The sequence below is a fragment of the Oncorhynchus nerka genome, linkage group LG17 (assembly GCF_034236695.1).
Source record: "Oncorhynchus nerka isolate Pitt River linkage group LG17, Oner_Uvic_2.0, whole genome shotgun sequence".
In the NCBI taxonomy this organism is placed as follows: domain Eukaryota; kingdom Metazoa; phylum Chordata; class Actinopteri; order Salmoniformes; family Salmonidae; genus Oncorhynchus; species Oncorhynchus nerka.
Window position 1 is genome coordinate 24,429,139 of NC_088412.1, and position 58,648 is coordinate 24,487,786.

Sequence of the window (58,648 nt, forward strand, 5' to 3'; positions counted from 1 at the left end):
TGAGCTGAATGCCTCAGTAACTTTTCTACCTGTTCATACATACAGTACCTGACTTGGCTACGACAAGGATTTCTTTCTGACCAGGTGACACTAAATGTGACATACAGTACATGAACTGTGTTATAGACTGAAATGTTAACATTGACCGGAGATGTGTCTGTGCTACACAGAGGGAGGTTGAGGTCGTGGGAAAAGTGTAGAAGTTTAGATTAGTGATACAATTAAAATAACAGCAATAAACAGGCTAGTCTATATAGTCTATTCAAACACTGTAGCCATAACTGAGGTGCTTGTGGCCTACTCACAAACAAACTGCAGAGTGAAAAAAAAAACACACACATTTGGTCAAGACGTTTTATTAGCTGAGAACTTTATCCCACCACCTCTCCAGTTAGATGAAAGGCCAGGCTCAGCAAAGTGTAAGGCCAGACGAGTGTAGTCTGATCCATGTGTAACAGGGCCAGCCTGCTAACTACTACTGTAAGGCCACAGAGGAACACTGTCCTCCATCATCCTCCATGTCCTGTCCTGCATATTGGAAAGAATCTGATGGCAAATGATTATGACTCTCTCTCTCTGTGTGTGTGTGTGTGTGTGTGTGTGTGTGTGTGTGTGTGTGTGTGTGTGTGTGCTTTGCACCACATACACATTCTGCAGACATACACATGCATGTGGTGTGTCTGTGAGTGACAGTGACATCATTGGAATTGACAGTACTCCTGGGTACAGTATGTCAGTCTCCAGCCTGCATGCACACAAGCACACACACACACATAACACGTTTTTAGACAGCTGTAAGATAACTTTATTCCTGACCATAAACCACATCTGTTATTTTTAAATTACAATATTAATCCTTTTTAACAATAAAAAAAAGATTTATTTGTGAATTGTATCTCTGCACTGCCAACAGCAATATCTGTCTTCCACATGTTGCAGAGTCCCGGTTTGTCCCCGTCTCTCTCATATAGTCCAGCATATAGTCTCTCTCATATAGTTCACCCCCCCCCCAGTCCTTCTCTGCATCTCTCCAAGGTGTGTGTGTATGTGTCATGTAGAGTGGATGGGGAATAAATTAAGCTGGGGTCCTGGGCCTGAAGCCCACTTCCTATTCCTCAGTGCACAGACCACTCCGCCCCTCTCCAGGCAGCCAATGGGATTCGCATCTCAGCCTGCTGTTATGCTATTAGCCAGCAGATAGCCAATGAGAAAGAGCACCGAGCGGAGCAGTTTAGTGTGTATCCAGTTGGTTGGGTCTTTGAGTGTGTGTGTGCAGTGCACATGCCTGTGCAGTGTGTTTCCGTCCAGGTGTGTGTGTGTGTAAATCTATGTGTATGTCTGTGTGTAAACAAGTCTATCTCTTCTTCCTCAGAGTTCGTCTCGTGTGGAGCGAGCAGCGGGTGGAGGTGAGTCACCCGTCACACTGTTCTGGGCCACGGTGTGGATGCGGCCTTGCTGTTCTGTCTTCCTGGCATGCTGGTGCTGGCGGTCCCAGTCGGTGGCGGTGGCCTCGTCGTCCCAGATGGTGGAGGTCTCTGTGTCGCTGACGTAGCCTGGCTCGCCCGTGTAGTGGGTGGGGTAGAGGAGGAGGGGTTCCACGGAGAAGGCCTTCAGGTCCCGAGGCTCAAAGTGAGACATGAAGTCAGAACTGATGGAGAGAGGGGGAAGAGGGTTATATGACACGTCATCAAAGAGAATCACACACTAAGGGAGAGAGAGAGGAGGACATAGTAAACTGTCATCAAAGTGCATTTTGTGCACCATTCAAAATGATAGAGGTGTACAAAAAGGAGAGGGTCATGTATGGTAATTCAGCCCTGCAGAATCAGCACCACTTGGTCAAAGTTAAGCATGGCGAGAGATTGCATCACAGAGAGGTCAGAAACACACAATCAGAGAGCACTCTACCCTGCCACTATGGCGGAGCCAGAGAGTTGTAGAGAGGTGCAGAGAGGGAAGAGGAGCGAGACACATCAGCTTCAATCAGTCAGGCCCCGTCAGCCAGAGGTCAGCTGGTAAAGGTCAGGCCCCCTGCAGCCGTTTAGACAGTGCCAGCGCAAAGAGAGTAACCTGATGCCTTTATTACTTCCCAGGGAATTGAACCCTGAGAGGCAGGACTTAGTCTGAGGGTTAGATCCTCTCAGAGTTGGCAGAGGAGAGACTGCAGGGCATCCCTAACCTACTTTCTCTCTCTCTCTCTCTCTTACTCTCTCTCTCTTACTCTCTCTCTCTCTCTCTCTCTTACTCTCTCTCTCTCTCTCTCGTCTGTATTTTTGTAGTGATTTATACTCTCACACACACAGACATGCACACACGCACTTTGAAGCACACACGCATACATACTAATACACAGAAGCATGAATACAAACTAATACACAGAAGCACGCATACGCACACACGGATACACACCCATATACATACATACACACACTCACTCCTGCGTATTTATATAGCAATACACACACATCTACACCCCACCCTCATACTGAGCTCTGGATCAATGGGAATCCTGTCCCTCTCACCAGCAGCAGGAAGAGACATTCCGGACCCACATTCCTCCGAGAGGCAGAGCGAGGGAAAGAGAGAGAGAGAGAGAGGCGAGGACAGAGGGGAAAGGGCAAAGAGGGGTAGGGGAGAGTGAGGGAGAGAGAGGGGGGGCAGAGTGGGGTAGGGGAGAGAGATGAGAGAGAAAGGGAGGGAAAGCAAGGGAGGGAGGGAGAGAAAATGGGCAGGGGAGCAAGGAGAGGCAGAGGGCAGGGTGTAGAGACAGAGAGTACCCATTTATCCCTGGGAACAATCCCTGGCCTGTGTATCAGGGACTCGCTCTGTACAGGAGAGAGAGAGGGGGAGATAGGGGTGAAGAGAAAACGAGAGGGAGAGAAAAGAAGAGTGCCAGAGAGTGAGATGGAGTGAGGGAAATGGGTTGAAGAGAATGCATGAGGGAGAGGATGCCTGGTTGCTCTTTAAAAGTGCTTCGCTCACCATCTTAAATAAGCATGCCCCATTCAGAAAATGTAGAACTAAGAATAGATATAGCCCTTGGTTCACCCCAGATGTGACTGCCCTTGACCAGCACAAAAACATCCTGTTGCGTTCTACATTAGCATCGAATAGCCCCCGCGATATGCAACTTTTCAGGGAAGTCAGAAACCAATATAGTCAGTTAGGAAAGCTAAGGCTAGTTTTTTCAAACAGAAATTTGCATCCTGTAGTACTAATTCCAAAAGGTTTTGGGACACTGTAAAGTATATGGAGAATAAGATCACCTCCTCTCAGCTGCCCATTGCACTGAGGCTAGGAAACACTGTCACCACCGATAAATCTATGATAATCAATCATTTCAAAAAGCATTTTTCTACGGCTTGCCATGTTCTCCATGTGGCTACCCCTACTCTGCCCAACAGCTCTGCACTCCCTGCAGCAACTTGCCCAAGCCCCATCCGCTTCTCCTTCACCCAAATCCAAACAGCTGATGTTCTGAAAGAGCTGCAAAATATGGATCTCTACAAATGAGCTGGGCTAGACAATCTGGACCCTCTCTTTCTAAAATTATCCGCCAAAATTGTTGCAACCCCTATTACTGGCCTGTTCAACCTCTCTTTCGTATCGTCTGAGATCCCCAAAGATTGGAAAGCTGACGCGGTCATCCCCCTTTTCAAAGGGGGAGACACTCTAGACCCAAACTGTTATAGACCTATATCTATCCTGCCCTGCCTTTCTAAAATCTTTGAAAGCAAAGTTAACAAAGAGATCACCAACCATTTCGAATCCCACCGTACCTTCTCCACTGCAATCTGGTTTCCGAACTGGTCATGGATGCACCTCAGCCACGCTCAAGGTCCTAAACGATATCATAACCGCCATCGATAAAAGACAGTACTGTGCAGCCGTCTTCATCGACCTGGCCAAGGCTTTCGACTTTGTCAATCACTGCATTCTTATCGGCAGACTCAATAGCTTTGGTTTCTCAAATGACTGCCTCGCCTGGTTCACCAACTACTTCTCAGGTAGAGTTGTGTGTCAAATCGGAGGGCCTGTTGTCCGGACCTCTGGCAGTCTCTATGGGGGTGCCACAGGGTTCAATTCTCGGGCCGACTCTTTTCTCTGTATATATCAATGATGTCGCTCTTGCTGCTGGTAATTCTCAGATCCACCTTTACACAGACGACATCATTCTGTATACATCTGGCCCTTCTTTGGACACTGTGTTAACAAACCTCCAAACGAGCTTCAATGTCCTACAACACTCCTTCCGTGGCCTCCAACTACTTTTAAAACTAAATACATGCTCTTCAACCGATTGTTGCCCGCACCCGCCCGCCCGACTAGCAACACTACTCTGGACGGTTCTGACTTAGAATATGTGGACAACTACAAATACCTAGGTGTCTGGTTAGACTGTAAACTCTCCTTCCAGACTCACATTAAGCATCTCCAATCAAAAATTAAATCTAGAATCGGCTTCATATTTCGCAACAAAGCCTTCTTCACTCATGCTGCCAAACATAACCTCGTAAAACTGACTATCTTACCGATCCTTCGGTGGTGTAATTTTCAAAATAGCCTCCAACACTCTACTCAGCAAACTGGATGCAGTATATCACCGTGCCATCCTTTTTGTCACCAAAGCCCCATACACTACCCACCACTGCGACCTGTATGCTCTCGTTGGCTGGCCCTTGCTACATATTCGTCGCCAAACCCACTGGCTTAAGTCTTTGCTAGGTAAAGCCCCGCCTTATCTCAGCTCACTGGTCACCATAGCAACACCTACCCGTAGCACACACTTCAGCAGGTATATTTCACTGGTCATTCCCAAAGCCAAAACTTTCTTTGGCCGCCTTTCCTTCCAGTATTCTGCTGCCAATGACTGGAACAAATTGCAAAAATCACTGAAAATGGAGACCTAGAACTCCCTCGCTAACTTTAAGCATCAGCTGTTAGAGCAACTTACCGATCTATGTACCTGTACATAGCCAATCTGTAAATACAACACCCAACTAACCCATCCCCATATTGTTATTTATCTTCTTGCTCTTTTGCCCCCAATATCTCTACTTGCACATCATCATCTGCACATCTATCACTCCAGTGGTCTATTTATTGCCTTACCTTTCTAATATTCTACATTTGCACACACTGTACATAGATTTTTCTATTGTGTTATTGACTGTACGTTTGTTTATGTGTAACTCTGTGTTGTTGTTTTTGTTGCACTGCTTTTCTTTATCTTGGCCAGGTCGCAGTTGTAAATGAGAACTTGTTCCCAACTGGCCTACCTGGTTAAATAAATAAAAAATATCTTTAAAAAAAGTAACTCTGAAACACCAATAAGGAACACCACTCACCATACCACAGAGCCTATATCAGGGATGGACTCACGGAGCAAAAATAAAAACATATAAATTAAAAACTCAGTAGAGGTCTCAACTTACTGTTGAGAGTTAGAATAATAGAATACACATGGTGCAATTTCTACATTTGGTTATGCGTCAGCAGTCACTTAATTAGCCCATGTCAGCAAAAAAGAAAAGAAAAGATTGGTCAGTTAGCTGGCTGCTAGACTATCTAAACTTGTAGAAAGTGTGTTTGATTTACCGACCGGGGTGGGGCCCATTGATCATATTAAAAATGGCAAACATTTGCCTCCACCCTAAGACAAAATAAAACTGCACATGTTTCTCTCCTCCCCGTCTGTCGCCCCGACTGTGTCAGCCAGAGTGCAGACAGCCAGTCCCTTACTTGGGGTGTTTGTTGAACATGACAGGGAGGAACTCATCGACAGGTAGCATCTTGCTGAAGGCCTGAGCAGCCAGCAGCTTCCTGGCACCCTGCGCTGACAGAGCATAGCCCAGCGTCCAATACGAGTAGTCCGCCTCCACCAGGTTATTAACCCCTTCCACTGAACGCTCCGGCTGACGCACTTGCATACGCTTACGCCCCACATAGCTGTATGAGAACAGAGGGAGGGAGAGAGAGACAGAGGGAGGGAGGGAGGGTGATTCAATTCATTATACATAAGCTCACAATGAATAATAACACATCATAACAATGCTATTTGTAGACATTGTTCTTACATGAGATCCCAGTCCAGCTGGGCCTTCTCTACTTCCTCCATGATGGTCATCATTCGCCTCTTAAATCTGGGCTCAAACCTCACATCATCCTCCAACACCAGCACCTTGGAAAGACCACGCTCCACCAACTGACAACAGCACAGAGAATAGGCCTGGAGTCACAAATATGCAATAGCACACAACCACTATTGGCATCGACAGGCTGCAATGGATAGGGTCAAACGCTTCAAGTGCCTCTTCACAGAGGACCTGACATGGACCAATCATAGCGATACTGTGGTGAAGAGGGCGCAACAGCGCCTCATGGGCTCTCAATTCTCAAGTTCTACAGCTGCACCATCGAGAGCATCTTCACCGGCTGCATCACTGCCTGGTATGATAACTGCACTGCCTTCAACCGCAAGGCTCTACAGAGGGTGGTGCGGACGGCCCAATACATCACTGGGGGCGAGCTCCCAGCCCTCCAGGACATCTACACCAGGCAGTGTTTGAGGAAGGCTCATAAGATCGTCACGGGCTCCAGTCCCGAGCCATGGACTGTTCACTCTGTTACCATCTGGCAAGCAGTATCAGAGCATTGGGTCTCGGTCCAACAGGCTCCGAGACAGCTTGTACCACCAGGCCATCAGACTGCTGAACAACTAAACAAATACTACCGTTCAAAAGTTTGAGGTCACTCAGAAACGTCCTTGTTTTTGAAAGAAAAGCACTTTTTTTGTCCATTAAAATAACATCAAATTGATCAGAAATACAGTGTAGACATTGTTAATGTTGTAAATGACTATTGTAGCTGGAAACGGCAGATTTTTTTATGGAATATCTATCTACATAGGCGTACAGAGGCCCATTATCAGCAACCATCACTCCTGTGTTCCAATGGCACGTTGTGTTAGCTAATCCAAGTTTATCATTTTAAAAGGCTAATTGATCATTAGAAAACCCTTTTGCAATTATGATAGCACAGTTGAAAACTGTTGTTCCGATTAAAGAAGCAGTAAAACTGGCCTTCTTTAGACTAGTTGAGTATCTGGAGCATCAGCATTTGTGGGTTGGATTACAGGTTCAAAATGTCAAGAAACAAAGATCTTTCTTCTGCAACTTGTCAGTGTATTCTTGCTCTGAGAAATTAAGGCTATTCCACGTGGTCACTTAGAAACAAGGAAGTTTCTAAGTGACCCAAAACTTTTGAACGGTAGTGTAGCTGTCTCCCTGCACAGGCCTGCACCTTAGAGACAAATTTCTCTGACTCTCCACACATCCAACCCTTACACACAAGCACACACACAACCACCCATAAACAAACACACAAGAACACAGACTCCCACACACACACGCAATCAATGCAGCTGTTCTATTATATATCATTTGTTCAACTGCGCGACCAACACACTACCCACATTCTATTTGTAAATAGAGTCATTCTTGACACATTCATTATCTACACTGCAGATCCTCTTGTGTACATATCAGGCTACTACTATTTGTTAATTTTTACATGTCTATTATGGATATTGATTATAGTACTACAATGTTGAGGGAGCTGGCACACCTTTTATACCTGCTATAAACTGTGTATGTGAGTAATAATATTTTATTTGATTTAGTGAGGTTAGTTGAGCGCACCTGTACCCAGGTGGAGTGGTGGCTGAGGAAGCAGCCTATCTCTCCTCTGGTTAGAACACGGCCAGAGTATGGGTCCTGATAACCTGGAATCATCTCTATACCCAACGCCTGCAGTTGAGAAGTGTTCAGAGCCCTGAGAGAGAGAGGGAAGGAGAGAGAGAGCGAGAGAGTGAGCGAGAGCAAGAGAGGAAGTGAGGGATTGGGATAGATGAACAGAGAACTAATGTAAACCATAGTGTCCCATGCAGCTGTGCAGTCCTGTGTATGTGTATGGGTGAGACCTACTTGCCATCCACTGCGTCAGTAAGGGTGGCCTGCAGACCCAGAGAGGTCATGGTGCTCAACATTCTCTGTCTCCTGTCCAGACGACGTTTCAGATTGATCAGGAAGATCTGAGACGGAGGGAGGGAGGGAGGGGGCAGAGAGAGGGAGGGAGCAATCAGTAGGAAGGCAGAGTAGGAAGTAGGGGGATAGACATGGGGTAGTGGAGGAAGGAAACAGATGTAAGGAAGAGCAGGAAAGGGAGGGGAAGAAATGAATGTCACATCAAAGAAAGACGGAGACACTCACAATATAAACCAATTTCTCTAAACAGTCTGGGCCAGTGTCTTACTGTACCTCATCAAAGCCCATCTTGTCCTGCGGCATCTGGGGATTGTACAAGTACTCTGAGGGCGCTATGTTGTGGTCAACTGTTAACACATTAAGAGGAGTCAGAGTTAGAGTTAATACAGGGTTAATACTGAGTAAATGCTGACAGATGAGTCAGAGTTAGAGTTAATACAGGGTTAACACTGAGTAAATGCAGACAGAGGAGTCAGAGTTGGAGTAAATGCAGACAGAGGAGTCAGAGTTGGAGTTAATACAGACAGAGGAGTCAGAGTCAGAGTTAATACAGACAGAGGAGTCAGAGTTGGAGTTAATACATACAGAGGAGTCAGAGGTAGAGTTAATACAGACAGAGGAGTCAGAGTTGGAATTAATACAGGGTTAATACAGACAGAGGAGTCAGAGTTGGAGTTAATACAGGGTTAATACTGAGTAAATGCAGACAGAGGAGTCAGAGTTGGGGGAGTTAATACAGACAGAGGAGTCAGAGTTAATACAGACAGAGGAGTCAGAGTTGGAATTAATACAGAGTTAATACAGACAGAGGAGTCAGAGTTAGAGTTAATACAGACAGAGAAGTCAGAGTTGGAGTGAATACAGGGTTAATACTGAGTAAATGCAGACAGAGAAGTCAGAGTTGGAGTTAATACAGACAGAGGAGTCAGAGTTAGAGTTAATACATACAGAGGAGTCAGAGTTAATACAGAGTTAATACAGACTGATGAGTCAGAGTTAATACTGACAGAGGAGTCAGAGTTAATACAGACAGAGGAGTCAGAGTTGGAATTAATACAGAGTTAATACAGACAGAGGAGTCAGAGTTAGAGTTAATACAGACAGACGGCATCAGAGTTAGAGTTAATACAGACAGAGGAGTCAGAGTTAGAGTTAATACAGGGTTAATACAGACAGAGGGTGTCAGAGTTAGAGTTAATACAGACAGAGGAGTCATAGTTAGAGTTAATACAGACAGAGGATGCAAGAGTTAGAGTTAATACAGACAGAGGAGTCAGAGTTAGAGTTAATACCGACAGAGGAGTCAGAGTTAATACTGACAGAGGAGTCAGAGTTAATACAGACAGAGGAGTCAGAGTTGGAATTAATACAGAGTTAATACAGACAGAGGAGTCAGAGTTAGGATGAAGGATCATTTTGAAGGAGAGGTAGAAATCTGACAAAGTAAAAGAGGCGTTTATTTTGATTTATAGTAGTGTGTGTATGTGTGTATGTATGTATGTATGTATGTATGTATGTATGTATGTATGTATGTATGTATGTATGTGTGTGTGTGTGTGTGTGTGTGTGTGCTTACTCATGGCCTCAGCGATAGTGTGTGTGAAGCTCTCCTTCTCCTCGTCAACATTCTGTGAGGCCTTCAGAGGAACCGGCAGGAAGCCATAGTGTTCTCTGTTACACACATACATCTGGACATCTGTCAACACACAGTAACACAGAGTAAATCTAAAACACACTGATACACACATACATCTGCACATCTGTCAACACACAGTAACACAGAGTACATCTAAAACACACTGATACACACATACACCTGGACATCTGTCAACACACAGTCACACAGAGTACATCTAAAACACACTGATACACACATACACCTGGACATCTGTCAACACACAGTCACACAGAGTACATCTAAAACACACTGATACACACATACACCTGGACATCTGTCAACACACAGTAACACAGAGTACATCTAAAACACACTGATACACACATACACCTGGACATCTGTCAACACACAGTCACACAGAGTAACTCCAAAACACACTGATACACACATACACCTGGACATCTGCCAACACACAGTAACACAGAGTACATCTAAAACACACTGATACACACATACACCTGGACATCTGTCAACACACAGTCACACAGAGTAACTCCAAAACACACTGATACACACATACACCTGGACATCTGTCAACACACAGTAACACAGAGTACATCTAAAACACACTGATACACACATACACCTGGACATCTGTCAACACACAGTCACACAGAGTACATCTAAAACACACTGATACACACATACACCTGGACATCTGTCAACACACAGTAACACAGAGTACATCTAAAACACACTGATACACACATACACCTGGACATCTGTCAACACACAGTCACACAGAGTAACTCCAAAACACACTGATACACACATACACCTGGACATCTGTCAACACACAGTCACACAGAGTAAATACAAAACACACTGACACATCTGGATATCTGGAAAGAAACACTACTACACCCAAAAACCCTGTAACATGATTGTACAGTGCCTTCAGAAAGTATTCAGAACCCTTGACTTTTTCCACATTTTGTTACATTACAACCTTATTCTAACTTTTTCCTTCATTAATCTACACACAATACTCCATACTGACAAAGTGAAAACAGGTTTTTAGACATTTTTGCTAATTTATTAAACATAAAAAACTGAACAATTCCATTTACATAAGGATTCAATCCCATTACTCAGTAAAGTGCTTTGTTGAAGCACCTTTGGCAGTGATAACAGTCTCGAGTCTTCTCGGGTATGTCGCTACAAGCTTGGCACACCTGTATTTGGGGAGTTGCTCCCATTCTTCTCTGCAGATCTTCTCAAGCTCTTTCAGGTTGGATGGGGAGTGTCACTGCACAGCTATTTACAGAACAGGGCTCCGGGCAGCCGAGCGGAAATGGAGGAAAACTCGCCTCCCTGCGGACCTGACATCCTTTCACTCCCTCCTCTCTACATTTTCCTCTTCTCTCTCTGCTGCTAAAGCCACTTTCTACCACTCTAAATTCCAAGCATCTGCCTCTAACCCTAGGAAGCTCTTTGCAACCTTCTCCTCCCTCCTGAATCCTCCTTCCCCCCCCCCCCCTCCTCCCTCTCTGCAGATGACTTCGTCAACCATTTTGAAAAGAAGGTCGACGACATCCGATCCTCGTTTGCTAAGTCAAACGACACCGCTGGTTCTGCTCACACTGCCCTACCCTGTGCTCTGACCTCTTTCTCCCCTCTCTCTCCAGATGAAATCTCGCGTCTTGTGACGGCCGGCCGCCCTACAACCTGCCCGCTTGACCCTATCCCCTCCTCTCTTCTCCAGACCATTTCCGGAGACCTCCTCCCTTACCTCACCTCGCTCATCAACTCATCCCTGACCGCTGGCTACGTCCCTTCCGTCTTCAAGAGAGCGAGAGTTGCACCCCTTCTGAAAAAACCTACACTCGATCCCTCCGATGTCAACAACTACAGACCAGTATCCCTTCTTTCTTTTCTCTCCAAAACTCTTGAACGTGCCGTCCTTGGCCAGCTCTCCCGCTATCTCTCTCAGAATGACCTTCTTGATCCAAATCAGTCAGGTTTCAAGACTAGTCATTCAACTGAGACTGCTCTTCTCTGTATCACGGAGGCGCTCCGCACTGCTAAAGCTAACTCTCTCTCCTCTGCTCTCATCCTTCTAGACCTATCGGCTGCCTTCGATACTGTGAACCATCAGATCCTCCTCTCCACCCTCTCCGAGTTGGGCATCTCCGGCGCGGCCCACGCTTGGATTGCGTCCTACCTGACAGGTCGCTCCTACCAGGTGGCGTGGCGAGAATCCGTCTCCACACCACGTGCTCTCACCACTGGTGTCCCCCAGGGCTCTGTTCTAGGCCCTCTCCTATTCTCGCTATACACCAAGTCACTTGGCTCTGTCATAACCTCACATGGTCTCTCCTATCATTGCTATGCAGACGACACACAATTAATCTTCTCCTTTCCCCCTTCTGATGACCAGGTGGCGAATCGCATCTCTGCATGTCTGGCAGACATATCCGTGTGGATGACGGATCACCACCTCAAGCTGAACCTCGGCAAGACGGAGCTGCTCTTCCTCCCGGGGAAGGACTGCCCGTTCCATGATCTCGCCATCACGGTTGACAACTCCATTGTGTCCTCCTCCCAGAGCGCTAAGAACCTTGGCGTGATCCTGGACAACACCCTGTCGTTCTCAACTAACATCAAGGCGGTGGCCCGTTCCTGTAGGTTCATGCTCTACAACATCCGCAGAGTACGACCCTGCCTCACACAGGAAGCGGCGCAGGTCCTAATCCAGGCACTTGTCATCTCCCGTCTGGATTACTGCAACTCGCTGTTGGCTGGGCTCCCTGCCTGTGCCATTAAACCCCTACAACTCATCCAGAACGCCGCAGCCCGTCTGGTGTTCAACCTTCCCAAGTTCTCTCACGTCACCCCGCTCCTCCGCTCCCTCCACTGGCTTCCAGTTGAAGCTCGCATCCGCTACAAGACCATGGTGCTTGCCTACGGAGCTGTGAGGGGAACGGCACCTCAGTACCTCCAGGCTCTGATCAGGCCCTACACCCAAACAAGGGCACTGCGTTCATCCACCTCTGGCCTGCTCGCCTCCCTACCACTGAGGAAGTACAGTTCCCGCTCAGCCCAGTCAAAACTGTTCGCTGCTCTGGCCCCCCAATGGTGGAACAAACTCCCTCACGACGCCAGGACAGCGGAGTCAATCACCACCTTCCGGAGACACCTGAAACCCCACCTCTTTAAGGAATACCTAGGATAGGATAAAGTAATCCCTCTCACCCCCCCTCCCCCTGAAAAGATTTAGATGCACTACTGTTCCACTGGAGGTCATAAGGTGAATGCACCAATTTGTAAGTCGCTCTGGATAAGAGCGTCTGCTAAATGACTTAAATGTAAATGTTAAATGTCTCTCCAGAGATGTTTGATCAGGTTCAAGTCCGGGCTCTGACTGGGCCATTCAAGGACATTCAGAAACTTGTCCAGAAGCCACTCCTGCGTTGTCTTGGCTGTGTGCTTAGGGTCGTTGTCCTGTTGGAAGGTGAACCTTCGCCCCAGTCTGAGGTCCTGAGCTCTCTGGAGCAGGTTTTCATCAAGGATCTCTCTGTATTTTGCTACATTCATCTTTGCCTCAATCCTGACTAGTCTCTCAGTCCTTGTCGCTGAAAAACATTCCCACAGCATGATGATGCCACCACCATGCTTCACTGTAGGGATGGTGCCATGTTTCCTCCAGACGTGATGCCTGGCATTCAGGTCAAATAGTTCAATCTTGGTTTCATCAGACCAGAAAACCTTGTTTCTCATGGTCTGAGAGTCTGTCATGTGCCTTTTACTGAGGACTGGCTTCCGTCTGGCCACTCTACCATAAAGGCCTGATTGGTGGAGTGCTGCAGAGATGATTGTCCTTCTGGAAGATTCTCCCTTCTCCAAAGAGGAACTCTGGAGCTCTGTCAGAGTGACCTTCGGGTTCTTGGTCACCTCCCTGACCAAGGTCCTCCTCCACCGATTGCTCAGTTTGGCCGGACGGCCAGCTCTAGGAAGAGTCTTGGTGGTTCCAAACTTCTTCCATTTTAGAATGATGGAGGCCACTGTGTTCTTGTGGACCTTCAATGCAGCAGACATTTTTTGGTACCCTTCCCCAGATCTGTGCCTTGACACAATCCTGTCTCAGAGCTCTACAGACAATTCCTTCGACCTCATGGCTTGGTTTTTGCTATGACATGCACTGTCAATTGTGGGACCTTGTATAGACAGGTGTGTGCCTTTCCAAATCATGTCCAATCAATTGAATTTACCACAAGTGGACTCCAATCAAGTTGTAGAAACATCTCAAGGATGATCAATGGAAACAGGATGCACCTGAGTTCAATTTCGAGTCTCATAGCAAAGGGTCTGAATACTGATGTAAATAAGGTATTTCTGTTTTTAATTTTTAATAACATTGCAATTTTTTTTTCTAAAAACCTGTTTTGCTTTGTCATTATGAGGTATTGTGTGTAGATTGCTGAGGAAAATGGCTGTGTGTATTATTGTGTGTAGATTGCTGAGGAAAATGGCTGTGTGTATTATTGTGTGTATGTAAGTGTTTGTGAATTTGTGTTATGTATTTCATAGTTATGTGTTTACTAGTTCTGTTTGTGCCCTACCGATCACAAGCCACATCAAATAATCCCACACAATTAGTGAAGTCCGAAAGTCACAAATTTGGTGTCAATTACCCAGCCTGCCTTGTCTCCCTCCATTCAACACATGATGGGTTCTATTGTAAAACATGTCTTCAACACAAGACACAGAAGTACCCTCAGAACTATTAAAACACAGAGAACTACCCTTGCTCTCCCCTAGCCCCTTTCCCTTTAGTATTTGCAGATCTGAAGCAATCGGATAGGTGTAAAATAATATGGCATAAGATTCTTACATTTGGAACGGCAAGTAGCCTAGTGGTTAGAGTGTTGGTCCAGTAACCGAAAGGTTGCTGGATCAAATCCCCGAGCTGACAAGGAAAAAATCTGTTGTTCTGCCCCTGAACAAGGCAGTTAACCCAATGTTCCCTGGTAGGCTGTCATTGTAAATAAGAATTTGGTCTTAACTGACTAGTTAAATAAAGAGTAAATAAATGACCCCCTGGGCCTGAATGGAAGGCTAGGTGGAGCCATAAGGACTTTGATTTCACTGTGTTGGTGGTTGGGACTAGGGGTTGTTTCTGAACCTGACTGTATACACAGTTGGTATGTGGGTGTCTTGTACTCAGGGCTATGTTTTTACAACAACATGAACTAGGGTGTTGTGTCTGGACAGGATCATGGTGGGAGGGAGTTAAACTCTGACCTGCCTGTCGGGCGGAGAAGGAGAATACCATGATGTCATCGAAGGCCCAGCTGTAGTCAGGGTGAGGGGGGTAGAAGGCCAGCTCCTGACTGGCGTCACGCCTCAGGTCTAACAGGAAGGTAGAGTGCACCATGGGTACGGCGAAGCAACCCAGACGCTTCCACTCCCTGATTGGCTGGTAGTCTGGAGTACGCTTATAGTAACCCTGGGAGACAGAGTTGAAAATAAAGTAAAGTTTTAAAAAATCAAGAGATGGAGAGACAGGGTTGAAAGGAGAGCGGGTGAGAGAGGGGGACGGGAAATATAGATAGAGAATTGGTCTTAAAGATGCAGTCCGGGATCTTAAGGACAACATATTTGTAAAATATTGTACAAATAAGATTCGTAACATAAGATTTTTTTTTTTAAAATACAATAATTGCAGGACGTAACATATCCCACGATATGAATGACGGAGTACACAAATGACATAGTGCACAAAAAAACGGGGACCCGTTTTGGCTCATGAGCAGCACTTTCAAAACAACTGGCTGAAATTATACAAAAGTTCTAGAGCATCACTTTAAGAGGTGTGGAAGCTTTGTGAAGAACAGAGACCAAACGGTCATAACATTCACTTGCTTGCTGATGGAGAGAGAGGGCACATAAAGAGGAGGGAGGTCTATGTGGGGCTACATGGCTGTTGCAGGTTATTTACCTGGGGAGTGATGCCACACCAGAAGTTGGAGTAGAGAGAGCGAGACTCCAGCATGGGGGCCACCAGAGTCAGGTTCTCAGCCATGAGTAGGTTCAGGATCCTGGGGTTGGTCAGCAGGTTATCACTGTCTGCAAACTAGACACACAGAGAAAGACAACAGAATCATGTATAATCTCACAGAAAGTCATTTAACAAACATGTAGTATTGCAAGTATACAATCTAAGACAACCGGAGACGGAGAGAAAGCAGGTATCATCATTCACAGACAATTATACCATGAACTAAAGTCACACGTAATCTCACAGGTATAATATTATCTGTCTCACCAGTATATAATCTGCCCAGCGTTCCCGTGCTGCCTTCAGAGCAGCCTGCCTCAGCTTCATCACATGGTTGAAGCGGGACGGAGGCCAGTGCTTGGGCCCCCACTCATCAGTATAGGACCTGAGGACAGGACAAAAAGCTTTACGATCGGTACCTGATATTCACCATGCCTTAATGAGGTCAGACACTGGGGGGCGTGGTCAGAGGCAGGGGCGGAGTCAGACACTGGAGGGCGTGGTCAGACTTACTTGGGCTGCTCCATGGGTCTCCACTCCACATAGTGGTACTGGTCCTGGGCCTGCTTCAGCCACTCCCTCAGCATGGCTGTGCTGTTGTCCACACTGTGGTCTGTCGCTGCCCTGAGACACAATATGACATGGGACACTATATCAACACAACGCACATGACAATGCAGGAACAAGAGATTTAAGCACTAACTTTCTACATAACGCATTAAGATAATGTGTCGACACGGCAACAGCAACACGGAAACATAGCTGCAGCTGATCCTGTGTGTGTAGGATCAAAACATGAACACACACAGACACGCAGTGTCCTATGTGAGTCAGGAGAGTAAAAGGAGCAACCAACAAACAGGCCAGAGCGTACAGTACAGCACCGCAGCTGGGACAACTCTATCCTGTCCTCACACACACTGCTGCCACTGTCTGCACACCGTGTTCCCTGTCCTCACACACACCTACCCTAACTCTGTCACACACTCACCCCATGCTATCACGCTCTCACTTCTACAGAGTCGTAGCCTGACAGTAATAGCCTAAGGCCTTGAGATGATAACTACAGTACTCTCTCTCTCTCTCTCTGCATCTAATATGTGCTTAATGGAGGAAAGGGTCAAGAGAGAGAGAGAGAGAGAGAGAGAGAGAGAGAGAGAGAGAGAGAGAGAGAGGGAGAGAGAGAGGGCGAGAGGCCAGTCTCTGTAGGATGAGAGGATGCTGTGTCACTTATGGCAAGCACACACACAAACACAAACTGGAGTTTTCCACTGCTTGCTGTAATATTCCTGGCTGTAACCTCTCCAGACAAACTCTCACCCTGCGTTAGAGTGCAGACAAACCAGAGATAGCAGTGTATAAACACCCATTTTACAAAACCGCTGCTAACACTGTTCACCATGAGATAACACTGTAGACACAATTCATCACACACACAGCTCAGAGATAACAATATTGACAACTGTAAAACACACAGAAACCCTGTCCAGAGAGAGATCTTTCGGCACAGACAGTTGACTTGGTATTAACACCCAGACACTAACAGACCTCCAGACAGACAGTTGACTTGGTATTAACACCCAGACACTAACAGATCTCCAGACAGACAGTTGACTTGGTATTAACACCCAGACACTAACAGATCTCCAGACAGACAGTTGACTTGGTATTAACACCCAGACACTAACAGACCTCCAGACAGACAGTTGACTTGGTATTAACACCCAGACAATAACAGATCTCCAGACAGACAGTTGACTTGGTATTAACACCCAGACACTAACAGATCTCCAGACAGACAGTTGACTTGGTATTAACACCCAGACACTAACAGACCTCCAGACAGACAGTTGACTTGGTATTAACACCCAGACACTAACAGATCTCCAGACAGACAGTTGACTTGGTATTAACACCCAGACACTAACAGACCTCCAGACAGACAGTTGACTTGGTATTAACACCCAGACACTAACAGATCTCCAGACAGACAGTTGACTTGATATTAACACCCAGACACTAACAGATCTCCAGACAGACAGTTGACTTGGTATTAACACCCAGACACTAACAGATCTCCAGACAGACAGTTGACTTGGTATTAACACCCAGACAATAACAGATCTCCAGACAGACAGTTGACTTGGTATTAACACCCAGACACTAACAGATCTCCAGACAGAAAGTTGACTTGGTATTAACACCCAGACACTAACAGATCTCCAGACAGACAGTTGACTTGGTATTAACACCCAGACACTAACAGATCTCCAGACAGACAGTTGACTTGGTATTAACACCCAGACACTAACAGACCTCCAGACAGACATAGTCAGTCCAGCTGGAGAGAGAATGTAGGCCTTACTGCCTGAAGGACCACAGGGGTAATCCTGGGGTTAATAACAACCCTCTGTGTGTGTGTGTGTGTGTGTGTGTGTGTGTGTGTGTGTGTGTGTGTGTGTGTGTGTGTGTGTGTGTGTGTGTGTGTGTGTGTGTGTGTGTGTGTGTGTGTGTGTGTGTGTGTGTGTGTGTGTGTGTGTGTGTGTGTGTGTGTGTGTGTGTGTGTGTGTGTGTGTGTGTGTGTGTGTGTGGACGTAAACTGTAAAGCAGGGGTGTTAAACTTTAAGACTTAGACAACCAGGTGAGGGGAGTTATTTCCTCATCAGTGACCTTAGTTCATCAATCAAGTACAAGAGAGGAGCGAAAACCCGCAGACACTCGGCCCTCTGTGGAATGAGTTTGACACGTGCTGTAAAGGATGAGTCCCTCTTCTGACAACTGGTCTCTGTCACTGGGTAAAACACCTTTAGTGAAGGTAATGAATGGATGTGCACACTCTCTTTGACATGTCTTTTCAACCATGAAATTCCATATTGCTGGAGGAAATAAATGTGTTGGTACCTGTCATTTTCAAATTAGCTCTGGGCTTGGATTTGAATAGGGTGGATCTGTGAGAAGCTCAGAGACAGAAGAATCTCCATACGTTCTGTATGAGGACGCGTGTGTGTGCATGTATGCGTGCAGGAGCATGCGTTTGCATCTCATACCTTTGTTCCCTTGCCATCCTTATACAAGTCAGTGAGGTCACAGAGACGTTAGATGGATTGTATATCATACTAACTAAAACCTATTTAGTAAATGTCTCATCATGCTCATCAGAACACAGACAAAACAAACAGGCATTACACAGGAAAGAAGGGAAGGGCATATCTTTATGGAAGTGTGTACATTCTACAGTGTGATTATTTTTTTCTCTCTCTGGAAAGACGCCATTTGTTACATTAAATATATGCCTTTCTAAACAATCCTGGCAGGCTGGTATTCTTCTTCTTCTTCTTCTTCTTCTTCTTCTATGGTTAGGTTTCCACATTCCCCACTAAAATGTTAACGTTTTCAAATCTGTCCACAATTCCAGAAGGAGCCTATTCAAGCATTTTAGCAGTTGAAGGTTTCTGACTGTACGTCATTCTTCACTAGATCAGCCCCTTTAAGCCATAACACACAGCTCTGTATTAGAAGTACACTATGATATTTTCTATTACGGAAGCAGCATCTCATTTTTCCTTATGTAAGATAACAGTTGGTGTGTGATGTGTGTGTGCACGTGTGTGGATTCTATGGGCCTGTACAGGCAGAGGACAGGCAGGCACACAGGCCAGGTGTTCTATCTTTCACCTTTGTGTCTCTTCTTTCATTTATTTAGGTGACTCTTCATCATTCCATGTCCTCTCTCCATCTCCTATTCCACACATGCATTTCCTGTTTCCGTCAGGATCTATCCTTTCCAGGCTTCTCAATTTCCTCTCCCCAGGGCTGAATCACCAAGGAGGGTACAGAGCAGCAGCTTGAGTCCCTGGTCACCCCCACATCCCCCTAACCACACTCACAGGCACTGCTGCCAAGCCTGAAATCCAATGCCAATGTGTGAATGGGAAAATGTGCTTGTGGGATACTGTATAATTTTATTTTTTAAATCTGTACACTCAGAGGTGTACATAGCATCAGAACATGTGTTTTAGCACTTCTGTTCATGTGTGTTTGTGTTCTGTATGTGTGAGAGAGCGTGTTAAAATGTCAGCTCATTTTGAAGGTGTTTGACAATCCAGGCTCTGGGGGGTTAGATTGGACACTTATCCAGTCTTCCTCCCTCCCTCTTTCCCCTCATCCGTCACTTTGTTCCTCCGCTCTGCCCTCTTTGAGGTTTACAGTAACTCTATGGCTTATTATTTTCAGTCCTGGAGCGCTGCAGCTCTACTTTCTCTCTTTATGATCCTCATCTGGACACCACATGCTATTAGGTTTCACCTACACACTCTTGCCATCTCTTTCTCTCTCTATCCCTCTCTCCTCGATCTATCAGTCCCACCTGGACTGGCTATGCCTTTCTTCAGTGAGGCCCCTCCTGTGTGATGAGCTGACATTGAGCAAGATCAATGGGAGGGGTCAGGGGACAGAAGGGTGACACCTGGCCCAAAAACACTGAACAAACACTCAAGTGAAAGTTCCGAGGCCTAAAATCCTTCCATCGTATCGGCGTTGGACATGGCCCTTTTACCGTATCTAGTGTTAACAGACTTACATCACTTTACCTACAGTTGAAGTCGGAAGTTTACATACACTTAGGTTGGAGTCATTAAAACCCGTTTTTCAACCACTCCACAAAATTCTTGTTAACAAACTATAGTTTTGGAAAGTTGGTTAGGACATCTACCTTGTGCATGACACAAGTACTTTTTCCAACAATTGTTTACAGACAGATTATTTCACTTATAATTCACTGTATCACAATTCCAGTGGGTCAGAAGTTTACATACACTAAGTTGACTGTGCCTTTAAACAGCTTGGAAAATTCCAGAAAATGATGTCATGGCTTTAGAAGCTTCTGATAGGCTAATTGACATCATTTGAGTCAATTGGAGGTGTATCTGTGGATGTATTTCAAGGCCTACTGTCAAACTCAGTGCCTCTTTGCTTGACATCATCGGAAAATTAAAAGAAATCAGCCGAGACCTCAGAAAAAAAATGATAAACCCTCCACAAGTCTGGTTCATCCTTGGGAGCAATTTCCAAAACGCCTGAAGGTAACACGTTCATATGTACAAGCAATAGTACGCAAGTATTAACACCATGGGACCACGCAGCCGTCATACCACTCAGGAAGGAGACACGTTCTGTCTCCTAGAGATGAACGTACAAATCAAACCCAGAACAACAGCAAAGGATCTCGTGAAGATGCTGGAGGAAACAGGTACAAAAGTATCAATATCCACAGTAAAACAAGTCCTATATCAACATGACCTGGGACGGCAAGTTAGAGTGTTGTGGTTAGAGTGTTGGACTAGTAACCGAAAGGTTGCAAGATCGAATCCCCGAGCTGACAAGGTCTGTCGTTCTGCCCCTGAACAAAGCAGGTAACCCACTGTTCCCAGGCCGTCATTGAAAATAAGAATTTGTTCTTAACTGACTTGCCTAGTTAAATTAACTGCTCCAAAATCACCATAAAAAAAGCCAGACTAAGGTTTGCACATGGGGACAAAGATCATAATTCTTGGAGAAATTTCCTATGGTCTGATGAAACAAAAATAGAACTGTTTGGCCATAACGACCATTGTTATGTTTGGAGGGAAAAGGGGGAGGCTTGCAAGCCAAAGAATACCATCCCAACTGTGAAGCACGGGGGTGGCAGCATCATGTTGTGGGGGTGGCAGCATCATGTTGTGAGGAGGAGCCCTACAAACCTGACTCAGTTACACCAGCTCTGTCAGGGGGAATGGGCCAAAATTCACCCAACTTATTGTGGGAAGCTTGTGGAAGGCTACCCGAAACATTTGACCCAAGTTAAACATTTAAAGGCAATGCTAACAAATACGAATTGAGTGTATGTAAACTTCTGACCCACTGGGAATGTGATGAAAGAAATAAAAGCTGAAATAAATCATTCTCCCTACTATTATTCTGACATTTCACATTCTTAAAATAAAGTGGTGATCCTAACTGACCTAAAACAGGACATTTTTACTAGGATTAAATGTCAGGAATTGTGAAAAACTGAATTTAAATGTATTTGGCTAAGGTGTATGTAAACTTCCGACTTCAACTGTATGTGTGTGTGCATTCTGCAGTAACTCCCCTCCCCCCAGGCTGACGTCGCTGCAGCAATACATGCTGGCCTGTCGGGGAGGGAGGGTGAGGGGGTGATTGAGACCTCCTAGCCGTATTCCTCAGAACATTCACCGTCAACACAGGGCAGAATGAGCCAGGTGTAGCTCCTCCCCCCAAGAGCCTATATAACACCCCATCTTACCTCATCCTCCCACACCATGACCTACCTTGACTTATCCATACACACTCTCAATCAGGCCACACAAACTTCCAAATATAATCAGTCAGAAAATCCATGTGTTTTTGCCCTCTGTCCTACCTCACATACGTCCTTCACAAAAATATAAATGTTGGTAATTTAGCAGACGCTCTTATACAGAGTGTCTTACAGGAGAAGCCAGGGTTAAGAGCCTTGCTCAATGGCACATTGACAGATTTTTCAACTCGTCGGCTCAGGGATTCTAACCAGCAATGCTCTTAACCACTATGCTACCTCCAAATCACGTTCAAATTCACATGTCATTTTCACTCACATGAAATACACAGACAGCAAAACAAATATTTCCTACTCTGTGATGTCTAGATAAATGCAGTGATAGAAAAACATACAATCACAATCATTTAGTTTTAAGGGAAAATGAGAAAGGCAGAGAGAAAGGCGAGGGAGGGAAAGAGAGAGGGAGAAAGGGAGGGATATAGAGTAAGAGAACGTGAACAGGGGTAGTACAGAGTGCCTCTGTGGTTAAGCCAGGGTGATGACACACACAGACAGACTGACTTGGCTAAAAGTATAGTTCCTCTGTGACAACATGAAGTCCTTCCGGCCACTGCTGAATAAATAATTTGTAACATCCCTCAAAACAGTTTACACAGCTTCCCCACCTCCCTCTCCCTCTCTCTCACACACACAAAACACCCCTTAAAACACTTCAACTGAAACACACCTCCTCACCTCTCTTTCTCTCTCAGTCTTGTCCTGTCTTTCTGAAGAGAAATAGAATGCTTTGCCTGTCTGGATGCCATTCTGTTTCAGCATTAGCCAGATCCATTGTTGGCCTGCTAGTATGTGCTGGAATAGACGGGCAGCAGGGAGAAGAATTCACAATTTGATCCAACACCACCTCTGGAACTACTGGTCAAGAGACAATCACTTCCATGCCAACAGGCCCATCTATGTGTAATGATTCACTGACACATGGCCAGGGCTGTTCTGAGTACAGCCACAACTCCTGGCGGGGGACATGGAGCTGTTCTCTCTGCTGGCAGACACAGGTCTGGGGATAGTCCCATCTCCTCTCAGGTTTTATGAAGAAACCACTGGCTGAGTATTAACACTCCTCATGTGAAAATGGTATGTGTTGAATGAATCATAAGTGTGTGTTCTGTTGTGTGAGTTAGGAGGTGGTGCTCTCTCTGTTGTATGAGTGATGGAGTTCCTGTGTCACTGAGTTACTGTCTTCACTAAGCACAAGTCTGGCCCAAGGCTAGTAGAAATACACAGATACACACCGCACCACCACCACATGCAGACCCCAACAGACTGTAACTGGGCCAGAGCACTAAGGATAATCAAACACACACTCACATACCAGCCATGTGCCAGCGATATGATCTAATCCACGAAGAGAAAGAGAGAGACCAAGAGAAGGAAAACGAGAAAGAGAGAGAGAGAAATCAGAGCCCAAATTGGCTGCTTCAAATCCCACAAAATCTTCTCTTGTCCTTTCTTTAAAACAAATACCACCAAAAATGTCAAAGGCTCCCCTCCAGACATGATTAAAAAGACATCCATTGGGAAACAGTTGGTGTTTGGAATTCTGGATCCAGTATTGTTATCCGGTAGAAAGGGAGATTTTTGGAAGCAAGGGTCGTGTTTGAGTAGGCAGCACTTCAAAAACTCCAAAACGCTCCTGGTTTATCTTTTACTATAATGGCATTATACACTTTGAAAACATTAAACTTCTGAAGAACATCCACCTGGTAACAGGTGGATCTGCTACCTATCTCCCCACCAAAGGATGGGACTGGGAGATATGGAATAGAGATAGAGATCCCGGCCTCGTAAAGAGCAGATCTGCAGCAGAGCCAGTAACACAACACACCATCAAAACTGACAGTGGGAGCTATAAGATACAGACACATCTCTCATCATGTCCTTTAAAGTTTAGAATGTTGTTGGCAACCACTGGAATTTCCCTGTGATAGCGACATTATATACATCTAATCAAATGTATTTGTCACACACAGTTTACAGCAGGTATAAAAGGTGGAGTGAAATGCTTATGCGCTAGCTTCCACAACAATGCAGTACATTCATCAAAAATCAATTATAGCAAGTATTAGAAGTAATAGAAGAGGTAGTGTGCATAGCAACAATGGATTTACAAATATAATGTGGGCAGTGGAATCAATAGTATATATTACAACAGCAGAGTTGACTTTGTGTGTGAGTGTATGTGAGCTCTTAGAGTGCGTGTGCGTGTGTGTATGTGTTTATGGGGTGTTTGTGTGTAGATTTGTGTGTAAAGGTTGGATGTGTGGGTAGTCAGTACAAATCATTTCTACGGTAATAATGTATTGGTTATCTGGTGTAAATAGTCTCTAAAGTGCAGGGAGACAGCTAGGTTTAGCTTGTCAGCAGTCTGATGGCCTGGTGGTAGAAGCTCTCTCAGAGCCTTTTGGTCCAGGACCAGATGGTAACAGAGTGAACAGTCCGTGGCTCGGGTGACTGGAGTCCTTGACGATGTCTGTCATAATAGCTGAGGCACACATGGTTTAGATGGTGTTCTCAGTCATATACAGTATCATTGAAAAATGATGGTTGTTGTTCATACTTTTCTGTTGTCAGGATGTTGGCCTGGGGGGAGGTTTATGACAGTCATAAATACCTCTTCCCCCCCTTTTCCTCTCTCTACACTACTGAGGTTACATTTGCAAAACCCTTAGTTAACATAGAGATTCTGGGAACATCAGTAGGTGGGGGGAAATTAACTATATTCTGGTAATCCGAACAATTGATACTTAATGAATATGATGTGGTACTTAATGAATATGATGTCAGTTCGGTTGTCATCTGAGACATTCTCATCAATGATAAGATGACATAAACTATACAGTGGAAAGTCTACACCTCAGAGTTATCGGATTCACATGGAATTGTTGTTCAACTTAAATGTTTGAATATTAAATTATTTGTGATGGGAAGAAATGTGATTTTAGCTTCTAAAATGTGAGATGCGGGTTTCATAAGATAGGGCTGCTCACTCAGTGGCCTGCCCGCGTGAAGAGACAGAAGTTGTAAACTATGAAACACACCCCTTTTCTCCCTTCCTATATAAAGCCTTGAAGACAATAGAACTTCCTGTTCCGGGGATGTAGGACGACGGTCCTATGTCAGATTGGTTCAGATAATAACTACAGAACGAACTTTGAACTCTTATTCACTACAGAAGTGATACCTCCTAGCCGTTGAGTTAGCAACCGCAGCTGCAAACGCAGGTTAGGAAGGAACAGACAGAGTATTCCGTCTACCACACAACGACGTTACTACAACGTATCCAATTGACTCGGTTTGGCAACACGGCCTTCCATCTACCACCAACCTACTGAAGCACAGCTCAGAGTAAATATTTATTGCATTTTCCTTTTCCAAATGGGCGGTAATTTAGAATGCATAAGATACTGTATTTACGATAGCACAGCTTCGCCTTTGTTCCTCAGTCTTCCCGCTCCTTCACTCAACCCAGCCCCTCTTCTTTTGTGTAACCAGCTGTCATATCTGTTCCGCCCGCTAGGGACGTTTTCCTTTATGAAGTCATTTGTAATCAAGTTATGATTAATTATGTGTATGTGTAATTATGTGTGATTAGTTAGGTATTTAGTAAATAAATAATTAAACCCAATTTTGTATTGCTGATTCAAATTGTTAGCCAGGGTTTGTACAGATAACTAAGAACTTACAACTTTCAGATGAGACTGAATTAAGGTGACGATTGATATTGACTGCTATTGATGTAAAATATTACTAGGTCTTTAAGAGTTTATTCGGAAGATAACAGCTCTATAAATATTATTTTGTGGTGCCCGACTCTCTAGTTAATTACATTTACATGATTAGCTCAATCAGGTAATAGTAATTACGGAGAAATTATTTTATAGAATAGCATGTCATATCACTTAATCTGGTATAGCCAAAGACACGACACTGTTGTGGTTCAGACTTCATAGTTTGTGCATCACATTATCATCATCAAAGATGTAATATGGAGAGTATAGAAACGGCAATGGAATCTATTTATTAGGTTTTTTCACACAAAGTTCAGAGAACAGATTCTGTTGTCACAGTCAAAACACAGCAACAAATAATTACTCTTCAGTTCACTTTCACCACCTGGAAAAGCACTTCCCATAAATAGCCCACAGACTCAGCTCCAGGCTACGGAGTTACTCCTGAACACTGCCCCAATGATGAGCTCAACCTTCTACTCCAGTCACAACACAGAGTCATGACCTCTGGGGACCAATCACAGGGCTGAGTCACATTCTCTTTGCCGTCTTTCGGATGGGACGTTAAAAGGGTGTCCTGACTCTCTGAGGTCATTAAAAATCCCATGGCACTTATCGTAAGAGTAGGGGTGTTAACCCTGGTGTCCTGGCTAAATTCCCAATCTGGCCCTCAAACCATCACGGTCACCTAATAATCCCCAGTTTACAATTGGCTCATTCATCCCCCCTCCTCTCCCCTGTAACTATCCCCCAGGTTGTTGCTGTAAATGAGAATGTGTTCTCAGTCAACTTACCTGGTAAAATAATGGATAAATAAAAAAATAAAAATTCTAGCAACCAATCACGAGCCTGGGTTCTGGCCCTTGTCCAATCGTTGGCCTGCGGCCAGCTTAGTGTTGTCCTGAGGGCAGGGGAAGGAGGTGGGGGGAGAGAGAGGAGGGTACACTGTTTGAGCATGGCTGGAATGTGGCTTCACTCACTAACCTGCTCTGCCACAGGGTAATTCTCAACACAAGCCTACCGACCACCCTGCGTCCCCGCCCCCTGTCTCCCTTTTCCCCCTAATTCCCTGAATTCTTTTGCAGCACAGTGAGAGACTCTCTCACCTCTCTCTTAGTCATCTCTGTCAGACTCAGATACCTCCCTTTGATTTTCAGACTACTGAAGCCTTCTATGGGGAGAGTGCGTTATCCCAACCACTCTTTCTCTATCATACACACAGACTGCTCTTCCTCCAGCCATCACAGAGAAGAAACCTGCATGTGCCCCTAAATATACACACACACTAACACACACTTTTCCCCCATTTTATTTCTCACTTGAACAGTGACAGCCTCCTTGTCCCAGGGGAGAGCAGGGGGGAATTGAAAGATAAGCAGTGTCCAAGCTCTACCCTTCAGCCCCAGAACAAACACACACACACATGCAAGCACGCACACACATTAATCAGCCACTGGCACCAGGTCTGTGGCCAGCAGAATTTAATCTGCTGGCCACAAACCGGAACTCTACCACTTCTGTTGCTTTTCACTACCTCTCTCTTTATAGAAGTTGTATAACTACAGCTGTTTATACAATGCATATGTATTTCAACATTTGAAAACACATTCTCATGGGGACCTGGTTCCACTAGTTTGTAAAACAGAATGACAACATTTGAAAACACATTCTCATGGGGACCTGGTTCCACTAGTTTGTAAAACAGAATGACAACATTTGAAAACACATTCTCATGGGGACCTGGTTCCACTAGTTTGTAAAACAGAATGACAACATTTGCCATTTGTTGTGTGTTGTATGACATTTACAATACTGTCATAAAAGGATGGGAGGAGGCTGTTGGCTCATGCACTTACAAAACAATTCAATGATCACAGCAACAGTGAGCATGGATTTTCCTCTCTTATATAAGAACCGAGTGAAAAACACCACCTAGAAACAGTGAGATTTGAGGCAAGCTTGGGAGAAACATTTTGACTCATTTTCTAGTCTAGCTCTGGCAGATTGTCATACTTACAAAACTCTTCTTTATGGTATAGTCATTATCAACACTGAACGTCTACTTTAGGCTGCTCAGCCACCCAATAAATGTCTCTTTGCCAAACACTTCTCATTGGCAGTCAGTATTGAGAGCTTGCAGAGCTGTACTGAGACCTTATCGGTTCTGACTCAGAGGAAGCTTCCAGACAGACAGTAGAGTGCAGCAGCAGACAGATCCTACACAGCAGGGATCATCAACTAGATTCAGCCGCGAGACGATTTTTCTTGAGTAGATCGTCAGGCGGCCAGAACATAATTTGAAATAATTTGTAGACTGCAAATTGACCGCAAGGAGCTCAAACAGATATAATATTTGACTAAAACATAATCATTTCAAACCTTGCTTACAGTTGTAAATGATCACGAGTCTCTCTACTGTGCGTTTGAATTTTTGGGAACATATTTCCAAAATTAAAATCACTTGGAGCTGGTTTCCTTGTGTTTTTACAGTCTTTTGTGTCCAACAATGAACATTTTTGCTCAGAAGACATGGGGGACCAAATCAAACCACTCTCTGGCCAATTTCAGCCTGCGAGCCGCCAGTTGGGGAACCCTGCTATAGGGTCTGCTGCTTCTATACATCTGGCTGTGCTATGTGGACATTATGTTCCACAGCTGGTTCAACCCTCAGGCTACGCTGGGACTTTTCGTCCCTCCCTAAATTACTTTGCTTAGTGCTCAGTCAAACGCAAACTGTTTTGACTCTCAGGATGGCTATGGAGGGGAGAAGAGAGATAAAGAGAGAGGTAGAAAAGAGGGTGTACAGTGGTAAATATGGGAGAATCTGCTTTATTAGGTCATGGAAGATGTAAAGTCAGATGAACTTCACTGTGGATGTTTATAAGTCAGGTACAGTACACTATCAGTAAAACGTACTGAATCCAAACTTTTAATCAAAATGGCTATATAGGATTCAATCTGGGGCAGATGCATAGGACCACATTTCAGGCTCAACTGAGCAGAGCCCTGCTCCAAACAGAACCACAGGCTCCATAGTGTCTGATTATACTGTCTCTATCCAGTGTGTGGCTGTGTGCTGGATGCCACAAGTGGGATTGATGGGTCTAGGCCCCTTTCTTTGTTAGTTAAAGGGCTCCACATAAACATGTTGGCTCAGTCATTTGGCCGTTTACTCTTGCGGAAGAGATCCTAGTGGGTCTAGACCTAGTGTGTGTGTGTGTGTGTGTGTGTGTGTGTGTTGGGAGGTGCATGGTCTCATTGAGAAGCAGAAAGACATAAAGCTGCAAACAACAGCAAGTGTTTGAAAGGATGAGTGGAACACCAAATACAAAAGCACCCCACAGGGCATGACAGCAATTCTGGCAGAAACAGAGAAAATGCATTAATACAATATCAAGTCTCTCAAAAAGTGTCGTTGTCATGAGCAACAGAAGAGGTATCTAGGCATCTAGTCTCCACATGCTTCTGTACTGACTTGTTTTGTCCCTGTAGACTAGTCATTCAGATCGCTCCATTTCTCCCGTGATTTTCTCCACTGCACTTTACGCATGACTTCCTTAGTGTGCTAGCTGAGCTCCCACCTTCTGTGCGGCTGTCAGAGCCGCTCAGTGTCTGGTGTCTACGTACTCTCTCGCATCTCCAGGCAGGCTGCCTGCTGGCCAGGCCTTATTACTGCAATCACGATCCTTAAACTTTAACTGCCTATGGAAAATGTAGGGGCCCCCATCCCCGGAAGCTGTTTTAGGACCCCTGATTTCCGCAGTGTGTGCGTAAAGAAAAATAGCACCATCATTAACATCCTCTACCCTTTCATCTGATCCTAACATGAAATTAGGAACCCGGGAGACACGCAAGGAGAGCGCGTTGTAAAACACAGCAACAGGTCACGTTCACGCTGACAGCGGCATCTCTGTTCTTTACGTGGACATGAGGTTCTTATTATATTACCCTACAGCAAAAACAGCTTTATGTTGGGCTACTTTTTGTAGCCTAATAAAGTGCAAATCCGGAATAGTGGCGGGTGCGCGGATCTATACGTCATTTGGTGCTGTATTGAAGACAATTTGGCCAAAAGAAAGTTATTAGAAAGTTAGTTGCGTTTCTCACCATATAGCGATCCGCTCCTTCGGGTAGTCTAGCCTGTCGATGCAGCCCAGGTAGTGCGGCAGGCTGTGCGCCGCGTTGCGAGCCAGAATGGCGATCATGATTTTTGGCTTCAGCAGGGACGATTCGGGTCGGACCGGGTCCTGCACCAGAGTCGCTATGTCTGACATGCCACCGGGCATGAAGGCGACAAGTAGAGCGCAGAACAGCCCGACTCCCACGGCTCCAACCGCAGGCATCATTCCCAGCATCATTCGACGGACCGTTATTCCGACCTGAGCTCCGCCGCGACTGAATATGAGAGTGAGCGTTAGCGATGGTGGGAGTGAGCAAATAAGGTAGGAAGGGGGAGGGAATGGAGTGTATGACGGAGGGAGAGGGGTTACCTCTAGAGTCTACCTCCTCCCCCAAACTTTCCTATAGCGTTCGTACAGCTTTCCCAATTACCCCTCTCTCTCGCTCTCTCTATGGGAAAATACATGGACATTACAGGGGCTGAGTACAGAGCAGGGAATCTGTGACAAATGTGCACATGTCCAAGAATAACTTAATTTCAGTAAGTAACACATAACAGTTCTTACTCAAATCCAGCACTTTACTGCGCTGTAGAACTGATAAGCCTAGACACAACTGCTGTATTTGTCAGGTCAAATCTATGCACGTGCATTGTATAAACGGTATGCTATTCTAGTGTGACTAACATAGGTTGTTTGTGGTTGTAAAGTCAGATGATTTTTAAACAGCATGTGGTTTGACCGCTTGGACATGGCTACATTGTCCTCCTTCGCTCTGCTGTTTCTGTAACTCTCCTCCTTTCCTTACACGTATGGTAAGTACATCCTTCCTGTTCACCATCCCCTGTCTGCCTCCTTTCCCCCCTTCCTTATTCTCTCTGTATTTCCCCTTTCTTTGGCCCTCCTCTCTGACTGACTGTTTCTTGGGTGGTGCAGCTGCAGCAGCAGGGTTCTCAGAGTACCATGAGTGACATCAGTCCCAGCTGCAGACAGATAGACGGACAGGCAGAAGGACAGACACTGTTTATTTACCCAATAGTGACGCCACCTGTTGATGTTTCCATTCTTGATTGAAATGGTCTAATGAGTGTTCATTATCCTTAACCCTGTAGTTGGATGGATGTTCCTGATGAGAGATGTCTGGACAGGAGCACTAAAGTAGACATGTCTATCTGTCCATTGTGTTGAAGCAGGGTCCAAGAAATCCAATTAGCTCCCCCTAGTGTCCCAATAAAGTAGCGGCAGTTGGAATCCATCAACGTTCCTTTAATCAGTAATGATTATGAAGCTTTATGAAGTAATAATCCAAAAGATGAGCCTGAGAATGTAAGCCACACCATGTATTCATTTATTTCCTGGCTTGACTTGATTTTGTAGTCTGAAGACAACATTAGTCAATAGTAGTCAATGTTCCTCAATTCAGATTTCCAGAACCAGACTTACAGTATGTTGTTTTGTGATATGCCCTTAGTTACAATTGTATCTTGCACTTTCATATAATGCAGACAGTTTTTCCTTGCGATGTCTGTATACCTCCTACTCTGAAATGTTTTGTATGTTCTCCGTTTTATCCCAAAGCCTTTGCTTTACATTTGTCGCTACATACAGAACCAGTCAAAAGTTTGGACACATCTACTCATTCAACGGTTTTTCTTTATTTTTACTACTTTCTACATTGTAGAATAATAGTGAAGACATCAAAACTATGACATAACACATATGGAATCATGTAGTAACCAAAAAAAAGTGTTAAACAAATCAAAATATGTTATATTTGAGATTCTTTAAAGTAGCCACCGTTGCCTTGATGACAACTTTGCACACTCTTGGCATTCTCTCAACCAGCTTCATGAGGTAGTCACCTTGAATGCATTTCAATTAACCGGTGGGCTTTGTTAAAAGTTAATTTGTGGAATTTCTTTCCTTCTAAAATGCATTTGAGCCAATCAGTTGTGTTGTGACAAGGTAGGGGTGGTATAGCCCTATTTTTTAAAAGACCAATTCCATATAATGGCAAGAACAGCTCAAATAAGGAAAGAGAAATGACAGTCCAGCATTACTTTAAGACATGAAGGTCAGTCAATGCGGAAAATGTCAAGAACTTGGAAAGTTTCAAGTGCAGTCGTAAAATCCATCAAGCACTATGATGAAACTGGCTCTCATGAGGACCGCCACAGGAAAGGAAGACCCAGAGTTACCTCTGCTGCAGAGGATAATTTCATTAGAGTTTACCAGCCTCAGAAATTGCAGCCCAAATAAATGCTTCACAGAGTTCAAGTAACAGACATCTCAACATCAACTCTTCAGAGGAGACGTTTATGGTCGAATTGCTGCAACAACAAAAAACACAACTAAAGGACACCAATAAGAAGATGAGACTTGCTTGGGCCAAGAAACATGCGCAATTGACACTAGACCGGTGGAAATCTGTCCTTTGGTCTGATGAGTCCAAATATGATAATTTAGGTTCAAACCCTGAGTCTTTGTGAGACGCAGAGTAGGTGAACAGATGATCTCTGCATGTGTGGTTCCAACCGTTAAGCATGGAGGTGAAGGTGTGGTGGTGCTTTGCTGACGACACTGTCAGTGATTTATTTAGAATTCAAGGCACACTTAACCAGCATGGCTACCACAGCATTCTACAGCGATACGCCATCCCATCTGGTTTGCACTTAGTGGGACTATCATTTGTTTTTCAACAGGACAATGACCCATCACACCTGCAGGCTGTGTAAGGGCTATTTTACCAAGGAGAGTGATGGAGTGGGCCATCAGATGACCTGGCCTCCACAATCACCCAACATCAACCCAATTAGGATGAGTTGGACCGTAGAGTGAAGGAAAATCAGCCAACAAGTCCTCAGCATATGTGGGAAATCCTTCAAGATGGTTGGAAAAGCATTCCATGTGAAGCTGGTTGAGAGAATGCCAAGAGTGTGCAAAGCTGTCATCAAGGCAAAGGGTGGCTACTTTGAAGAATCTAAAATATATTTCGATTGGTTTAACCCTTTTTTGGTTACTACATGATTCCATGTGTTATTTCATCGTTTTGATGTCTTCACTATTCTTCTACAATGTAGAAAATAGTAAACATAAAGAAAAACCCTTGAATGAGTAGCTGTGTCCAACATTTTGGTTGGTATTGTACTTCACATGCAGTCCATTGTCCTTTTCAACCTTTGTGTAATGAAGAACTCAATGAACGGCTGATATTCCACTTCTGTTTGGGATAAATGCACGGTTCCATTTTGTCTGGAAGGGAAACAATTTCTAAATCACCAGTACTAAATGCTTTATGATGACTACTGCCAAGTTTATGCTGTTCTAAAATGTCATCCAACACATTCCCTAACTGCATAGATCCACAATTTTAGAGCCACTCAAAATAGTAGGGTAGATCCTCGTATTTGAAAATGTAATGGTCCTCAAGTAAATGTATTGGTCCCAAATTGTCAACAAATCATCAAGCCCTAAATGAGTTGAATGAGGTATGCATGTCCCGGGCTACAACAAAAATGTGTGCTGTTGGGGGTACTGGAGAACTGGAGTTTGGAAACACTGCTGTGGAACCCTGTAGAGCACCCGGGGAGAGGAATTATGCACACCCAACATTTGCTCACAAGCTTGATGGAAAAATATGGCTACAGAAACAATATGTCTTCTCTCTGTTTGCTGCTTCCAAGAGTGTGTTTTATTAAACATTTCTGGAGCAGGTTGCCCAGCAGAAGGAGGCCAACACACTCAGAGAGGGAGAGACGGAGGAAGTCAGGGTGGATGGGGGGGTCTGAGGTCCCATCCTTTAATTCTTCCAGGGCTTTCAGCCACAGATGGGGGAACAAAACACTCCATGGGGTCAGAAGGTAGAGGAGAGAGTGTCTTAGACACAAGTAGTCTGTCACATACAGCCTCCTCTCCTCTCACAGCCTACATACCAGTGGAGGCTGCTGAGGGGAGAACGGCTCACGTCCAGAACGAAGCAAATGCAACGGCATCAAACACATGGAAACCATATGTTTGATACCATTCCACTGATTCCGCTCCAGTCAATACCACGAGCCTGTTCTCCCCATTTAAGGTGCCACCAACCTGTGATACATACAGTTGGGCCTACATGTACTATAACCAACCAGATGTTACTGCTCCCTCCCTTATCATGTGAAGTAGATGCAGTATGTGACAGGCACTATTCCCAGTAGAATGCTATGGCTACATCCTGGAGTTCTCTGAATTCTCATGTAAAGCACTTGGGAGGCGCTCAATGAATGTATTTCAATCCATTATAGTGTATCAATAGCTGTGGCTCCTCTGATCTGAAGGTTGTCTGCCTGAGTAATCCAGTGCATATGGATCAGCATCTCAAGGCTGTATATAGAAATAGGGAGACAGTTGGAGCAGCTACTGCAGTGAAGCTAAAGCCAGGTACTAAGAGCTGCCTGGCGGGTGTATTAGCTGGCTAATAGGAGAGAGATGGAGAGAGAGAGGCAGAAAGCTAGAAGCTGCTGGATTGAGTTAACATTAATAGCTTAGTGAAACCATGCTGGCAAAGAGTTAAGTCTCTCCCAGAAAGAGACCAGCCAATAAGGGCAGAGCTAGAGCCTGTCAATCATCACTGGTCACCTCCCCTCTCCAGGCACTGCTCTATCACTCACTTCCACTGTGACACACACACACAGAACCAGTAGTCCCACATCCACACACATTGGTCATACACACAGTTCCAGGTGATAAACCTCCAGGAACTATGTGTGTGTATGTGTGAGGTGTGCAACACACTGCAAAGTGGGCCTTAAACCTCTTTGAGCTAGACTGCTAGAACATGCTGTACCCTAATGAGTGCACACTCACAAGGGGAGGGAGGGTTTTATTGGGCCCTTACATCATAGTGGAAAGAACATTGTCTTGCCCATATTCCTGTCTGAGGTTAACGGGCAACATCCATTTCTCTCTCTCTCTCTCAGTGGGAGAGATTGGCTAGCTGTGTGAAGTAGGCCCACTGGGACTTTTTCCTCTCTCCCCGTGCTGCTGTACAGTAGCTGCTGATTATAACCTCATGTGTCCCTGTGAGACAGAGAGACTGTGTGTGTGTGTTCCGCTCCAGCCCCTTGTGAGGTACAGTAGCACTATAAACCAACACTATAAACCTGACTACTATGTACTGGTTTCTAAATAGAAGTCCACATCCATCCCTGTGACCACACCAATGACTCAAGGCAAACAAGAGATCTCAGATGTTTAACATATTAGCTTTCAATAGTTGTGAGAATGCATTTCATAATGTGAAACTTTCTCCTGTATGTCCTTTAACATATATCCACTATGTCCATCTGTCTCACACGGACCAGACTGTTTGTAATTCATGACGCCTCAGGTGCAGTTCTGATATTCTACCACCAGACTGCGCAAAGCATCAGTCTTGACCTGAAGTGGTCCGTCACCGTTTGTAGAAACTGCAACATGGCTTTGGGACCATTACCAGAGGAAAATCATCACGACTTTTCAATCCAACGGTGATGTAAGCATGACAGGACTTTCCTTACTGAAACTTCACAACACACCACCTCTGAGTCACACAGAGAGAGACACACAGAAGATGAACAGCTCCTGTGTTTCTAATTTTAATAGAAAAACAAAAAGTATTGAAAAATCAAATGAAAAAGGATCCATTAATGATGATGACATAAGCATGATCAGGGCTGTGTCTCCCAGGCAACCATACCTCTTTTCCTTTCAACCCACTTTTCAGTCCATGAAAGGCTGTGTGTGTGTGTGTGTGTGTCAACAGAGGGTGACTCCACTCTGCCAGTAAGCTTCAATACTACTGAGTTGAAGAGAAGCGGCGACTGAGCGACCAATGCGGAGGAAAGAGTAATGAACACTGCAGGTGCACATGAATAAGTCCAGCAGCAGGAACCAAACAACCCACGGCTGCTGGTTCCTACATTCACCCAAACCCATCAACACCACAGCCTAACACACTTACATAACACTGGGCTAACAAAATGACAGGAATACAATGGCATCTCCGTGTGTTTGTGTCCAGCTGCTTTGGTCTGTACTTATGTGTGTGTGTGTGAATATAGGAGTGCATCTATGAATATGAGGTTGAGTGTATGGAGATGTGTGTACAGTATGCGTTTCGTCTCACAAAGCCAGGGTCTAGTGTAGTAGTGTTGAGGGTATATTTAAGAGGACAGGTTGTGTAGAGACCCAGGAGCTCTGGCCTATAGAGCTGTAGCCTGCAGGAGGTGATGCATTATGATAGAAGGCATATAAAATAAAAAACATGAAAATTCTAATTACATTTTAAAAAACTTAACTGGATGAACAGAATTTTAAAAAGAAAAAGGTCCTTCAAAGGGCAGAAGTTCAGAGCTCCAAAAGAACCCACTCACTCTTCTTTCTCTTATTAAAATATCAGGGGTTCTCTCTTTTCCCTCCCACTCCCTCCCTCCCTCCCTCCTACTCGGCTCACTCTAGCAGCGAGCCTCAGTTCTGTGACGAGGGCTGGTGGGGGTTATGGAAGTGCCCCCCCTCTATCTCCATCCACATCTCTGCTCCTCACAGGCAAAGCACAACAGCCAGAGCCATGGAGGGTGGAAACCAGGAGGGTGTCTCCCAGACGGATTGGACTCCACAGCCACAGCAGACACTGCGCTATGACCTAACACCCAGGCACCAGAAATCTATGGTCTCCCGAGACTGTGATGCCGACGACGAGTCATGAAGTGGTGGTATACACAGAATTGGACCAGGGACCACTGTACAGTTCACTGGGGTGGTAGTTGGGGTAGAGGGGTGGGGTAGTATCTCTCCATAGTCCTGCAGGGGAGCAGGAACACTGGCCTGGCTGTAGTGAGTCCACATTCCGTCTCTCCCTCCAGCAATCCACTAAGGGACCCAATGTGACGAGGGCCAAGAGGGAGGCAACAGTCTTTGAGGATAGCATTCTCTCTCTCTCTCACACACACACACACAAAATACAAGCTCACACCAACACATACAGAATCACAAGGCAGTCAAACATACACACACAAACACACACAGATTCTCTCACATGCACCCATACACACTCTGGGAGGCTCTCTGTAGGGGGTTGAGTCGGGGGCCTTTGTGCTATGTCCCATCCTCCGCCTCTTCCTCCTCCGAACAGTAGTCCTGTCCCTGTGGACACACCACAGATGAGAGATGAGACCAAGAGAAGAGAGATGATAAGAGGGAGGACAGATAGCATCACTGTAGGAGAGATGGAGACGAGAGATAAGAAAGGGGTGAAGTGGATAGGAATAATGTAGTGTCTTTTAAAGGCCCAATCTGGATGTAGTAGCTCAAGTTGAAGTATTTCCTGCTAGTCAGATCCAGCCTATAGCAGCCCCCAATCCCACAGGAGACTGTCTCTTTAAATGTTCAGGCCCTGCTGCCCAGTCCCTCCCCTTCCCCCCACCTTCTCAATCTTCTCATCCAGCATCCTGAAGAACTCCTGCTGGCTCTCTGACGTGTGGATGCTGTGAAGGAAAGGGAGAGAGTGAGAACGAGCGAGAGTGAGAATGAGAAAGAGCGAGAGAAAGAAAAAGGAAGTTAGAGGGGGAGGAAACAGGAGGCAACAAACACACCACAAGAATTTTCCATAACACCTCCCCACACAAGAGACACAAACACACACATTTCTAAACCCCTGCTTCGGCGAGAGCCTTTGTGGTTGTGGAGGAATTTGAATAATCATTTTATAGAGAGTTCACCCAGAGTCTATAATCCAAAGACAAACTAAATACTGATACAGCACCCAATATGTCCACACACAATGTCACCAAACAGGAAATAGAGCCCCATTACACGTCTGGAAACAAGAGACACTAACCACTCAGCTACCAGCGACACTACAATGATAATAAATCACACTGTCTGATAGCATCTATACATGCTGTATAAAACCACTGCAGTGCAGTGATTGTTAAGTAACACGATGACTAGGTGATAACGTGTGCACGCATTAGAGGTCTGGCCCGATTAATCGGAAAGGCCGATTAATTAGGGAAGATTTCAAGTTTTCACAACAATCGGAAATCAGTATTTTTGTAAGTCAGTAAGTCAATTCCTCCTTTGGTCGCCTTTCCTTCCAAGTTCTCTGCTGCCACTGACTGGAACGAACAGCAAAAATCACTGAAGCTAAAGATTCCCATCTCCCTCACTAACTTTAAGAACCAGCTGTCAGAGCACCTGTTTATAGCCCATCTGTATACAGCCCATCTATCTACCTCATTCCCATACTGTATTTATTTATTTTGCTCCTTTTGCACCCAAGTATCTCTACTTGCACATCCATCTTTTGCACATCTACCATTCCAGTGTTTAATTGCCATATTGTAATTACTTCGCCACCATGGCCTATTTATTGCCTTAACTCCCTTATTTGACCTTATTTGCACTCACTGTATATAGACTTTGTTTTTTCTTTTTTTCTACTGTATTATTGACTATGTTTTATTCATTCCATGTGTAACTCTGTGTTGTTGTATGTGTCGAACTGCTATGCTTTATCTTGGCCAGGTCGCAGTTGCAAATGAGAACTTGTTCTCAACTAGCTTACCTGGTTAAATAAAGGTGAAATAAAAAAATAAAAAATAAACAAGCATCTATCTAAGTATCTGACTGAGCGGTGGTAGGCAGAAGCAGGAGCGTAAACATTCATTCAAACAGCACTTTTGTGCGTTTTGCCAGCAGCTCTTCGTTGTGCGTCAAGCATTGTGCTGTTTATGACTTCAAGCCTATCAACTCCCGAGATGAGGCTGGTGTAACCGAAGTGAAATGGCTAGCTAGTTAGCGCGCGCTAATAGAGTTTCAAAAGTCACTCGCTCTGAGCCTTCTAGTAGTTGTTCCCCTTGCTCTGCATGGGTAACGCTGCTTCGATGGTGGCTGTTCTCGTTGTGTTGCTGGTTCGAGCCCAGGGAGGAGCGAGGAGAGGGACGGACGCTATACTGTTACACTGGCAATATTAAAGTGCCTATAAGAACATCCAATAGTCAAAGGTTAATGAAATACAAATGGTATAGAGGGAAATAGTCCTATAATAACTACAACCTAAAACTTCTTACCTGAGAATATTGAAGACTCATGTTAAAAGGAACCACCAGCTTTCATATGTTCTCATGTTCTGAGCAAGGAACTGAAACGTTAGCTTTCTTACATAGCACATATTGCACTTTTACTTTCTTCTCCAACACTTTGTTTTTGCATTATTTAAACCAAATTGAACATGTTTCATTATTTCCTTGAGGCTAAATTGATTTTATTGATGTATTATATTAAGTTAAAATAAGTGTTCATTCAGTATTGTTGTAATTGTCATTATTACAAATAAATAAATACATATATTTTTTTAAATGGCCAATTAAATCGGTATCGGCTTTTTTGGTCCCCCAATAATCGGTATCGGCGTTGAAAAATCATAATCGGTCGACCTCTAGCACGCATACAGCGTTATTACACACACAATCTGCCACACACACATTATGACTCACTTTGTCCTGTTGGCGTTGGCTCCAGAGCCTTCTTTCGGCTGTTTGCCCCTGTACTGTACAGAGCTTTTCTCCTAAAAACACACACACATACACAATCAGCTCACAGTTCCTACCCCCCCTGAGACTACACAGAGAGAGCCTCGAGAACCCATGTAGTAGGTTAGAGACTGGGGAGAGAATAGCTACCTGCCCCCTGCCAGCGTGGTTCCTAAGGATGAATAGCCTGGCCCAGCTGTGGCCCTAAGGCTGGGGATAGAGAGGCTGCCTACCCCTGCTGCTGGTGCCTTGGAGCTGGGAAGAGAGACGCTGCCTGTGACTGAGTCATGTAGAGTTAGGCCCTGTACATGCTGGCAGGGAAGCTAGGAGACTGGTAGGCCAGGGGGCCTGACCAGGGGAAAGACCTCACTGGGCTGGATCATTAGAGGTGCTGGCTGTGCTCTGGAGGAACAAGACATGCATGCTAACTACAGGCATTTCATGGATATGTAGCATCACACATAAATGTGTGCGTGTGTGTGCGCACTTTGACTCTGCAGGATTAAATGTGCGTCTGTGAGAAACGGTTCCCTGTGAGTACTTTTTGTTAATCTGTCAAAATGTTTTAAAGGTCACGTCTGAAAATGAGGTTATTTGTTCTGCTGCATGTTTTAAGCCAACTGTGGCATATGAGGAAACTAATGCCACTATGACGACGGCAGCACAGTCACAACAATGGTGGAATAAAGAGAATGCAATGACAATCAACAGTAGGGTAGGACTTTCATTTCTCTTTGGAGTTTTGATTCCTTTCTTTTCCTTCAATTGTTACCTCATCCAAATGGGTGTGCACTTTTCTGGTTATTTTACAGCATTTGTAGGAAAGACTAAATCATAGATATTGGACCATGAAGGAAGGGGTCAAAACAACCTTATGAAACTCTTACATTCCATACACGCCAACATGCTGTCTCTACCTGCTCGGGAGGCACCACGGCTGTGTGTGTGTTTGCATTTGTGTAGCGTGTGCATCTGTGTGTGTGTGTGTGTGGGGGGGGGGGGGTTATGTGGAGGTGTGCATTGAGCTGTCTGTTTGTATGTGTTGATGGACTGTCAAAGAGAACTGTTTGTTGCATGTTGATGGACAGTCAAAGACGTACAGTGGGGCAAAAAAGTATTTAGTCAGCCACCAATTGTGCAAGTTCTCCCACTTAAAAAGATGAGAGAGGCCTGTAATTTTCATCATAGGTACACTTCAACTATGACAGACAAAATTTGAAAAAAAATCCAGAAAATCACATTGTAGGATTTTTAATGAATGAATTTGCAAATTATGGTGGAAAATAAGTATTTGGTCAATAACAAAAGTTTATACCCTTTGTTGGCAATGACAGAAGTCAAACATTTTCTATAAGTCTTCACAAGGTTTCCACACACTGTTGCTGGTATTTTGGCCCATTCCTCCATGCAGATCTCCTCTAGAGCAGTGATGTTTTGGGGCTGTTGCTGGGCAACATGGACTTTCAACTCCCTCCAAAGATTTTCTATGGGATTGAGATCTGGAGACTGGCTAGGCCACTCCAGGACCTTGAAATGCTTCTTACGAAGCCACTCCTTCGTTGCCCGGGCGGTGTGTTTGGGATCATTGTCATGCTGAAAGACCCAGCCACGTTTTATCTTCAATGCCCTTGCTGATGGAAGGAGGTTTTCACTCAAAATCTCACGATACATGGCCCCATTCATTCTTTCCTTTACACGGATCAGTCGCCCTGGTCCATTTGCAGAAAAACAGCCCCAAAGTATGATGTTTCCAGCCCCATGCTTCACAGAAGGTATGGTGTTCTTTGGATGCAACTCAGCATTCTTTGTCCTCCAAACACGACGAGTTGAGTCTTTACCAAAAAGTTCTATTTTGGTTTCATCTGACCATATGACATTCTCCCAATCTTCTTCTGGATCATCCAAATGCTCTCTAGCGAACTTCAGACGGGCCTGAACATGCACTGGCTTAAGCAGGGGGACACGTCTGGCACTGCAGGATTTGAGTCCCTGACAGCGTAGTGTGTTACTGATGGTAGGCTTTGTTACTTTGGTCCCAGCTCTCTGCAGGTCATTATCTAGGTCCCCCCGTGTGGTTCTGGGATTTTTGCTCGCCGTTCTTGTGATCATTTTGAACCCACGGGGTGAGATCTTGCGTGGAGCCCCAGATTGAGGGAGATTATCAGTGGTCTTGTATGTTTTCCATTTCCTAATAATTGCTCCCACAGTTGATTTCTTCAAACCAAGCTGCTTACCTATTGCAGATTCAGTCTTCCCAGCCTGGTGCAGGTCTACAATTTTGTTTCTGGTGTCCTTTGACAGCTCTTTGGTCTTGGCCATAGTGGAGTTTGGAGTGTGACTGTTTAAGGTTGTGGACAGGTGTCTTTTATACTGATAACAAGTTCAAACAGGTGCCATTAATACAGGTAACGAGTGGAGGACAGAGGAGCCTCTTGTCTGTGGGAGCCAGAAATCTTACTTGTTTGTAGGTGACCAAATACTTATTTTCCACCATAATTTGCAAATAAATTCATAAAAAAATCCTACAATGTGATTTTCTGGATTTTATTTCTCATTTTGTCTGTCATAGTTGAAGTGTACCTATGATGAAAATTACAGGCCTCTCATCTTTTTAAGTGGGAGAACTTGCACAATTGGTGGCTGACTAAATACTTTTTTGCGTGCGTGCGTGTGTGTGTGTGTGTGTGTGTGTCTCCTCTCTCACCAGGTTCTCCTGGTTACGTGCATTCACCCGGTCCTCCTCTCCACGCATGTACTTCACCTCCTCCACTCCTTTCATCTTGTACTCATCTGTATGGAGAGAGAAGAACAGTACAGTTAGACAAATAAAGAACTACTCCTGCAGATCAGTGGCACTGAAAAGACACACAGAGAGAGAACCCCACCCAACAGTGGACATAACAGGTATCTTTATTTTCTGAGTAGCTGCCTAGGTTTTTCTGACAATGCAGCACTCACCCACCAACACTGACACACACCGCTAATAAAACGCACACTGTCTTATCTGCTCCATTCGGTGTATTTCACCCTCTCTCTCAAATACTCATATCAGACTGATAGTGAGACAGTAGGAGGGAGGAAAGGCACCTGCCATGTGCAGTCAGTCTATCTGAAATGTATCATCTGCAGCCAGTATACTGTTCTACTCCTCTTCCTCTCACTGTCCTACTCACTCCTCTTCCTCTCACTGTCGTACTCACTCCTCTTCCTCTCACTGTCGTACTCACTCTCTTCCTCTCACTGTCGTACTCACTCTCTTCCTCTCACTGTCGTACTCACTCTCTTCCTCTCACTGTCGTACTCACTCTCTTCCTCTCACTGTCGTACTCACTCTCTTCCTCACTGTCGTACTCACTCTCTTCCTCTCACTGTCGTACTCACTCTCTTCCTCTCACTGTCGTACTCACTCTCTTCCTCTCACTGTCGTACTCACTCTCTTCCTCTCACTGTCGTACTCACTCTCTTCCTCTCACTGTCGTACTCACTCTCTTCCTCTCACTGTCGTACTCACTCTCTTCCTCTCACTGTCGTACTCACTCTCTTCCTCTCACTGTCGTACTCACTCTCTTCCTCTCACTGTCGTACTCACTCTCTTCCTCTCACTGTCGTACTCACTCTCTTCCTCCTTTTTTGCACCCCAAAAAAGTTAGTGCAAAAAGGGTCAATGGACTAACCGGACTAACTATTTAGTAGTCTTGGGGGTAGAAGCTTATCAGGGTCCTGTTGGTTCCAGAGTTGGTGCATCGGTACCACTTGCCGTGCGGTAGCAGAGAGAACAGTCTATGACCTGGGTGGCTGGAGTCTGACAATTGTTAGGGCCTTTCTGACACCGCCTGTTATAGAGGTCCTGGATGGCAGAGAGCTCGGCCCCATTGATGTACTGGGTCGTACGCCGCCCTACCTTCTGTAGCGCCTTGCAGTCGCATGCCAAGCAGTTGTCATACCAAGCGGTGATGCAGCTCTCAATAGAGCAGCTGTTGAAACTTTCGAGGATCTGAGATCCCAAAGCAAATCTTTTCAGCCTCCTGAGGGTGAAGAGTTGTTGTCGTGCCTTCTTCACGACTGTGTTCGTGTGTTTGGACCATAATAAATCCTTATTGATGTGAACACCGAGGAACTTGAAGCACTCAACCCACTCCACTTCAGCACCGTCAATGGGGGCGTGCTCAGCCCTCCGTTTCCTGTACTCCACAACCAGCTCCTTTGTCTTTCTAACATTGAGGGAGAGGCTGTTGTCCTGGCATCACAACTGCCAGGTCTCTGACCTCCTCCCAATAGGCCGTCTCATCGTTGTCGGTGATCAGGCCTACCACAATGTTAACCTGTTTAAAGGTCTTACTCACATCGGTTACGGAGAGCGTGATCACACAGTCGTCCGGAACAGCTGGTGCTCTCATGTATGGTTCAGTGTTGCTTGCCTCGAGGCGAGCATAGAAGGCATTTAGCCTTCTGGTAGGCTCGCGTCACTGGGCAGATCGCGGCTGGGTTTCCCTTTGTAATCTGTGATAGTTTGCAAGGCCTGGCACAGAGAGGGGGAGGAGAGATAGAGAGAGAGGGATGTTCTCTACTGCTGCCTGCCTGGGGAATGCAAACATGTCAGAGCAAAGCAGCCTGTCTGCACACGCCGACACACACACACACACACACACACAGAATTAAGCCAACCATCAGTCACTGTGGCTTAGTAACAGAGACAGGTAACGGAGGAGAAAAACGACTAACACTGAGCAGACATCAAAGGCACGTAAACACACTGAAGATGAGCCTATAAAAGGAAAAAGAAAAATGACAATATTTCATGGATACAAAAAAAGATCTATACAATGGATCGATCTGTCATAGCCTGGTCCCAGATCTGTACAGGTATGTGCTTGTATGGCATGACAATAATAATGACAGTCAGTTGGCAGAAGCACATACAGATCTGAGACCAGGATACATTAGGCCATATTGGAGAGGATGTGCATCAGTGAGTGTGTGTCTCCATTGGCACTGACTGACAGATGATGGGGTGAAAAAGAGATACTAATTTCCACTGTGGCGACATGGCTGCTTGCTTCATCATGATGATTTTGGGGCAAAGGACATTTTAGAGACAGGAAAAAGGAATCTCTGATGTGGACATCTTTATCATTAGGATCCGGGACCCTGTGTCGACCTTCAGGATATCTCTGTGAAAATCCTTGCTCTCTGTCAGTTGAAAGTAGTGTGTGTGTGTGTGTGTCTGAGTCAATTTGAGCATGAGTGTGTGTCCATTTGAGTGCACTACATGCACGGTCAGGCTGAGTGGAGTGGCCAGGGCAGTCTGTGTCATTCTCCCCTTCCTGCAGTCTGTCAGTCAGAGCCTCCTGCCTGGCTCCCTTCCAGCCCTGACTCTCTCCAAAGGCCTCAGCAGATATGACATTTACATTGCCACTGCCCCGCCCTGCCTGTGTTGGTGAAATAACAATATACTAATGTCAGACCAGAAGTCATTATTACTGCCCTGCCCTCAGCCTGCCCGGCCTAGTCCACCGACTCACTAGGACTATGCCACTATTTTCGTAGCAGTTTAGAAAGTAAAGGGGCTTCATTTAATTTCATAGCAGGAAAGTTTAGTCTCATATTACATTACAGCTCAAGTCTAAAGATCTAAAATCAGTTAGATAAGTTCTGAAGTACAGTGTAGTGAGGCCTCATACTTCCGTTGGAAGTAGCGACTATATTTACACTACAATACAAGCAATACACCCACTCACAACAGTCTGGCCAACTACAAATCAAATCGCAAAACTGCAACAAGACAACAACTGACACGCTACAACAAACAAGGTAACACACTCCGTTGTAGCAGACACACACGCTACTACTTCAAACAGGCTGCAATCAGAAAGTGTTGCTATTTTCTGTCTTCTCCCCCGGTGTTTGGGTAAGGGAGCTCAGCCTTTCCTGTTATTGTGCGAGGGAGCAAAGGAGCATAAGCAGGAGACTGCCGTCACCTCAACACTCCTAACTGCGACACACACACACACACACCAGGCGCTCAAACAATGACACATTTTGACTGGCACACAATCTGTTGGATCAGATCACTGTGATTGATATGAGTGTTGCTCATTTTACCAGACACACTAAGCCTCCTGTTCTATCAATAGGAGCCTAATGAGCTGAACTGGGAAGAAGGGATGACGAGCAGAAGGACGTGGGAGAGAAAAAGAAACGAGCGGCGGAGAGAATCAACGTGCTGTGGCTGGGCGGTCAGTTGTAATCCACAGACAGTATCCAGGTCAACAGTTCTCTTCCTCCCTCTCTGTGACCATCAACATCAAACAGACAGTTGATAGAATCATCTATCCAGCACCCTCCATGCCCTGCTCACTAGTGCTGCAGAAAGAGCACAGACCCATTTAATGTCTACCACCATCTTCTAGTGGGAGGCAGGCTGCAGTCTAGCAGATGAGCTGTCACCAACCATTCACATAACACACTGAGGAAGAGTGATGGGGAGGGGCACAAGGCCATGACCAAATGCTGTGATGAGAGGGAGGGGAAAAAGGGATGGGGAGTGAAAGGGAGAGAGATGGTGAAGTGACTGGGAATGATGTGGAAAGGAAGGAGAGATGGTGAAGTGGCTGGGAAGGATGTGGAAAGGAAGGAGAGATGGCGATGTGGCTGGGAAGGATGTGGAAAGGAAGGAGAGATGGCGATGTGGCTGGGAAGGATGTGGAAAGGAAGGAGAGATGGCGATGTGGCTGGGAAGGATGTGGAAAGGAAGGAGAGATGGCGATGTGGCTGGGAAGGATGTGGAAAGGAAGGAGAGATGGCGATGTGGCTGGGAAGGATGTGGAAAGGAAGGAGAGATGGCGAAGGATGTGGCTGGGAAGGATGTGGAAAGGAAGGAGAGATGGCGATGTGGCTGGGAAGGATGTGGAAAGGAAGGAGAGATGGCGATGTGGCTGGGAAGGATGTGGAAAGGAAGGAGAGATGGCGATGTGGCTGGGAAGGATGTGGAAAGGAAGGAGAGATGGCGATGTGGCTGGGAAGGATGTGGAAAGGAAGGAGAGATGGCGATGTGGCTGGGAAGGATGTGGAAAGGAAGGAGAGATGGCGAAGTGGCTGGGAAGGATGTGGAAAGGAAGGAGAGATGGTGAAGTGGCTGGGAAGGATGTGGAAAGGAAGGAGAGATGGCGAAGTGGCTGGGAAGGATGTGGAAAGGGAGAGAGATGGCGAAGTGGCTGGGAAGGATGTGGAAAGGAAGGAGAGATGGTGAAAAGGAAGGAGAGATGGCTGGCTGAAGGATGTGGAAAGGAAGGAGAGATGGTGAAGTGGCTGGGAAGGATGTGGAAAGGGAGAGAGATGGTGAAGTGGCTGGGAAGGATGTGGAAAGGAAGAAGAGATTGTGAAGTGGCTGGGAAGGATGTGGAAAGGGAGAGAGATGGTGAAGTGGCTGGGAAGGATGTGGAAAGGAAGGAGAGATGGTCTAATACAGAGAAAGAGAAAGGAAGGCAAGAAAGTGAGGCCTCGGAAGGGAAAGGGAGGAGGAGATGAAAAAAGGAGGGCGAAAACTTGAATCTTTAACCCACGTCATCCTCCTCTCTCAAGGGACATTCCCTCTCCCCCTCCAGGGAGGGAGGAAGGGAGGGGTCAGAGAAGGTCAGAAGGCGAGACAGAGCGAGAGAGAGAGAGTGGGAGGGGCACAAATAAGGCCAGACTCATGGGTCTGACAGCCGGTGAGAGAGGGATAAAGAAAAAGAGAGAGAGACGGAGGGAGGAAGAGTGAGAGGCAGCAGAGGGAGAACAGAACGAGGCCTCCTGTGGCTCGTCATCTGCCATTTCCTGTGTGGTTATTCCAGCGTGCTGCTCCTAATTCTTAAATCTGTCGCTAATCCCTCATCCTCTCTCTCTCCCAGCCTGTCCAGCAGGCAGCTATAATTGATGCTGTTAACTAGATACACTTTCTCAACTCTCTCTCTATGTCCAAGCTCTAAAACATGAAGTACTAAGAGGACACACAACACCAAAACCACTCAGCTCTCCTAGAGGCTACTGCACTAAGTAGTATTCACACAGGGTAGGAGGAATAGATTGGGGAAACATGATACAAATATTCCCTAAAATCTCTGCAGCCCGGTTTGGAAACTTGGCATTGGTTAATAAAATGTATAGCTAATTATAATGTACTTGTAGACTAGAGACTGGGAATAGAGTGAGACTAGAGGAGAGGTATAACAGGTAACATAGCCAGCGGGCCAGTGTGTGTGGAGTAGACAGGAAGGATATCCTATAGCATGTCACTATATTTCCAAATAATAGCCTTCAGGTGGGAAGGATGTTTTACAGTTGAAAGTAGCCAGGGTTAAAATAGAGAATATAGGAGTGTGTATAGTGTGTACTGACCGGAGAAGAGGTCTCCGTTGCTGTAGGCCTTGCCCCGGCCTTCCTCATCACTGGGCACGGCCGACACCTGCTTAGCCGAGGTGCAGCCCATCGCCTCACTCTCTGGCTCCTCTCCTCATGGCACTCTCACCTGGAGATAAAAAGAGAGGGAGAGGGAGGTGAGGCGAGAGAGAGATATGGTTAAAGTCCATAGCAGCTATTGAGCGATAACTATATTGGTAACACATGCATTGTATTTTAGTGACGACTGGGACAAACCAACAATATCGCAGCCTCTGAGCCTGTCACCGTGGAGCAGGAGTGTCAGTCACGCACACAGTGTCACAGGCAATACACTGTCACAAGCACAGACTGTCAGTCACACACAGTATTGTTGTCACAGGCACAAAGGAAAACACTGTCACAGGCAGACTGGCAGACTGTCAGTGTTACACACGCAATAGATTATAACAGACACAGCAAGGCAGCATCAGACACTACCCACACCTCAGAACAAGGCAGTTCAGACACCACCCACACCTCAGAACAAGGCAGCATCAGACACCACCCACACCTCAGAACAAGGCAGTATCAGACACCACCCACACCTCAGAACAAGGCAGTATCAGACACCACCCACACCTCAGAACAAGGGAGCATCAGAACACCACCCACACCTCAGATCAAGGCAGTATCAGACACCACCCACACCTCAGAACAAGGCAGTATCAGACACCACCCACACCTCAGAACAAGGCAGTATCAGACACCACCCACACCTCAGAACAAGGCAGCATCAGACACCACCGACACCTCAGATCAAGCCACTGGCAGTCCAATAATAGAGGCCCTGAGCCTTGTCGCTGAGACAGAGAGAGGAAGAAATAGAGAGAAACAGGTTGAAGGAGAGGTAGAGTAAAATAGAGAGCGAACAATGAGAGGGCAGAGAATAGATGAGTAGAGAGAAATGTTCCAGAGCATCAACAGGCTGCCGACACTCCTCCTCCCTCCTCTATTTTCCTCCCCTCGTTTGAAGTTGACAGGAGGTCAGTGTCCACTTCAGAGCCAGCCTCCCTATGAGCTGGCTTTCCACTGCACAAAGCAACAGGTGTGCAGAGAGGAGTGTGTGTCTGTGTGTAGACTGAATTTTGAGTGGGAGCGTGTGTGCACTGTGGTGTCTGTTCTGTTTGCATGTGTGTATAAGCGGTTTGTGAAATTTGTGTGTGTAGTTTTGATGTGTGTCTTTCACAGCTTTCTTGGCTAAATAACATGAATCTCCTGATGTGAGCTTACACGGGTCTTTCTTAAAGGTACAGCGAGTGTGAAGGGATTCTTCTGGGGGCTGGCTATGCGCGCATGCACACAGACACATGGCTATGTCATTGGCAGGAGCTCAGACAGATCAGGCCAGAACAGCCCGATCCTGCCTGACTACAGAGGATGGGTCGGTGTCTGACAGAGTTATCTGTGGCCTGACGGTGAGGCCTTCCCCTGCAGCCCAGGCTGCTTAGGCACTGTGGACTGCCTGTTCGTGTCAGAGCTGGAGCAACTCAATTATGGCTCAGACCATGGAGTCTGTCTGGACACATCTCTTAAGAGTGCAGACGGTGTGTGTGTGAGGGGTAAAATGCTGAAAAGTGGCTTGCAGCGTTGCTGATCCTTGAGTGAGTGAGTGAACTTCTAGCTCTCCTTCTGACTGAATCATACGGGATAATTCTGAAAAGTCCAGTTGCATGAATGGATGTCTAGTTAGGAATCTCTCAGTCTTCTGTGTAGAATCCTAGCCAGGTCAGTGTTAATGGTGTTTGGGCTGTGTGTTAAAGCAGAGAGCGTTGAGTTAGCACAGATGGCATGTGTACAATGCAGGCCTGTCAGCTAGGAACAGATGTGGAAGTGTGTCAATGGGACAAGCTTACGCTACCAGTTAAGACCCTGACACCAGCCGGATCCAGCACTCACTCACACAAACACGGTGATATCAATACACAGATACAGGTAACTGCCAAAATAAAGGAAACACTTGAGTAATTGAGGGATACTAAGTATATTGAAAGCAGGTGCTTCCACACAGATGTGGTTCCTGAGTTAATGAACATCCCATCATGCTTAGGGTCATGTATAAAAAGTATTTTGGCTAGCATGGCTGGAAGAGATCTCAGGGACTTTGAAGGAGTGGTCTCAAAGGAGCATAGGGGGTTTAAAGGGTGTGTGTCTCAGTCACCAGATCTCAACCCAATTTAACACTTAACACTGGAGTGGTGCCTGAGACAGCGTTTTCCATCAACAATACACCAAATGATGATATTTCTAATGGAAGAATGGTGTTGCATCCCTCCAATAGAGTTCCAGACACTTGTAGAATCTATGCCAAGTTGCATGGGCAGAGATATGCCTAACTAACAAACAAACATGCAAGTTGCAAACCCACTCTAAATATTCTGCCGTTAGGCTTATCCCTATATTATACCAAAAGTCTACAGCTACTGTACACTAAGAAAATACTATTAGATTGCTTACATCATAGATACTTATTTACTGAAGGATCAGCAAAAGGCTGCAAGCCACATTTCAGCATTTTACCACACACACACACACACACACACACACACTACCTGCAGGTCTGAGGAGTTGAACTCAGATAACACTGAGGGGATATGTGTACATGCACAAGTGTGCTTGCGTAAACACATGCGTAAACAAGCTCTGTAGTGTGTCCACTACGTTCTAAGACACACACAGGCTCAGTAGTGTGAACCTTCTCAAACACACTGCTGTGCCAGAAGCTATCTGAGCCACCGCAGAGCCTGAAAAACTGGCTGTGGGCCCGCCTATCCTGGAAAGGGAATGAGAGAAGGAGGGAGTGAAGGAGAAAGAAGAATGAGGAAGGGCTAGCCGAGCCTTCCAGGGAAGTCGGGTTCAAAGGCCAGGTCTCTGAGACCCATCGTCAGCCATGATAGTGACAGGGACAGAGCCAGCAATTGGACAAGGGCTGAGACTGATAGACCCTGCATTGTGTCTCTCTCTGACATAACAGGACACTCAGCCAAAGCACCATAATATTTACACTAGCCAGCAGCAACCCCTGTACCTCTTCTCTCTTCCTTGTCCCAGTTTAAACACTACATCAGCCTGACAAGCCGGCAAGCCGTGCCAACACACACACACACGCGTGCGCTTGGAGCCTTGTACACTCCGACAAGGAAGACCTGTTCTGAGTGTGGTGTTACTGTTCCTTGTGCATGTCTCCAGTCTCTTGTGTTCTGCTGTGAGTACCTCTTTCCACTCTCCCTCCGTTGTAGTGGGCACAAGTGGCTGGGGGGGGGGGGGATGTACAAATAACAGCTCCTCTGTTTGGGAGAACTCTGTCATGTGACAATGAGATGGGCAGATAGAGAGAGACACTGAGGCATAGAGATAGTCAGAGTGAGGCAGATACAGACAGGCAGGGAGGGAGTGAGACGAGAGAGAAGATTCAAGACATGTTGTTACGTACACGTTGGCACCAGGACAGAACTATGTTTTTTTGTCAGGCCAATTAAGCCAACTGAGTTGGAAATTAGATGTCTGCATGGCTCACTAGATTTCCTGTTCGGTCTCTCCTCTGTGGCTTAGGGCAAGACAGAGGGGGAGAGAGAAGGAATGAGAGAGAGAAGGAAAGAGCCAGAGAGGGAAGTGTGAATGGGTAGAGCTCAGAGGGCCACTGTTACTTTAATTAATCAGAAGAGTAATTGAACCCGAATGTTGAGTTAAATGGATACTTCGGAATTTTGGCAATGATGCCCTTTATCTACTTCCCCAGAGTCAGAAGAACTCATGGAGACCATTGTTAGCAGATACCCATAGACTTCCAGTCATTGCGCTAACTCTAGTTAGCATTGGCTCACAAAACTACCTCTAACTTCCTTCATAATTGACTCAAGCGACATAAAAATGGTATCCATGATTTCAACGGACTCTGGGGAAGTAGATAAAGGGCCTCATTGCCAAAATCCCCAAGTATCCCTTTAAAGTTTAGATTAATTTAACCTAGTGTTCAGCCACAGCCCCAGGGAGCCATACGAAATACGACTTTGGACATTTTCCTAAGACAGAGGTTCATAAAAGGGAAAACTAGGAGAACCACAATGACAGAGAAAACCATACAGCATTGGTAGTTGCTTCAGCCTCAACTATTCTACAGATGTTCACACAGGGCAGTGTTTAGGATTATGGCCAGGAGTTTTATAGTAGGGACCCAGGGTTTTCCCCTCCTCATGTCACATGGTCAGGGTAACACTCCTGACCCTATTCATTGCCGTATCACAGTGGCCTGGCCTGTGTGTCAGACTGTATCAGTGTCCTGGTACAGTAGTATCTCTGTGTGTCTTTCTTTACTCATTCACCATGTTATCACCTTCTCTAGACCTACTCCCTGCTCCCTCTCAGACATGCCCTCCCAGCTCAACAAACAGCAGAGCTCAGGTCAACCACGCCTGTTGTTCCCCCATCTCGCCCTCTCTGCTTAGCGGACAAATACAGAATTACCATGAATATTCATTAGCAATCATTAACTGCACCACACTGCACCAAATATATTTTAAAATCAGGATCTAATTGCGTCTCTGCTGTAAGAGAATTGGTGAAGCACTTTCCTGTGTGTGACTGACCAGGGTTGGTTTGTATTGTATTGGACCTAATTTGCAGAGTAGAAACCCTGAATAATGGAACAGAGTTGGAACATGAGTGAAAACGAGCAAATTCCAGGTCATAATTCATTCGGCAAGAAGATCTTTTCACTGCCTTGCACTGCAAACGAGTACAGACTTTTTCCACCTCTCACTGTACAATGCTGTGTTCTGTGTTCTCTTATCTGGTTGTACTCTGAGATCCATATCTTTGAGTGTGGTCCAGGTTATCTGGCCTTCAACAGAGCAACACCCATCTGCTGTTCTGGGCACCCAATGCAACGCCTCTCTAGCACCACTCTCTGCACTGCTGGTCTCCTGCTTCAGCAGCAATCAATGTGCCAAGTCCCTCTGTCCAAAACAAAGTAACATACCCTGGTCTGTCCATATGCACCACTATGTACACACTGACTTAGATTTGGGGAGAGAAACACACACAGCAATGTGAATCACGCAGCCTGCAATGTGTGAGCTTTGTGAGTCAGTACCTAGAGGGATCAGGTTGTGCTGGCCTTGTGCTTTATACACTGCACCTGACACCTAATGCCACTCAGCAATGCCAATGTGCAGGGACAGACCACCACACTCAGCATGTGCAAAGGTACTAACACACACGCAGTCAGGACACAAACACAACCCCAATAATAACACAGTCCCCCCACCATCACACACACACAGGCCTCCCAGTAACTATGGAAACCCAGCCTCCTCCTCAGAGTGATGTCACGTTGACATTGCATCATATCAATCTTAATTAGGGTTGCAACTCCCCCCTCGGCCAAATACAGGCCAAAATCACAACCTGAGAGCCAGAGACAGTGAGAACATGGAGTGAGAGAGTACAAATGGAGAGATTGAGCGGCAGAGAGATGGGCAGATGAGCAAGGACTGGACGGCTAATAATAGATTGATCCCTCTTTCACACGGTGCCTGGAAGACGCTAACTTCAGAGCGAGCTGTGCTCTGTCTTAATTCACCGCCGGATCTAAAGCCATAAGCGAGCTGCAAATAATACACATCGCATTTATGGAGGATAGAGAGGGGGTGAGAGGCAGACAGATATAGCCAGACAGAAATGTAGAATAGAGGAGGAGGGAAGAGGGCAGGCTGATCATCCAACCACAACAGAGTTCAAGGAGTATATTACCCAATGTATAAGAGTTCAACTAGCCAGATATAGTGGCTTAGCAATTACACCCATATTTATGCATGTGTATTGATCCAGCTATTGCAGTGGACTAGCAGCAGGGGATTGAATCTGGCCATTGACAGGTGCACAGACTACTGTTATGTTAATGTTAAACAGAAGACTCTATTCTTAGGAGATGTTGATGTAACGTAAACACTGAAAGGCTATCCTACGTTGCCCAATACAAGCAAATCAGTGGCCAGATAATATTGAGCTGTCGCTGTCTCGAGGACGAGATATGATAGCCACTGTCATGTAGCCACAGACAGAAGTGGACATGAACAATAACCCCCAATCCACCCTATTGAGTCAACTTTCAGTCTCTCAGAGGAACCGTAAGATCTCGATTCAAGTCATGTGTGTGAATTAAGAACGAACCAAGTGACAGCAGAGCGGGCGACCGAGGTCTAGCCTGTTCGGGCATAGTTGCTGCTATTCTGAACACACAGCTGTGTCCAGCTGCGCTGCAGAGAGACACTGGGCGCATTGTTTCCCGTAGGGAAAGGGAGAGTAGCGGCTCTACGTGTGTACACACAGATACACATAGTACAATAGTTTCTACACAAACGTGTCTGTCTTTATGCCAGCCCAGGTGTTCTCTCATTTTTTGTTGCTTTTAGTCCAGAAACAAACGGCCTAACAAACGAGAGGGAGGAGAGAAAGAGAAAGCGACGGGGCAAGGGGGGCAGCGCCTCGAGGATTAAAAACATGACATTTTGGTAAACGCATTGAGATCGAACGGTATGATTAACGGTAACCAAAACACGGCTACTACTCCATTTCCACTATTTTCTCCTGGAGTCCACTCCTGACCCATGTAGTAAACACAGACATGTCCGAGAGCCGAACCCAAGACAGGAAGGAAAGCGCCGGGCAATCACAGCCCGACTCAGGAAACAACAACAAAAGAGAAGACTACGGCAGAGATACAGAATATGTCAATTATACGCAGCTAATAACCTGTTGAAACTAATAGCGAGTATTTTTTTATGTAGCTAGATACTTACTTTACTGAACCGGTTCCGCTCGGTCCACCTTAGATTCGCCGAGCTTCACGCGGACAGTCGGGCGGGAGCTGACGCTGTGGAGTGGCTGGGAACCGTATGACCACCACACTGAACGTAAACTCTGGTTTGCGTCGTTTTACCAGGATGCCACTATTTCGCGCAGTAATGCAGCCATCTTGCTGAGGACTTTACTGTAATGTAAATATCCGGGTTACTTGTTGGCAATAAAAATATAGCAGATATTTTTTGGAACTCAGGATAATATTTATTCGTGGCAACAACAACAAAAAACATTACTTTTACAACAGGAAATCAGTGGCATATGTGAGAGGGGCTACTTTTCTAGGAAATGACAGATTGACATGTACATGTTTTATGTAGTACTGTGTCCAAACTAAAAGTGCTAAAAAATGCATGACATTTGTTTCTCAAAATTGACCAAGATCATGGATGGAGAATTATAGTTCAACCATACAAGCTCAGTAGTTGTTCTCTGGAGAGACAAGTGGAAGCTCTGAGAAAATGTAAGCCCTTGACTCTAGCACAGTATAAAATCAATAGACCCATAGGGGCCCCATTTCAATATAGTGGCAGCCCTAAAGAAATGTTATCCCCCTCACTGGCAGAACGACAGAAACATTCTATTAAATGTGATAATAGGATTACACAGCATGATCCATGCAGACTGAGCCTCAGAAATGATTCATAAATATTGTATAATATTAAAAATATAACATACAGTTGAAGTCAGAAGTTTACATACACTTAGGTTGGAGTCATTAAAACTCGTTTTTCAACCACTCCACAAATTTATTGTTAACAAACTATAGTTTTGGCAAGTCGGTTAGGACATCTACTTTGTGCATGACACAAGTAATTTTTCCAACAATTGTTTACAGATTATTTCACTTATAATTCACAGTATCACAATTCCAGTGGGTCAGAAGTTTACATACACTAAATTGACTGTGCATTTAAACAGCTTGGAACATTTCAGAAAATTATGTAATGGCTTTAGAAGCTTCTGATAAATGTCAATTAGCCTGAGTCAATTAGAGGTGTACCTGTGGATGTATTCCAAGGCCTACCTTCAAACTCAGTGCCTCTTTGCTTGACATCATGGGAAAATCAAAAGAAAATACCTCAAAAATAAAATTGGAGACATCCACAAGTCTGATTCATCCTTGGGAGCAATTTCCAAATGCCTGGAGGTACCACGTTCATCTGTACAAACAATAATGCGCAAGTATAAACACCATGAGACCACGCCGCCATCATACCGCTCAGGAAGGAGACGCATGCTGTCTTTTAGAAATAAATGTACTTTGGTGCGAAAAGTGCAAATCAATCCGAGAACAACAGCAAAGGACCTTGTGAAGATGCTGGAGGAAACTGGTACAAAAGTATCTATAGCCACAGTAAAACAAGTCCTATATCGACATAACTTGAAAGGCCGCTCAGCAAGGAAGAAGCCACTGCTCCAAACCCACCATAAAAAAGCCAGACTACGGTTTGCAACTACACATGGGGACAAATATCGTACTTTTTGGAGAAATGTCTGGTCTGATGAAACAAAAATAGGACTGTTTGGCCATAATGACCATTGTAATGTTTGGAGGAAAAAGGAGGAGGCTTGCAAGTCGAAGAAGACCATCCCAACCGTGAAGCACAGGGCTGGCAGCATCATGTTGTGGTGCTGCTTTGCTGCAGGAGGGACTGGTGCACATCACAAAATAGATGGCATCATGAGGCTGGATAATTATGTGGATATATTGAAGCAACATCTCAAGACATCAGTCTGGAAGTTAAAGCTTGGTCGCAAATGGAACTTCCAAATGGACTATGACCCCAAGCATACTTTCAAAGTTGTGGCAAATGGCTTTAGGACAACAAAATCAAGATATTGGAGTGGCCATCACAAAGCTCTGACATCAATCACATAGAACATTTGTGGGCAGAACTGAAAAAGTGTGTGCGAGGAGGCCTACAAACCTGACTCAGTTACACCAGCTCTGTCAGGGGGAATGGGACAAAATTCACCCAACTTATTGTGGGAAGCTTGTGGAAGGCTACCCGAAACGTTTGACCCAAGTTAAACAATTTAAAGGCAATGCTACAAAATACTAAATGAGTGTATGTAAACTTCTGACCCACTGGGAATGTGATGAAATAAATAAAAGCTGAAATAAATCCATCTCTCTCCTATTATTCTGACATTTCACATTCTTAAAATAAAGTGATGATCCTAACTGACCTAAAACAGGGAATTTTTACTAGGATTAAATGTCAGCAATTGTGACAAAGTGAGTTTAAATGTATTTGGCTAAGGTGTATGTAAACTTCCGACTTCAACTGTAGATATTGAAACCACTGATGTATGTCTCCCTAAGCATGAGCAGACCAGCTGGCAGGTGTCTTCACGGACATTTTCAATCTCTCCTTGTCCCAGTCTGTAATCCCAACATGTTTCAAGCTGACCACCATTGTCCCTGTTCCAAATATCTCCAAGGTAACCTGCCTAAATGACTATCACCCTGTATTACTCACATCTGTAATTATGAAGTGCATTGAAAGGCTGGTCATGACACACATCAACACCATAATCCCAGACACCCTACCCTAGACCCACTGCAATTTGCAAACCTCCCCTACAGATCCACAGATGACGCAATCTCAATTGCACTTCACACTGCCCTATCCCACCTGGACAAGAGGAGAAATAACTGAAAATGAGGTTCATAGACTGCAGCTCAGCATTCAACATCATAGTCCTGTCCAAGCTAGGGACCCTGGGACTGAACCCCTCCCTCTACAACTGGGTCCTGGACTTGCTGACGGGTCGGCCCCAGGTGTTGAGGCTAGGCAACAACACCTCAGCCATGTTGACCCTCAACACAGGGGCCCCTCAGATGTGTGTGCTTTAGTCCACTACTGTACTCCCTGTTCACCCACGACTGCATGGCCGCGCATGACTCCAACACCATCAAGTTTGCTGACGACGTGACGGTGAGATGGTTAGACTTAGCAGTGTGGTACCAGGACAACAACCTCTCCCTTAACGTCAGTAAAACCAAGGAGCTGATAGTGGACTACAGGAGAAAGAGGGGGAAGCACACCCCCATCTACAATTGACAGGGCTGTTGTGGATTGGGTTGAGAGCTTGGCGTCCACAACACTAAGGACTTAACACGGTCCACACACACCTGCACAGTTGAAGAGGGCACGGCAGCACCCTTTCCCTTCAGGAGGCTGAAAAGATTTGGCATGGGCCCGCAGATCCTCAAAAAGTTTTACAGCTGCATCATCAAGGGCATCTTGACCGCAAAGAGCTACAAAGGTGGGAGAGCTACAAAGGGTGGTGCGGACAGCCCAATACATGACTGGGGCCGAGCTTCCTGCCATCCATGATCCCTATATCAGGCGGTGTCAGAGGAAGGCCTGAAAAATTGCCAGACTCCAGCCACAGACGGTTTCACTCCACTACCGTCCGGAAAACAGTACCGGAGCATTGACTCTTGGACTCTCTTGGACCAACAGGCCCCAAGACAGCTTCTACCCCAAAGCCATAAGACTGCCAAATAGCCAGACTGCTAAATAATTAATCAATGGTACTCAAACTACCTGCACTGACCCTACACACACTCACTAGACTTTATATACACACACACCATATACATGCTCACACACACACAAATTCAAACAATACATATGCACACACTTTTACACTCATTTGCTGCGGCTACTCTGTTCTATATTTTACTTCTATTATTATCATCATCTATCTGGATGCCCAGTCACTTTACACTGTCTTCATGAACATACAGTACCCTACCTCAAGTACCTCTCTGCACATTGATCTGCTACTGGTTCTCTCTGCACATTCTCCAATCTTGTGTATTATATTCCTCGTGTTAGTTACTATTACATTTTTTT

At 45.4% G+C, this 58,648-nt stretch overlaps 2 protein-coding genes across 2 annotated transcripts; both read right to left on the reverse strand.

Annotated features, from left to right (window-relative positions):
- Positions 1 to 340: 340 nt before the first annotated feature.
- LOC115144941 (procollagen galactosyltransferase 2-like) lies at positions 341 to 30,253 on the reverse strand. The gene is made up of 12 exons (XM_029686097.2): positions 29,939 to 30,253; positions 16,238 to 16,348; positions 15,992 to 16,109; positions 15,665 to 15,799; positions 14,968 to 15,172; positions 9,622 to 9,741; positions 8,319 to 8,392; positions 7,986 to 8,092; positions 7,701 to 7,833; positions 6,078 to 6,205; positions 5,743 to 5,949; positions 341 to 1,648 (listed from the first exon to the last, which is right to left on the reverse strand). The coding sequence occupies exons 1-12, from the start codon at positions 30,187 to 30,189 to the stop codon at positions 1,369 to 1,371; spliced, it is 1,869 nt and encodes a 622-aa protein (XP_029541957.1). The 5' UTR covers positions 30,190 to 30,253; the 3' UTR covers positions 341 to 1,368.
- Positions 30,254 to 35,542: 5,289 nt separating this feature from the next.
- LOC115144942 (uncharacterized protein C1orf21 homolog) lies at positions 35,543 to 54,843 on the reverse strand. The gene is made up of 6 exons (XM_029686098.2): positions 54,716 to 54,843; positions 47,877 to 48,006; positions 42,205 to 42,290; positions 39,465 to 39,535; positions 37,391 to 37,451; positions 35,543 to 37,110 (listed from the first exon to the last, which is right to left on the reverse strand). Exons 2-6 carry the CDS (start codon positions 47,965 to 47,967, stop codon positions 37,063 to 37,065), a joined length of 357 nt encoding a protein of 118 aa, XP_029541958.1. The 5' UTR covers positions 47,968 to 48,006; positions 54,716 to 54,843; the 3' UTR covers positions 35,543 to 37,062.
- Positions 54,844 to 58,648: the final 3,805 nt, after the last annotated feature.

Excerpts from the sequence above, each read along its gene's own strand:
- LOC115144941 (XM_029686097.2), bottom strand. The coding sequence starts at position 30,189 with ATGATGCTGGGAATGATGCCTGCGGTTGGAGCCGTGGGAGTCGGGCTG. Across the intron at positions 6,206-7,700 it reads ACCACTCCACCTGGGTACAG|TTGGTGGAGCGTGGTCTTTC; the intron begins GTGCGCTCAACT and ends TGCTGTTGTCAG. Across the intron at positions 5,950-6,077 it reads CAGCTGGACTGGGATCTCAT|CTATGTGGGGCGTAAGCGTA; the intron begins GTAAGAACAATG and ends GTTCTCATACAG.
- LOC115144942 (XM_029686098.2), bottom strand. The coding sequence starts at position 47,967 with ATGGGCTGCACCTCGGCTAAGCAGGTGTCGGCCGTGCCCAGTGATGAG. Across the intron at positions 42,291-47,876 it reads CAACGGAGACCTCTTCTCCG|ATGAGTACAAGATGAAAGGA; the intron begins GTCAGTACACAC and ends CTCTCCATACAG. Across the intron at positions 37,452-39,464 it reads GCCAACGCCAACAGGACAAA|CATCCACACGTCAGAGAGCC; the intron begins GTGAGTCATAAT and ends TTTCCTTCACAG.